We start from the raw sequence: 72,089 nt of genomic DNA on the forward strand, positions 1-72,089 counted from the left end.
TACCCTTAAGCCTCCGCTGCCGCAGTTCAAAAGACCAATCTTTACTGAAAATAAATTTAAAGGAGAATTTTTGATGTTTATGACGGTCTCTGGTGGTAGACCAGAGCGCTGCCGGCAGTAGATGGAGTTATGCAAAGCCAAAGTGGGATTACTTAAAAGTGTCTGTAGTGCTTTGATTAACTGGTGTGTATTTTATTTTTTCTGTGACACAATCACAGGCCTGCACTGATAAGATCTTGCGACTATTGTGTGACATCTTTCTTTCTCCTGTCCCTTGCAATAAGTGGCTTTTGTTCTGGGGAAAGGGACCCAGGATCAAGATGCTCCCAAAAAGGATAAGAGGGAGGCATGTCCACCCCGGCTTCTCTCTCTCTCTTTTAACGCAATGTATAAAACATTTTAAAAGTCTTGGCATCTGTTGTAAAGAAGTTAAAGAACGAGGACCAGGCGACGGCACACCAGGTTAAGCACACATAGTACTAAGCACAAGGACCCTCACAAGATCCCTGGTTCGAGCCCAGCTCCCCTTCTGCAGGAGGAGTTGCTTCTTTCGCTCCCTCTCTCTGTCTTTCTATCCTCTCTCAATTTCTCTCTGTCCTATACAACAACAACAGCAATAACAAAAAGGGCGATAAAAATGGGGGAAATGGCCTCCAGGAGCAGTGGATTCATGGTGCAGGCAGTGAGCCCCAGCAATAACCCTGGGGTTATAAATCACAAAACAAAACAAAACAAACACCTTTTGGCTCTGCAGGGGGTATCTCAGCAGTGGAGCATATGCCTTGCATGTGTGAGGTCCTGGATTCAATTCCCAGCATATATGGCAGAGGATCTCCTCTCTCTCTCTCTCTCTTTCACACACACACACACACACACACACACACACACACACACACACACATTATTTTGGGGGGAAAAAGGTGTCTGGGCAGTGGCAAATCTGGTAAGTGTGCATGCTACAATGCACAGGGACCTAGGTTCAAGCTCCCAGGCCCTTCCTGCAGGGGGTAAGATTATTATGTCTCTTTCTAGCTCCCTCTTCCCTATCAATTTCTCTGTTTCTATCTAATAACTAAATAAATGAATAATTTTTTAAAATTATTTTTTGGTGCCAAGGGATTGTGCCTGAATGATTCCACAGCTCCCAAGAGCCCCCTTATTTTTAACTTGAGAGAGAGAGAGAGAGAGAGAGAAGAAATGCCATAGTTTCACTGTTAAGAAAGCAGGTGCCCTTGCCCTCAACTTGGATCAACAATGGTAGAATGGAATTTCCACAGGTGGACCCCCCTGAGCATGGGAGAAGTCTATGGTGGGGGGAGGACTCTTCCTAGCTGTGTACCTTGGGCCAGAATGATGACTCTCTCTGACTGCCAGCTTCCTCTCTTGCAAACCCCAGCAAAGAGTGCCTATTTCACAGGGTTGTTGTGAGGGTCAAAGATGATAATATATGTGAGAGCATTGCATCCTGTTGAAATGGAAGGTAATATTATTGCAACAGTTGCTGCCTAAGCACTGCGTTATTATCTAAGCCCTCCTTCTGGTACTTTCAACTCATTTCTTTCTTTCTTTTTTCTTTTTTTTTCTCTCTCTGGCTGGCTGGGTAATAGTTGTAGATTTCTCCCTGTAGCTTCTAGCTGCATAGAGAGAATTCGTCGGCCAAGACAGCTGTGTATCTCTAGTCCAGTCCTGGTTCTCACAGCCCCTACAGGCCTCTGCTCTCCTGGCTCCCCAGCACAGGGCCCAGCTGACCCCGGGGTAACCATACATCCTGGCCTATTTGGTCCTCATACGGAGCCTGGCAGAGGCCCAGGCTGGCAGAGGCCCAGTTGCCGTCTGCATGAATCATATCTGCCGTGACCCCACGGCATAGGTCAGGGAGGCTGCCGGCAGGCTGGGGCCCTGACCTCAAGGTCCCGGGATATTTATTGCCTTTGGCTTCAAGGGTGAATCTGGGCCTTGGTCCAGCCCTGGGGAAGCAGCCTCATTCCCCTCCTGCCCTAAGGTCTGGGTGATTCTCACTCTCCCTTTTCTACCTTCTGGTAGAATGTGCTATGGAAGGAGAGCATATTTTAAACACACATGTGTCCTCTGACCCACCCATACTACTCAGCAGTGAAAACCAGCAGGGTGGGGTCGGGAGCTGGCTCGCCCGGTAGAGTGCCCTCTTTACCAAGCAGGAGGCCCCAGGTTTAAGCCCAGGTATCACATGAGAGCACTATGGACAGTCCAGACAGCGCTCCACAGATGGTGGAGCAATGCTGTGGTCTCACCCTCTCTCGGTCTCTCTCTGAGATTAAGGTAAAAAAAATTACATAGGGGCTGGGTGGTGGTGCACCTGGTTAAGCACACATGATACAGTGCACAAGGACCCAGGTTCAATACCCCAGTCCCCACCAGAGGGGGGGGGAGCTATGTGAGTGGTAAAGCAGGTCTGCAGGTGCCTCTCTGTCTCTCTCCCTCTCTATCTCTCCCATCCCTCCTGATTTATGGCTGTCTATCCAATAAATAAAGATAATTTTTAAAATCATGTAGTTAGCCCAGGACTGGTGGAATCACACATGTGCAAGGACACAGTGTCCAACCCTCCCTCCCTCCCACCTCCAACAAATTGAAAAGGAGAGCCCCCCAACCCCCGCCCCCCCTTCAAGGAGCTTATAAGAAGGAATGAAAATCATTTGCTAGGGATCTGGGTGGTGGCTGGCCTAGCTGAGCACATGTTAACAAATGCTCAAGGACCTGAGCTCACACCTCGAGTCCCCACTTGCAGGGGAAGCTTCCTGAATAGTGAAACAGTGCTACAGGTCTCTGTCTTGCGCTCCCTCTCTTGTTTCCCCTATCTCCTCTAGTTCTGTCTCTATCAAATAAAAAAGAAAACTATGAAGGGCCAGGCAGTGATACACCCGGTTGAGTGTATATGTTACCATGCACATGGACCGGATTCAAGCCCCCTGCAGGGGGGGGGGGGCGGGCTTCACAAGCAGTAAAGCAATGCTGCAGGTCTTTCTTTCTCTTTCCAACTCTATCTCTCCTCTGTATTTCTGTCTCGATTCAGGAAAAGAACAGTAAATAAATGTTTTTAAATTATTTTGAAGAAAATATTTTTTAAAAAAGAAAAAAAAAAATGACTACAGAGGAAAACGTTAGCCCTTCACACTCAATCCAGTCCCAACACCCTTGTAGAACAATGCCAGGCCATGGAGCCAGGATAACAGGACTGATTTCATTAGTGTGTCAGCTTTCTTTCTCATCCAACACAGACTTTCCAGAGCATGAGAAAATAGAGAAGTAAAAAGAAAGAAGTAAACAATCTTATAATCGCTACCTGACAAGAACCACTGCCTCCGGGCTTGATATATTTCCTTCCAGACACTTTCTGATGCACATATTTATAATCATACCATTTTAATAAAAATCAAATTATTTTGGGTGTACTCTTTAATAACCTACCTTTTGTCACTTAATTTCTTATGTCAATAGATATATGTATCTTCATTATTTTTGATGACTCCTGAGTATCCCACTACATGAATGTCAGAGGAAGCACGTCCTTTTTTAACCAGCCTTTGATTATTGGGCAGTCGGGGACTTCCAGTCTAGTACCACCTCAAACAAAGCTGCTGTGGGTAACCACCCTGACACATTAACTCAGCCTGTGCACATGGGACTATGCCTTCAGCATAAATTCCTAGAAGGGAAATCACTGCATCCAAGGACACACTGTTATCTTCTTTTCTGTTATTTATTTAGGACAGAGACAGAGAGAAGTGGAGGAGAGGGGAAATAGAGAAATAAAGAGAGGGGGCAGCTGGTGGTGCACCTGGTCGATCACACACAGCACAATACACAAGGACCTGGGTTCAAGCCCTCAGCCCCCACCTGCAGGGTGGGGAAGGTTCACCTGTCACAAGGGTGGGTCCTGCTGATCACCATCCAAGGAGGCCTCTCCATCTCTTCCCAGGCTTCCTGCACAGCAAGGCCCACCGGGCTGCTCTGAGCACCTGTGGTCTGCCTGTTGGTCCAGTGACAACCTGTCAGTCTCCTTCAGTATCACTTCCGATGAACAGCTCAGAGAGAGTGACACTTTGATGCATCAATTCCAACCAAGACAGCCCTGACAGGAATCCCCACTCCTGATGGCGGGGGGGGGGGGGTGTTGTGATTCACTGCCAGGCATAGGCCCTGAGGGGTCCTTCCTACCTGGCCCAGATCCCACTGTCAAAGACCAGCTCTACTTCTCCTCACACCCAATGAGAGTTTCACCATCAACTGTCCACTTGCCAAGAAGGAAGGGCATTTGCTTGTGCATCCATCCATCCACCCATCCACCCATCCGCTGACAGATGTGTGCTGGTAGGCATCTGAGAGTGGAAGTAAGAAATCTAAAGTCCTCCTCTTCACAAGGCCTGGATTCCAGGACTGATTCTCCATTAGCCTTCCTGGAGCTCTTAGGAAGTCAGGTGAAGGCTGGAAAGTAGCTCACCCAGCAGATCATGCCTTACCATGTCTGAAGCTGTGGACTGAAGCCCTCGCAACACAAGGGAGTACCATGGACACCATCATAGAAGATGGATCAGTGCTGTGATGTCTCTCCTCTCTCTGTCTTTTGATCTCTCTTCTCTCTCTTTCTCCTTCTAGGGAAACAGAAAAGGGGAAAAGTCATTTGACCTTCTATAGGTCTAACAGCAAACATGTTTTTGCCCCAAGGTTAAGAAGAGACATCCAGTAATCACAGAAAGTTAACCTGGAGGGGAAGAGCTTCAAGATCCTCAGGGTAGACTGTACTTTACACTCATTCCTTGAACAAATCCCCCCCCCCAATATCCATTGTGTCCCAAAATCTGGTCTACCACTGAAGATATCAGTGGACAAACAGACCAGAAAAAAATCCTACCTTGACAGGGCTTACAGTCTAATGGAAAGAGACAAAGCAAACAGAACAAAGTCACAGGGCTGGGAAACAATGCAGTGGGTACACACAGGACCTGCCGGGAGAGAGGGATCCACACTGGATCCCCAGCTCCACCAGGCAGAGCACAGTGGAAAAAAACATACATAGAAAAAAAAACAAACATAGAAAAGCAAAAATGATTCAAATAATTGCATGTCAGATGGTGACAAATGCTAGAGTGGGGGAGGAGAGAAAAAGGGAGATGGAGAGGATTCAAGTTGAAAATCAAACAGGACAGTCAGGGATGACCCCATAAGGTGGGGGGTATTTGAAGGAGGTAGATGTGTTCTAAGCAGAGAAAGTAACAGGCACAAAGACCTTGAGGTTGGAAAGACCTTTGTCAGGCCGGGAAAGGAAGCTCCGTGTGGCTGGAACAGAATCCAAGCGGGAGAGGAGCAAGGAGGTCACCTCATCAAGCTTGTAGGAGAGCTTTGGGGACTTTTCTTTGAAAAGGGAGATTCTGAAAGGTTTGGGACAAAGGCATGATTCCATCTAGTACTTCCCATAGCAGTCAGGAGAACTGGCAGAGTTTGAAGATCTTCACACATCAGAGTCTACCGGTGGGGTTGAGTTTATTCTGGTTCCCATTTTACAGATACCTATACGAAGGCGCACAGAGGCTCCAAGCAATTGGCCTGTGCATCCCCCCTTCCCAACTAGAAAGGAGTTAGAGCCAGGTTCTGGGCTTAGTCCCTCTCTGATGCTCAGGCTCCAGAGTGTGGTCGGCCTGGAGAAGTACTGGTTGCCATGGAGAGTGTGGGCATGGGGGCATGTGGTGGTGCAACCAATTAAGCATGTACATTAGTGCACAAAGGACCCAAGTTCAAGCCCCTGGTCCCCACCTGCAGGGGCAGGGGAAGCTTCATGAGTGGTGAAGCAAGGTTGCAGGTATCTCTGTCTCTTTCCCTCTCTATGTCTCCTTCCTCCCCCCTCTAAATTTCTTTGTCTCTGTCTAATAAATAAAATATTTTCTTTTAAAAAAGTGTGGACCCTACTCCAGCTGTATTGGAAAAGTGAGCCAAGGCTTCTTGCTATGGAATCACAGGTGGAATGGAAGCAAAAGGAAAAATCACAGTTGGTTTTTAATGACTTCTTTGTCCACTTACTTAATAAGAGAGAGGGAGTGAGGGAGGAGGACACCAGAGCACCACTCTGGCACATGCGATGCCAGGAATTGAACTGGGGCCCTCGCTCAGACCCTGTGCTCTTGCTAGTAAGCCACTACTTGGATCTCTATTTTGTTTGCTACTGTTTTAAACTTGAACTGGACAAGTGGAATTAGTGCCAGGGAGAGAACTCAGTGTGAGAGCACACGGTTTGCATGCCTGAAGACCCAGAGGCCACAGGTACAATCCCCAGCATTCACCATATGTCAGAAGTGAGCAGTACGCTAGCCTGCCCCCCCTCCCGCTCCCACCCTCCCTCCTTACTTATAGTAATTAAATAAATACAATTGTGAATAATCAAAGAGCCAGACAGGGTTGGTTTTAACTGAGATCGGAGGAGCTGAAGAAGGGGAAAGAGTAGGAACTGGGCTATGTCTGGGCTATGTCTCTCAGACATGTAAGTCTGAACCCGGGGAAGCCCAGGGCCTGAGGGTCTCCATGTATGACTCAGCCCACCGTAGGCTAAATTAGTGGAAGGTGGTGACACCATTCACAGATGAACCACTCACCCATCCTCCTGCCTCTAAGCACCTTTCCTTTCATGGGAGGGGAAGAAGTCACTCTTCTATCAAAATGGCAAACGGGCCCTGGAGGAAATATCCCCCTTGCTTGCTTTTCTTGTGCCTGTGGTCACAGTGTCTGCATGGAATCATCTAGAAAGAATGGGATGGGTGCCGGAGGGGGCTGGTAACCAAGGTAACTGTCTTCCCAGGTGGGGAGGGAGCGATGGCTTCAAATGTTTACAGAATTCTACCATTTCTCCCCCCTCAGAGGGAATATATCCCCCCCCCACACACACACACACACACATGGCCCCCATCACCAGCTGGGGCTGGAATTCTGGGCCTCCAGCTCAGAGTCCATCCCAGGTTCACTGGGAGCAGGGATTATGGGGTACGGTGGGGGCACAGCTCCTGCCGTGTGGAGCTGGAGAGAGGCGCCGGTGTTTATTTGGGTGGTGAGCTGCTATTTAAAATCAGGCTTTGTTTCTGAAAATGAGACAGCTGGGGCTACATTTGGTGGATAAAGACATTTTGTTGAACTTTCAAAATGGGGTATTATTTTCCATTTACACTTATTTCACGGAGAATTGTAAGAAGATGAGATTGTAGACGTGCCTGTGATATGCAGTAATGAGTGATGGATCTTTGAAGGTAAAAATATCTCTAGGATATTTTTTTCCCTCTCTCTTTCTCTGTGTCCTCTGGGCCTCAGGTTGGGTGGGCTTAGGTACTTTTTTTTTTTAATATCGAAATGGAAGGGTGTCTCTGGTGGGAGCCTAGACTCTTCTCTGCACAATGTTTGTCTTAATAAAGGTTAAAAGGAAATAATATTTTTTTAAAAGGCTCTCGGGAGAGGAGCCCCAGAAGCTTCCAACTCCCTGAATTGTTGAGGAAAGAGGCAGAGCTGTTGCTCTGGGAAACCCACCACATCTCCCCAAAACCAGGGGCTCCAGTGACAAAGGAAAGGAGGGGATGAGAGGGCCAGAGAAGAGGACAAAGGAAAGGAGAGGAAGCCAGGGTCCTAGATGATGTTTCTCTTCTCTTCTCTCTCTATCTCTCTCTCCTCTTTTCTTCTCTAGGGACTGGCTTTGCAAAGGGCTTACATCCCCAAGGAGCCAGACTTACCATCTCCTCCCCCGCCCCCTCCTTGCTCTCTACCCCATCTTAATTGCTTTGGAAGGGACCCAAGAAAAGAGAGACTAGAAGGAAGAAAAACACTCAGCTTGATTTTCATGGTTAAGAACTTAGATAAGGAAATCCAATGGTGTTTATTGAAGAAATAAATGAATGAATCATTAGTCTATCAGCCACTATATCAAAGAACCAATACAGAAATCAACAGATGAATGAAGGAGCCTCTGCATTTGGCATAGTGACTCATGTTCTTGAACTCACTGCCCCCGAACACGGGCCTCTATGTCTTTGTCCAGTGACAAGCTTAATAGCTCCAAAAATAAAAAATAAAAAAATCAGGGGATATGTTAAGATCCAGGACCTGCACCTTTGCAGTGAAAGACCTGCAGCCCTGAAAATTCTGGAATAGCCCCTACCCCTTGTTCCAGGTAGTAGAAAATGTTTGAGGGGAAAAAAGGAAATATTTTCCAGGACCTTAAGCTCACACCAGGCACGGTATCCTTGTCATACCAAACCGGCCACCGCTCAAGGTTAAACTCCAGAGTGTTGCAATTTTCGAAGGTGCTTTCTACTGTGGTTCCCTTCTCAGCCTGTTTCAGTAACTACTCCTCCATCTTCTCCTCCTTCCTGATGGGAGAGGTCATTCCTTTAATTGGGGGGCAGCTGGGGAAGGGTGGGTGGTGAGCTCATCTTGGACGAGTCTAGCTCTCCCTCTTCTTGGGGGTCTCCCAGATTTTCCTACACCCACGGTGTGAGCATGACAGCCATCTGATGCCTCTGGTGTTGAATTCAAAGTAGGTGGAAGGCCCAGGAGGTGGTGGAGTGGGTAAAGCACTCTCAAGGATGAGATCCCAAGTTCACGTCCCAACATCCCGTGTACCAGAATGGTAACTCTGGTTATTTCTCTCTCCTACCCCCCATTCTCATTAACAAATAAATATTTTTTAAAAAGTGAAGGAGTTTGGCCTGAAGACTAGAGAAGCCTGACGTGTCTAAGGAGGAGTCTCCCTGAGTGGTCATCTTCCCCAAACACCCCAGCCTGTAAAGAGGCTTAGAAAGGAACCTGGACTTCCTCCTCCACCTCCTCCTCCTCTTACTTCTCCTCCTCCATAGTGCTCTGTAGAGCCCTCCCTCCCATACTCAACCCCTACCCAGAGGAAAGGGAGAATGTTCCAGAAAAACACACCTTGTCTCAGACCTTCCTTGCTTTCTCCCCTTGCCTGTCAAACAAGCCCTGGATTTGGAACACAGGATGTTGGTGCTGAACATGCCTGAAAACAGAAACAACAGGGAGAGGGGACAGTGGAATAAGGAGGCCTTGGGTGGTACAAAGGATGATCTCCTCCTACTTAGAAATTCAGAATTACAACAGGAAGCAGAGTGGTGGAGCACTCAGCAGAACATACATGCTATAGTGTGCAAGGACTCGGGTTCAAGTCCCCAGTCCCCACCTGCAGGGGAGGGAAGGGAATGCTAATTGGGAAGGGAATGCTATCTCCCCCTTCCCTGTTGATTTCTCTATCCAATAAATCAGTAAAAATTTTTAAACAGCAAATAAAAAAGGCAAGGCTCCCAAATGTCAACCATCCAGGGACCTACTTGGAGAACCTGTGAAAAATGCAGACCCTCCATCCCTAGGAAGGTCTGCATCACACATCCATTGACAGTCTGTTCTTCTCAGCAGCATAGTGGCCGATTGCCACCCTTGGGGCCTGGGAAGCCTGCCCTCCAGGAAGGGGTGCACTCAGATGGAACTGGGAGAGCTTGACCACCACCTGGTTCAGTGGAGCTCTGAGGGTGAAATGTGTCCTCCCCAATTAGGGAAGGAATGTGGCTTCCTGCTTCTTGCCTTCCCAGACTCAGTGACAACAAAAGGAGTCAGTGGGTCAGAAAAGACACTGGGCCTTTTGGAAGATGAAGTACAGCTGCTCTTGATTTGATTTGATTTAATTTTTTTTTTTTTAAAAAAAAGAGTATTTATTTACTTATGAAAGAGAGAGCCAGGACATTGCTCCTACCCAAGCAATGCTGGGAACAGGATTCAGGACCTTGTACTTGAGAGTTCAGTCCACTATGCCATCTCCCAGGTGGCTATTTTTCTTTTTAATGCGATGCCATAGAATGAACTCAAGGCCTTATGCTTACATGGTACAGCTGAGCCATCTCTCCAAGCTAAATTCCTATCATTTATTAATTTTTTAAAATTATCTTGATTTGATAGAGACAGACAGAAAATGAGAGGGAAGGGGGGGGACATAGAGAGGGAGAGATAAAGACACCTGTGGCAATGCTTCACTGCTCACAAAGCTTTCCCTCTGCAGGTGGGGACCGGAGCTCAAGCCTGGGTCCTTGTACGTTGTGACATTGAGTAACATTGAGTGACATGTGCACTCAACCAGGCGCCCACCACCCAGCCCTTTATCTATTAATTCTAAAGAGGAAGAGACTCACCACTCCACCACCCAGCCATCTCCCCTCCTCATGTAATGCCAGGGCTTAAACCCAGAGCCACAAGCACAGCAGAGCCTGTACTGTGCCACGTATGTTCTCTGGCTTCTTCCAACTTCAGTTATAACCAGTCCTGTCACTCACTCCTTGGGGAAAGAGTGATGTAAAAAGGTCCCCGCACATGGCTCAAAATGCCCCCAGCATCTTCCAGCTTCGGCCGGTCCACCTGGGCCAGGGTCCTCAGTAGCTCCTCCCATCCTGGACTGGCTTTTGATTCAAGGCCACGGGGGAAGTAATTAACAATAATTAAAGCTGCAGCTTCCAAATGAAGACGTACTACCATCCAGGCGGTCATTAATCACCTCCTCCACCCCACCACCACCCCACCCCAGGGCCCTGCACCCCAGCATTTGGTTCTGACCATCCTAGGCCTTCAGAGCCCCGTGTCCAGGCAGACATCCAAGCCACCCCACCCCCACCCCCACCCCCACCTCCTCCTGCTGGTCCAGCGTTAATTACCTCCACCCCACTTAGTGCTCCCAAGGTTCCCACTTAACCATTCTTCTAAGTTTTGCTGAAGGCAGCAGAAACCCCCACCTGTGTCTCTCACCCCTCTCACTTACCCAAGTCTGAGCTAGCTGTGGAACACCCCCCAAAAAAATAATAATAAATAAAAGTCAAAAGGTTAAGAGCATCCCCTTCCCAGTTGTTGGTAAATGTGGCCTTCCAGGTTCTGGGGTTTGCACAGCCCGGACACCCTGAGATAGCCCATCTGACCCAGGCTGCCTCTCTCACCCCCTAAAGAGGGCAGAGGATTCCAGCTGTTGGGGGTGCTGGGGAGGCAGGGAGCTCTTAAAGGGGCTGGTGCTCTAAGTCGGGCGGGTAGGCACGTGAGGCCAGCAGTGCTGGCACTGCATCTAATTACAGACCAGCTGATGGCCTGGATGGAAGATACTGTCACAGGACCCAGGTCTTGTCCTGCCAGTGTCCAGCCAGCAGTGACACTAAAACGGAAATTAAGCACCATGTCACGGCCATTTAGGACATTAGGAACGGAAGGCACATGGAACTGCTGCCTGGCCCCCTGCCCACCTTATTAACAAGGTGCAAACAAGGACCCGAGGCTGGTGCTGGGAGAGGGGATACAACCAGGGGGGAAAGGGATCTTCTCTGCAGGCAAAGAAGGGGACAGCCAAGAGGCTGTGTGTGTCCCCGATCACCTTGGCAGCAAAGGAAATTGGCTTGATAAATGAGGGAATGGCCTCAGCCTGGTGGAACGCTTGAGTCAGGACCATTCTCCAGGCTTCAGGGGCCTTCCACCCCTGGTTTCCACACCCCCTTCCTCATCACACACACAACTGGAATGTGGGGAGCGGGGAGGTCTGGGCACAGTGTCTAACATTCTCCTCATATTTATCACTCCACTGAGGTCAACTGGTTCATGGGTCCCTGCAGGGCTGCACCAGCCTGCCAAGTGCTCCAGCTCTGACCTTGGGGGAATCCTGACCTGCGCCTTGATCTAGCCCTGGAGTCCAGGACTGTGTTCTGAGTAAAGCCTACAGGGAGTCGGGCAGTGCGCAGTGGGTTAAGCGCACGTGGCGCAAAGCACAAGGACTGGCATAAGGATCCCGGTTCGAGCCCCCGGCTCTCCATCTGCAGGTGAGTCGCTTCACAGGAGGTGAAGCAGGTCTGCAGGTGTCTCTCTTTCTCTTCCCCTCTGTGTCTTCCCCTCCTCTCTCCATTTCTCTTTGTCCTATCTAACAATGACATAAATAACAACAACAAAAACTACAAGAACAATGGCAACAAATAAATATAATTTTTTTTTAAAAAAAGAAGAGTACAGATTCTCTGCTGCAGAATGGCCTGAGAGTTCCCCACAGAGCAGTCCACCTGTCCCACTCCACACCTGTGACCCCTCTCTCCTGGGTCACCTTGCTCTTCCTTCTTGCCATTCTCCTGGCTGCATGACTGAGAAAACACTTAGGAGAAAATTAACAGTCAGTTACCCTAATATTAGATCAGAGGACTTGCATGCCAGAGGCCCCAGGTCCAATCCCCTGCACTGCTGATGCACAAGCAGAACTGTGTTCCAGTCTCTAGTTCATGTATATGTATATGCATATGTGTATGCATATGCATATGATTTTATCTTGGGTTTTTTGGGGGGGTTATGATATACTTTTTAAGATTTTATTTATTAGGGTTTCAGAAAAATCAAGACATTTTTCATGCAAACCGCAAGCCAATATATTTTTTTTTAAATTAATGAGAAAGATAGGAGAGGAATAAAGAGAACCAGGGGTTGGGGGTGGGCTGGGCAGTGGCACACTGGGTTAAGTGCACATAGTATGAAGCACAAGGACCCAAGCAAGGATTCCTGCTCAAGCCACCATTTCCAGCCTGCAGGAGGGACACCTCCCATGTGGGGAAGTAGGACTGCAGGTATATGTCTCTTTTCCTCTCTATTTTCCCCTCCCCTCTCAATTTCTCTCTTTCATATCCAATAAAATGGAAAAAAAATTAATGGAACATGTGCCGCAAGGGATTGAACTCGGGACCTCACACTTAAGAGCCCAATTCTTTATCTACTGCACCACCTCCAGGAATTCTATATGTGTATTTTGTCTGGTTAAGTAAGACAGATTTGGGCAATTCAGCAAAGAGATTCACCTCATTTCCCTTCCACCCCTTCCTCCCCTGGACAGACACACACACCTCTGGCCAGTTTCCTCCCTCCAGCCCGAGCAGGAGGGAACCAGGGAGGATCCCAGAATCTCAGAGTAGCCAGCTAGAACCTTCCCCAGATGTCCTGCCTTCCAGTTTCTCAGTCAACAACTGTCACAGAGGTGAGCTGGGACACGGGAAATACCAGCTCCCTTTGGGGGGGGGGGACACAAATGAAAAAGGCCAGTTTCTCTGTCCTGTCAGGTCTGTTTAAGCCTTAAATGAGGTAAGATAGTCCCAATGAATTTAACACGGCACAATAACTCTGGTGGTGTGGGCCACAGACTAATAAGCTCCCGGCCCAGAACAGAAGTGTGAGCCCGTCTGCACACGCCCGATCTTATCAGCTCTGATTGCTTTGTTCAGATATTTAAAAGGTTGAGCAAGGACTTTCGGGTGCCGCAGCAAAATCTGTGCGTCTCCTCCCAGTCTGGGGAGATTGAAGCTGGACCCTGAGGATGCCAAGGCTGTTTGTTTTAATTGACAATCAATCAAGAGGGAGAGTGGTGGTGTGGGGAGGAGGGGGGACTTTGAAGAGATGCCTAGATTCTCCCCCATTCTTCAAAGCTCATAGCAAAGCATCTCCCTAGGTCTGTGCAACTGGGTGCCCACGGCTGAGGCCTCAAAGTGGTTCTTCTCCCCATGCCATGAGCAAGGAGACAGGCCATGACCTCCTGTGTCCCCAGCTTTGTTTATTTTTACAGTCCATGTACCAGGCCAGCACAGAGCCAGGCCTCTCTTCCTACTACAGAAGTCTGGGACTGTCTACTCACTGGCAGGTCAAGGGACTGAGCTCTATCTAAACTTCCCCTACTTCTCCCACCTCAGAAAACGGTGGGCATCTAAACTTCTAGAGTGTGGTGCACCACCATATTGGGCTAAATGCTGTCAATGTACATCTGACATCTGAGTCACTGATCTTACACAGGACACACATTTAGCAGTTCGATATTTAACGTTTGTGTGTGCCATGAAAATACACATATATGGGAGTCGGGCGGTAGAGCAGCGGGGTAAGCGCCCCCCCCCCACTTGGTGCAAAGTGCAAGAACAGACATAAGGATCCCGGTTTGAGCCCCTGGCTCCCCACCTGCAGGGGAGTCACTTCACAAGTGGTGAAGCAGGTCTGCAGATGTCTCTCTTTCTCTCCCCCTCTCTGTCTTCCCCTCCTCTCTCCATTTCTCTCTGTCCTATCCAACAACAACATCAGTAACAACAACAACAATAAAACAAGGGCAACAAAAGGGAATAAATAAATATAAAAAATACATATACATACATGTGCACATGCACACACACACACACACACATATATATATATATACATATATATATATATATATATATATATATATATATATATATATATAACTAGTACCTCACACAGATAATGCTCAGGATGAGGCAAATGTCACCCTTAAGTGTTAAGAAAAAGTGAACTGGGGCTGGGACAATGGCACACCCTGTAGAGTCCACATTACAATGCACAAGGACCTGGGTTCAAGCCCCTCATCCCCATCTTCAGAGAGAAAGCTTCACAAGCAGTGAAGACTTGCTATGGTTGTCTCTCCCCCCCTAACTCCTTCTTCCTTTTCAATTTCACTGTCTCTATCCAGTAAATAAATAATAAAATATATTTTTTTTTGAAAAAGGAGAAAGAAAGAAAGAAAGAAAGAAAGAAAGAAAGAAAGAAAGAAAGAAAGAGAAAGGAGGGAAGGAAGGAGAAAGAAGAGAAAAGGTGAGGTATGTTGGCTAGGAGCTAGCTTGCCAAGTAGAGCACACATTTTACCAAGCAAAAGAACCTGGGTTCAAGCCCTCAGCCACCATCTGAGAGATGGAATAGCTTCACAAGTGATGGAACTGTGTTGCAGTCTCTCTTCTTCTTTCTGTCTTCCTTTATCTCAAAAAAAAAAAAAAATGGCTGCCAGGAGTAGTGGAGTCCACAGAGCCCCAGCTATAACCCTGGTGGGGGGAAAAAAAGAGTCCTGGTTAGGTAGATTACTCTATTCACTGGCTTATTAACATTTTATTTATTTTAGTACTTACATATTTTTAATGAGAGAGAGAGAGAGAGAGAGAGAGAGAGAGAGAGTGTGTGTGTGTGTGTGTGTGTGTGTGTGTGTGTGTCCAGAGCACTGCTCAGCTCTGGTGTATGGTGGTGCCCTCCGAGCCTCAGGCTTGAGAGTATTTTACAAAACCATTATCCTCCCTCCCTGGCCCAAGCTGGCTCACTAATTGGTTGGGTGGTTGGTTGGCCGGTCAGTCAATTGGCTGGATGTGCAGATGTTTTTCCCATTTTATATAAGAATTTTCAGACACAACACAAAAGTCAGAAGTGCTGTATAGTAGTGAATGCCACACACCTGCCCAGCTTCTACAACTGCCATTCTGCTGGTTGTGTTCGTCACATCCCTGCCCATTCAGGCCTCTCTGCTCTTCTCCATCAATCTAGCTCGGGCTTTCGGATATATTTCAAAGTAAATTGCAGACATTCACAGACTTTACCCTTAAGCGCTTTAGCCTGCATATCATTAGAGTTCAGTATTTGTTGACGGGTTTGGGGGGAGGGGGAGTAGACTTTACATAACATGCAGTGTACAACACTGAAGTGTATCAGTCAGTGAGCTTTGATAAATGCACATACCTGTGTAGCACAGAACTCAAGCAAGACTCAGAGCTGATCGTCATCCCAGAAAGTTCTCTTCAGTCCCCTGATGCAGTCTCCCTTACACCCTCCAGAGACAACCACAGCAGTCATTTCTTCGCTGTTAGTTTTGCCTATTAAAGCTTATATAGGGGGTCAGGCAGTGGAGCATCAGGTTAAACGCACATAGTGCAAAATGCAGGGACCGACACAAAGATCCCAGTTGGAGCCCCCAGCTCCCCTGACACCTGCGGGGGGGGTGGGAGGCAGGTCACTTTCCAAGCAGTGAAGCAGGTCTGCAGGTGTCTATCTTTATCTCCCCTTCTGTCTTCCCCTCATCTCTCAATTTTTCTCTGCCTTATCCAGCAGCAATAGCAACAAAAACATCAGGAAAAAAATGGCCACCAGGAGCAGTAGATTCCTAGTGTAGGCACCAAGCCCCAGCAATAACCCTGGAGGTGAGAGAGACAGAGAGAGAGAGAGAGAGAGAGAGAGAGACCCTGCTCAGCTCTGGTTGATGATGGTTTGGGGGACTGAACCTGGAACCTCAGAACTTCAGGCAAGAAAGTCTTTTGCAGAACCAGTATGCCATCTCCCCCAGCCCTGTCATTTCATCTTGCCAGTTTCTTCTCTGACTGTGCCTTGCTTATTTGTGTTCTCAGTTGTATGTTTTGCTGAACAAGTGTTTTCTATTTTGATTAAAAATCTCACTTATAATTAATTTTTAATATTGTGTGACTATGGCTTACGGGGTTGTATGTGATCTTTGCCTGTTACAATCAAGATTGCCTAGGCTTTCCTCTCAAGGCTTTATACTTTCAGATTTTGCATTCAGGCCTATGATTTATCTCAAGTTAGTTTTATGTGTGGTCTGAGGCAAGGGTCAAGGTAAATTCTCCCTATAGGGAGTCAGGCGGTTGTGCAGCGGCTTAAGTGCACATGGCGCAAAGCGCAAGGACTGACATAAGGATCCCGGTTCGAGCCCCAGCTCCCCACCTGCAGGGGAGTTACTTCACAAGCAGTGAAGCAGGTCTGCAGGTGTCTGTCTTTCTCTCCCCCTCTGTCTTCCCCTCCTCTCTCCATTTCTCTCTGTCCTATCCAAGAACGAGGACATCAAGAACAACAACAATAAGACAACAAGGGCAACAAAAGGGACTAAATAAATAACTCTAAAAAAAGATTTTAAAAAAATTCTCCCTATAGGCATCCAGTAGTTTCTGTAAGAATTTGTTGAATGTACTTCCTTTTCCTCTTGGATAACTTCTGTACTTCTGTCACAAGTCAAATGACTATAAAACTATATATCCTATCATTTCTGGGTTCTCTGTCCTGGCGCATTGATCGGTGGTTCTTTAAGAACATATTCTTAGAATGTGAGAGCTTGAAGGAAATTTAGACATTCTTGTATCTATTGTAGTTGCTTTTGTTGTCACTGGGGCTTCACTGCTCGGGGCTAGCTTTTCCAGACAGAGAGAGAAACAGAGAAAGGGAGAAGGACACCATAGCATGAAAGCTTCTTCCAATTTGGTGGGGGCCAGGATCTCACATCAATAATTAGATTAGGAACTGGGAGACAGCTCACCTGAGAGAGCACACACTTTACCAAGAACAAACAAACAGAAATGGCCCCAAATGTAGCAGAAGGAGTAAAAGCAAGTCTGCCCACAGTCTTTCCTGCTACCTTCTCCATGGGAACAGTGGCTGAGCAGACACTTGCTAAGTGCCAGCACCAATTAAGAGTCATATTTCTATAACCTAATTGAACCCTCACCACAGCACTGTGAGGTCCTGGTGTTAGATATTATGGCATGCAAGTTTAGAGAGAACTGGTGACCTTCCCAGACTCAAATGGGTAGTGATGGAAACCAGGCTTGGAAGCCATGTTTCTCATGGGTGTAAATCCTTGCTTTTAACTCATTCACTGTCTTGTCTGTGGGCTACAGATAAGCCATTGTTTCACACCCAGCCCTGCTGGCCTCACATTCTCCACTTTCACATTCCCCTAGCACACTGCTGACAACAAGAGGGAAGTCTAGTCTCCCAGTCTCTGATGAGGTGTGTGCAAAGATCAGCCATCTGAAGATTCTAGAAGACCCACCCCATTGCATTCCACTTGGCCAGAGAGCCCAAAGCCAAACCCATTATGGAAAATGGCCTGCTTTGCCCCTGACAAAAGCTGCTATGAATATTTCATTGAATTTGAATGATTTTGCTGGGGGGGAAAGGAAGAGAGAAGGAAAGAAAGAACTGAAGGAAGGGAGAGAGAGACAGACAGAGAGACAGAGAGAGAAAGAAAGAGAGAAAGAAGAAAATAAGGAAAGAAAGAAAGAGAGAGAGAGAAAGAAAGAAACTGGGAGTTGGGCAGTAGCACAGTGGGTTAAGCGCAGGTGGCACGAAGCGCAAGGACCGGCATATAAGGATCCCGATTTGAGCCCCCGGCTCCCCACCTGCAGGGGAGTCTCTTCACAAGCGGTAAAGCAGGTCTGCAGATCTCTGTCTTTCTCTCCCCCCTCTATCTTCTCCACCTCTCTCCATTTCTCTCTGTCCTATCCAACAACATCAGTAACAACAATAATAATAACTACAACAACAATTTAAAAAAAAACAACAGCAAAGGGCAACAAAAAGGAAAAATAAATAAATAAGTAAATATAAAAAATACTTAAAAAGAAAGAGAGGAAGAAAACTGAGTGACGTAGTAGTTATCAGTTGATGACCAGATGTTGCCTAGATCCACTAAGGATTAAAAAATAACAGCACTTAAGATCCAACTTGGGAGCTTTCAACCCAGCAACAGGAAGACTTTCTTGACGGCAAGGGGGTATTAAATAGGTTTGACTCATAAGAGATGGTGGAGTCTTTTGAGCTAGGGTCCCTATTCAGTTGTTTGTTGCTGGATTCATCTGTATACTCATTCCTCCCTACAGTATGTATTAAATAGGAACCAAATAAGATACTAGCAATGCAAAGATGAATAAAGCTCCTATTTCATCCTGGAGAGTCTCTTTGTGGAGTCTTTTGTCAAGACTGATGACAAGTTATATAGCCCTTGAATGCAAATGCATTTCTCCATTTCCCAGGGAGGTCTGGTGGGTTGGGATAGTGGACAGTGAGAAAGGGAGGGACTGTCTGATGACATAGGATGTGTAGTGCTTCTCTGTGACTCCTGTGACAATGACCACAAATTTAGTGACGCGGAGATGTAAACACAGATGCATACTCTTAAGACTCTTAGGTGTGAAGTATGGAATCAGTTTGCCTGGTGTCTGAGCCCAGGTGTCTGCATGGCTGGCTCCATCTAGAAGTTCTTAGTGGAGCGTCCTTTCACCTGATATTTTCAGAACCCATGCTTCCCTGCATTCCTTGGCTTGTGGCCACCTCCTCCATCCTCCAATCTCAAGATGCTATACTCAAGAGCCTAAATCCAGTCACATCCCCAAAGCACCACCACCACCCCTTCTTTTTTAGTTAGGTGACATTCACAGGTACAGGTTCCAAGGACAAGGACATGGAAGTCTTGGGGAGAGGAAGGGGTTGGGGGGACGGACATGATACAGCCTTCTCTGCCAAAACAAAAAGTCTACTAGAACAACTTTCCTTGTTGGCAGTCGTAATCAAGGTGGCCTTGCCGTTCTACACTGCTGAGATCACCGAGGACCATGGGAGAGCATCTTGGCCAATACACACAGCTGGTTGATGCTGGCAGTCACCACGTTTATACTGTGATAACAGCCAGCCCTGGAGGATGGGGAGGGTTTAGGCATTGTATTGGCTAAAGGCAAGAGAAGAGATGAATCTTTCATTCCCATGCCAGTTTTGAAATGATGGCCCACACTCCTGTGCCAAGTGCAATGCAGAGCACTGGCTAAGTATTCCCTTCGCAAGTGATCTATCAAAGTAATCTATGTACCGTTTGAAGTAAGAAAGACCACTCCAAAACTCAACAGCAGTCTCTTGCTCTACCCCTTCTTATCTCCTTCATCCCACAGAGGTGATCTCTTTTCATCTCTTAGTGGTTTCATTTCTCCCAGAATTTTCATCCCGTTTTGTTTGTTTGGGGGCTTGTGTTTTTCCACCAGGGTTGTCACTGGGGTTTGGTGCCTGCATGTGAAATCCACTAGCTCTGGGCAGCCTATTTTGTTTGTTTTGGTTCTTTGTTGCTGTTGACAGAGAGAAATTGAGATGGAAGGGAAAGATAAAGAGGGAGAAAAGAGAGAGAGCCACCTGCAACACTGCTTCACCACTCGGGAAGCTTCCCCCTGTCAGTGGAAACTGGGGACTTGAACCCCAGTCTTTCTGCATAGTAACATGTACTCTCTGTCAGGCGGACCACCACCCAGCCCCTACCTCCAGTTGTTAAATGCTGTATTTTGCACTGTTATGTCTCAAACTACCCAACTTAGATTATTTCTACTCCATTCTTTTCACTATAACAGAAGCTTTTGTTCCCTGATACACTCACTACTGCCTTCCTCCTGTTGTCTCTCCTCTATCCTAACAGGGTGACTATATCCCAATCTGGGGGTCAAATTAATAGTCTGTGTATATACCATTACAGTTACATAAGGGCTGTTGTGTTCACTGCTGAGCCGGGAGCCTACCATTATGCTACATTGGTGTATTGGTTTTCTTAAGAGTTTACAGTTGCATGATTTTTTTTTTTTTCACTTGGTGCTTTATGTGAAGTCATCTACCTCCCCACTGAATGCTCCAGCTGAGATGCCACCTTGCACTCATTTCCAAAGCCGCTATCCCACTAGTTCTCTTCCTCCCTGCAGGCTTCCACCCTCCCTATCCAACCTGAGCCCACCCTCTTAAAGTGAAGGATAGGGTGCTGGCCTAGAACCTGACTGTTGCCATCCTCCTCCATGGGACCCACAGCAGACATGCAAGAATGCAAACTGGAAACTAGGCTGGTCTTCATCAAAAGCCCAGACAATGAGCTACTGTGTGTCCAACAGTCCAGGGGACTAGAAAGTCTGCAAGCAGCTGCTAGTGGCTGCAGTGCCCTGGGACTCCACATGGGCACACACGTTCCAAGCCAACAACAGCTCTGCAGGTGTGGAGGCCAGCCTTTCACACCTGGAAGGAGCAGCATGAGCGGGAGGACAGGTTGTTTTTTTTTTTTTTTTTTTAACTTGTAGCAGAAGTTAAAACACACACACACACGCGCACACACACACACACACACACACACACACACACACACTCGCCGCTCTGGGAATCCTTTGCCACTGTAAGGTTTGATGCAGAAGCCGCATCTGATGACTTCAGGGTTTGCTTCTTCTCCCTGGTGGTTTTTTTTTCTGTTTTTTCCTACCTTTCTCCCAAGGTCAGGAAGACATCCAGTGGGCAGAGAGCTACTCAACCACAGGGCATTGGAGGCTCTACCAGAACCTCCATTCACCTATATACACTTTCCCTCTCTCTCTCTCTCTCTCCCTCTCTCTCTCTCTCTCCCATCAATGCCAACAGGCCCTGTTTGTACTGGAATGGGGTCTCTCTCCCTCTCTCTCTCTCTCTCCCCCATCAATGCCAACAGGCCCTGTTTGTACTGGAATGGGGGGGGGGCAGAGGAGTGAAAAGAGGAATTGCAACCCTACTTCCCCATCCACCAAACTGAAACTTCAGAGCCCCCAAAGGGCAGCCCTTATTTCAAAGCTCCACTGGTGCAGTTCACCCAGAGTGGTTCTGCCCTGTCTCCTCTATCTTCTATCTATCTATCTATCTATCTATCTATCTATCTATCTATCTCATTTCTTCTGCCATTGCCTTTCTTCCTTTTTCTTCTCCCACCATTTTGTCACATTCTCTATCCCTTGTTTCCTTGGGAAGAAAAAAACCAGCCCCCTCCACTCCCCACTGTGTTGTTTATCTGCGTGGGGAGCTTGGGGATCTCCCCAGAATCATGCCTCCTGGCTCTGCTGTGTAGATGGGCTGCAGTGCGGCAGAGGTAATGCAATCATGTCTCCACTCCATATGGTCCTGGAAGCTGACAAGCAGAACAACCTCTGCTTTGTTTGTGTCTCACTTACAGTATTAGGGGGGCCACGTGGGACTGCCATGCTGGGCACCTCCCGTGGGGCGGGACAGAGCAGAGAAGGAGCCGGGCTCAGAGCCCAGTCCCAACCACCACCACCACCACCACCACCACCACACACACACACACACACACACACACACAGGGCCTTGCTGGTGACAGGCAAGAGTGACCAAGCTCAGAAAAACACCGGGGGATTCACAGCGATGTTGGGAAAAGGCAGGGCTTAGAAGAAGGGATGCAGCACTATGTAGCCAGGGGTGTGTGCATCTTACTGGAGACTAATGCAATCCTTCTCTTTTGGATCTCTCTCTGGGTTTGAGTCCCCTGTCACCACCTGCAGGGGGAAAGCTTTGCAAATGGTGAAGCAGGGCTGCAGGTGTCTCTCTGTCTCTCTCTAGCTACCCCTACCCTCTGTTTCCAGATGTCTCTATTCAATAAATAAATAAAGATAATAAAAATTTTTAAGAAAGAAAAAAAGGGGGAGTTGGGCAGTAGCACAGCAAGGACCAGTGTAAGCAACCTGGTTCGAGCCCCTGGCTCCCCATCTACAGGAGGGTCGCTTCAGAGGCAGTGAAGCAGGTCTGCAGGCGTCTATCTTTCTCTCTCCCTACCTCCCCCTCCTCTCTCAATTTCTCTGTCTTATTTAATAAAATGGGGAAAAAGTGGCTGCCAGGAGCAGTGAATTTGTAGTGCAGGCACCAAGCCCCCAGCGATAACCCTGGAGACAAAAAATAAATATATATTATGATTGTCAAAATAAGGGGAGAGAGGAGTATTTGTGGTGGGGGGTTAGTTAGGTACTATGGGGGATGGTTAGAACTTTGGTGGTGAGTGAAGCAGGTCTGCAGGTGTCTTTCTCCCTCTCTATCTTTCCCTCCCCTCTCAGTTTCTCTCTGTCTTATTAAAAGGAAATAAACTTTTTAAAAAATGGCCACAGGAACAGTGGATTTATAGTGCAGGCACCGAAAACCCAGTAATAACCCTGGAGGCAAAAAGAAAAGAAAATACTGACAGAAATCTTGGTTTTTTTCTTTATTGGGGGGATTAATGGTTTATAGTGGACAGTAAAATACAGTAGTCTGCATATGTGTAACATTTCTCAATTTTCAAGATAACACTCTAACCCCCTCCCCAGGTCCTCCTCTGCCATCATGTTCCAGGACCTCAACACTCCCCTACATCCCCCCAAGCCAGAGTTTATTACTTTGTTGTATAATATACCATGGCCAGTCCAAGCTCTACTTTGTGTTTTCCCTTCTGTTCTTATTTTTCAACTTCTGTGAGTGGGATCATCCCATATTCACTGATAGACATCTTGATCCTGGAAGCAAAGAAAAGGGAGAGGCCCTCCTTCCCCATGGAGACAACACTGGGTTGTGAGGTTGTGAGAGAGACATGAACATCTGCATTGATGGAGCCACCGAATCTCTGCCATCTGTCTACCAAGCTTGCTGTCACCCTACCACCACCCTCCACAGTCAGTCACTACTGGAGACCAGGACTGGCCCTGTTGCCACAGAGCCTGGAAGAGACAGCTTCATATCAGTGACAAGTGCCTGTAACAGAGAGAACGTCTGGCAACTCTTTCCTGCTTACTGCAGTTGTGGCATTTGTCTGCACATCACAACAGATACATGCACACGCCACCAGCACACCTGCCTTCTTGGGGTGCCTGATCTGCCGGGCAGCCCCTGTCATCCATCCACTCACATGCCTCAAAGAAAAACTGAGATGGAGCTTTCCCAGTGCTGAGCCTTTTGCCTTGAGAGTGTGAGAGAAACAGCGCTGAGCATGTATTCCTGCCTGGGGGGGGGGGGGGGGCTGTCCCAGCAGCCAGTGCCCCCCCCTCCCCTCTACAGCCTCTGCTGGCTCCTTCATTGGCTTGGCTCATCAGTGTGTAATACCTGTCTCCCAGAAGTGCCCGGCCCGGCCCAGCACAGCACACAGTCTTGCATCCTTAACAACATTATCAAAGGGTTTCCTCCAGAGTGGAGAACAGAGAGCCCTCCAGGTCTGGATTCAGAGCAGGTGGAGGCTGGGTGTACTGAGAGCAGACGTAAATCAGCCAGGTCAACAAAATACAGCCGGGAGTGCTCGATAATTGGGAGAGGGGGCACCCTGCTCTGTGTGTGTGTCCTGATCCCCTGAATTCTCCTGCTTTCTAAGGGGGAAACATTTGTCTTCTACACTTCACCACACAGGGGATGGTGGGGGGGGCTCTATTTGTATAAACCTGAGGTTTTGCTGGTCCTGTGTTCCCTCTCCTTTTGTCCTGTGGCTGGCTAGTTGTTTTGGCAAGGATGCAAGAGGTGGAGGGGGAGGTTTAAGACCCTGTGGGTTTTTGTGTCTGTCGGAAACAGGGAGAGAAAGAAAGGTAGAGGCATGAACCATTCCATTTTGTATTAGAGGGAAGGCCATGCTCCAGCTTGGGATGCTGACAGGATCACTGCTTACCTAGAGCACTATCCTAACCAACTCAAGGGCAAAGTGACGACACAGTAATCAAAGCCCACATCCCATGCTTGCTTTCTCGCCCTCCGTCCCCTTTATGGAGTTTCTATCTGGACTGACAGCTCTCTGAGAACGGCAATGTGTCCAGAAGACTTGACAAAGATCTCGGCCCATGATGGAGGATCAATAACAGCTCCTTGAACAAATGAATGTTCAGAGATGCTTCCTAGCCTCATCCCCCACCCCCATGCATGATGAGACCAGGGAAGAGGAGACCATCATGGCACCTACCCTCGGCAAACAGGGGCCAGGTGGCAAGGATGTGAATGGAAAAGAGGTGTTCCCTGGTCTCCGAGCAGAGCACCACCTACCTTAGCCAAGTGTTGAGGGGATCTGGTGGTGCTGCTGACAGGGAGACCTGTGCAGACTACCCTGGGCATCTTGCCCACCAGATGATTTCACCAGCAGGAAGGTCAGCATTGTCCTTCCAGGTCTTGGGGGTCACTATCCTTCTCACTGTTTGTCCAGAGGAGTCTCTGTGTTCTTTGGCCCTGGTCACTGGACTTGAGGAATTCTTACCACAACCATCAGACACAGGAGAAAGCTAGCAGAGAAGACCAGAAATAGATTTCTTTTCTATTTTTCTTTTATTGTCTTTATTTATTGGAGACAGCTAGAAATCAAGAGGGAAGGGGGTGAGAGAGAGAGAGAGAGAGGGGAGGGAGAGAGAGAGAAAGACCCCTGTAGCCCTGCTTCACCACTCATCAAGCTTTCCCCTTGCAGGTGAGGACCAAGGTACTCGAACCCAGTTCCTTGTGCATTGTAATGTGTGCAATCAACCAGGTGTGCCGCCACCCGGCCCTGCACAAGTAGATTTCTTCATAGGTTGGAAAGCTCTCTCTCTCTTTCTCTCTCTCTGACCTACCTCCACTGTGAAAGCTGGGTAGGGTGGAGACTTCTCTGTCCCAGTAGAATATCCCTCTCCCCATCTGGAAATGCCTAAGTGGCTGAGTCAAGAAGCTCTGCCTGCCTGTAACAGTAGCAGCCAGCTATGCCTTCAGCCCTTCTGCAAAGCCTCCTAACAGACCTCTCCTTCCACCTGTCTCTCCTGCCAAGTGGATGTCCTAGTAACTGTCCTGAGAAACAAATTCAATGAAGAGAAACAAGTGCCCACATGGGTGTAGAGAAGCTGGGACTCATATATTGCCAGTGAAGGGTGGAGGGGGTGTGAACTGGTGCAGTTATTTTAGTCAGTGTTCAAGTAACCCTGGGAGTAGCGCCAGGCAGTGATGCACCTGGTTGAGGGCACACATTACAGTGCATGAGGACCTGGGTTTAAGTCCCCACCCCCCACTTGCAGGGTGGAAGCTTCACAAGTGGTGAAACAAGGCTGCAGGTATCTCTCTCTGACTTACCATCTCCCCCTTCCTTCTCCATTGCTCTGTCTCTATCCAGTAACATAAATACATAAAAACAAAAAGAAAAAAGGGACCCTGGGAGCAAGTACATCCCCAGGCATGTGCCCAGGAAACTGTAAGACTCCTATATAAAAGTTGTGCAAGCACCTTCATAGCAGCATTGCTCGATGACGGGAAAAAGATAGAAAGAACCTAGATGCCCATCCACTGGTGAAGGGAGAAACCAGAGGTGGCAAAGCCATATCATGGAGTCATACTTGGCAACATGGAAGGAGGCTGAAAGCATTACAGGAGTGGAAAAAGCCACCACTAAAGGCCACGGATTCTAGAGTCCGTTTATATGAACTGCCAAGAATAGACAAAGGTACAAAAAAACAAAAATGCACAGAGTATAGCTCAGTGAGAAAGAGCTAGCAGGCCTGTGAAGTAGCCACTGGGTAGTGCTTTGCTCTGTGTGTGACCCAGGTTCAAGCCCGGCCCCCAGCACATTAAAGGAAGCTTTGGTGCTGTGGTCTCTCTCTCTCTCTCAAAAAAAGGGGAGGGATATGGGGATTTTCTGAGGGGTGATGAAAAGGTTCTAAAGTTGTAGGGGAATGATGGCACAACTTGGTGAGTGCAAAAAAAAAAAAAAAAAAAAAACCATCAGGCCCCTTCCTCTCTCAATTTCTCTGTCCTATCCAATAAAGAAAAAATGGTCACTAGGCGCAGTGGATTCATAGTGCAGGCACCCAGCCCCAGCAATAACCCTGGAGGGGAGGGGACGAATCAGGCACCATCAGCAGGTGAGCTATATAGTGTGAAGGATCTTTCAACTTAGAACCACTTTTTTTAAGTCAGGGCTAGGGTAGCTCTGGCAGAGATCATCACTGTGCGGAGTACCTGCCTTGCTATGGATGTGGCCAGGGTTTGAGCCCCAGCACCACATGGGAGTACCGTAGCACTTGAGGAGGCTCCAGTACTCTCTCTCTCTCCCTCCCTCCCTCCCTCCCTCCCTCCCTCCCTCCCTCCCTCCTTCCCTTCATTCCTCCCTCCCTCTCCACCCCTTCTGGGTGGGAAAAAAAACTGATCTAGGAATAGTAAAGTTTTGCAATCTTAAGGCCCCAGCTTCACATAAAAAGACAAAAAAAAAAAAAAAAAAGAAGAAGAAGAAAGTGGGAAAGCTCAATTTGTTCATTTCCCTTCCTAAGACTTTCTGCTGGATTCCCATTACCCAAAAATAAAGCTCAAGATCCTTGACCTGCTACAAGAAAAAAAAAAAAAAAAGACCACTTAGCAATTCAGTGCTACCCACCCCCACCCCCCCATCTTCTACTCCCTTTGACAAGAAGCTAAATGCTGAGCCTCTGTGCTCCTGTGTTGGAACCAGCCACGTTGTGTGTGGCTGCCTGGGGGCTCAGACCTTTGCCTCTTCCCCACCTCCTGGGATGCCCCCCTCCCTGCACAGCACCTGACAGCTGCTGGAATATTCTGCAGGGCCAGACAAACCTCACCGCCACAGGCAGATTCTCCCAGCTTTCCCAGGGATCGTTCTCACTTCAGGGCAGCTGTGTTGTTCTGTTTATGGTCTCTTCTGGTGCTTATCACATTTTATTTTAATTACCTGTCCACAGAGTGCTTCCCCCTCCCACCAGGACCCTGGGCACTTCAAGGACAGAATGTGCACCTTATTTATCTTTGTATCCTTCTTGTCACCTCACTCCCCCCACATGCCACCAAGTATGCAGGTGCACATTCCCTCTCTCTTTCTCACACACACAGAGAGAGAAAGAGAGAGAGCGAGAGAGAGCGAGAGAGAGAGTGCAAAGGAGAGGTTTGCTTGTATACATGACTTAGTGTCCAGTTCCTAAGGAGTCACTAACAAAGGCCAGGTGGGGGCCTACCCCATTGAGTGCACCTTACCATATGCAAGGACCCAGGTTCAAGTCCCTGTTTCCTCCTGCAGGGTGAGAGCTTCACAAGTAGTGAAGCAAACCTGTGGGTGTTTCTTTCTCTCCCTTGCTATCTGTCCCTTTCTTCTCAGTTTCTGTCTCTCTCAAAAATAAAATAGTTTTCAATGTCACCAACAGATGTGAAAGAAAGCATTTAAAGTCCCTATATGAATGGGGCCAGCAAAATAGCTCACCTGAATAGTGAACCTATTTTGTCATGCTTGAGACCCAAGTTCAAGACCAGCCCCTGCCATCCTGGGCTAAGCTTTGGTGTTAATGGCATGTTCGCCATTTTCCCTCTGTCTCTCTGTCTCTATCTGGAAAAAGTCAACTTGGAGAGTGGTAAAACCCCAGCAATGACAGAAAATAAATGAAATAAAATTAAGTCCCCAAATGAACCAAAGGGATGGAACCTGGAGGTGATCATGCTGAGAGAAATAAGAGGTTCAGACAAGTACCAAGTGGTGTTACTCCTGTGTAGAATATAGATACTAAAGCAAATGAACTTGCAAAATAAATAATAAAAATCATAACCGGTGGGGGCAGACAGCATAATGGTTATGCAAAGAGACTCTCTCATGCCTGAGGCTCTGAAGTCCCAGATTCAATCCCCTGCACCACCATAAGCCAGAGCCAAGAAGTGTCTTTCTCTCTCTGCATCTCTCGCAAAAATAAAATACATTTTTTTTTAAAAAATCATAACCACACACTTAGACTTTGTAAGAACTATGGTTGGGGGCCCACCCCTTAACTCATAAATTTATTAATTACTGGGGATTGGATGGTGGTGCACCAGGTTAAGCACACATAGGACAAAACACAAGGATCTGTGCAAGGATCCTGGTTCAAGCCCTTGGCTCCCCACCTGCGGGGGGGGGGGGGGTTTGCTTCACAAGTGCAGAAGCAGGTCTCCAGATGTCTGTCTCTCTCCCTCTCTATCTCCCCTTCCCCTCTCCATTTCTCTCTGTCCTATCCAATAAAATGGGGCGGGGTGGGAGGAATGGCCATCAGGAGCAGGATAGATACCTGCCTACATTATCAGATCCTATGTGTTGAACAAGGACCTTTCAACTACCAGTCAATAAAAGGTTATCATTTTGTGCCTACTCTGTGCCCAATACTGTGCCAGATGTTTCTTTAGACATAGTAATGAGTGCTACCTAAAACCTGTCATCAAGAGGATTACAGCATATACCATCTCAAAAACAGCACACTCATCATCTGTGCGGAAACTGGGGTCATTTCATCCAGTCATGCTCTAAGAGCAAGTTTGTTTGTTCATCTTGTCTATCCTTGCCCCCCCAAATCTGATGGATCCCCAAATTCTGCTATCTCTTGTCCTTAGCACCCCCTTCTATCCATGTCTCCCTACTCTGTGCCAGCATGTCTGTCCAGGCCTTTGTGACTGACTCTCTGATGAGACCTCTGACAGGGAACCTCCATCTGTGAGCCTGTCTGTAAACTGTCTCTTCTAAGCCCTTCCTGCCAGTGCACCTGGTCCAGAATTCACCTCCTTGTTAAAACCCACCATCACCTAGAGCAGCTTCCATAAAAATCACAGAATCTTGAAGTCAGAATGAAATGATAACCAAGCCTCTGAGTCAAGACTGCTGCCCACGGTGGTCTTCCTCTCTCCCACTCCTCTTGAGTCCATCCTGTTGTTGCGGTGGTCTGGTGTCGGGCTGCACCGCGGAGAAGAGAGCGGACGTCCAGAGCAAAGGGGTACACAGATCTTTATTATAGGATGGGGGGGGAGGTTTGGTTCAGACCACGTGGAGCCAGCCGGCAATGGCCGACCACGGGGGGAGAGCAGGGAGCGAGACCTCAGAGAGGGAGAGCCGAGAGCCCAGAGAGAGAGAGGGGAGGGGTGAGGGGGCTTTTTATTGGGCGACAACCAGGGATGCCGTGTAGGGCCAGGATTGGTTGAAAGGGGGCACTCTAGGATTTTGCGGGGCATAGAAAAACCTGGGGGCGGAGACTGCATCAGAATAACTCCTCAGCAACACCATCCATCCCAGAAGAAGGCACTCACTCCATCCCAAGCAGCCACGGCTTTGATTAACTTAGTGATCAGACAACCTTTCTCGAGCTGACTTGAGTCTCTTCTTGTCCTTTCCACCCATTGGGTTGAAATCATCCAGTCCTACTTCCTCCTTCATCCTCCATCACTTTCCTCTGCTTCCCTAGAGAACAAGAAACTTTCTCTCTCTTTAAACTCAACTCTGCCCATCTCCCTGCCACCAATCAGCTTGTGTCATCTCTGACCCCATCTACTGGGTAAAGAAAAGGGCAAAGAGCTGGAGTGTACAAAGGATATGATTCCCCAAAGCGAGTCCCCCCTCCACTCCACCCCCGATGTTGATGTCTGAAGGGCAGCTGGGTTCACTGCGTATTCCTGCCCAGCTCATTGCAGTGGGGTTCACTGCTGTGTGTTTGCCCAGTGTTTCTGGGAGAGGAAATTATGCATAAGCAAAGCTAACATTGCACTGGGCTTAAATCGTTCACTAATAAGCCAACCATATTGGAACAAACCCATCTTTAATCAGAGAATGGTCTTCTAGCCACTGACTGTTACAAACAAGCACACACACACTCACAGGACCTTGAGAGCCATGTTTTTAAAATGCACCCGTATGTTAAAGACATGCAAAGATGGAGCTGGTGTTCACTGTTGAAGACAGTGGCATCCACACTACTCTAGACTCACGGATCTTCACAAGAGGCCATCACCGTCAATCCCCAGGGACATTTGGCAATTTCTGGAGACTGTCTGCAACTTCAAGGAATGCTTGGTGACTAGACAAAGCATGATCAGGCCCAAGTGAGCGCAGGCTCAGAAGCCTTCCTGTCAAGTACTCCTCTGTTTGGATGTGAGAGCCTGTGTCTCACTGGGACCTGCCAGAGTGTTGGGGATGCTGCCAGAGGGAAGCTCCCACACCCAGCAGTGCTGTGGCTTTAAGCTGTGACCTCCTGCCCACACCCACCACCCAGCCTCCTGGGCCCCAGGCAAGCCCTTTGAGATAATTAGGTCAAATTTTCAGGCACTGGCAACTCTGTTGGTCTGATTTTTCCCTGGGAGAAGGGGCAGAGGTGGGGAAGGTAAACCACAGAGGAAGGAGTGAAGATAAAGGGAGAGGCCCAGAAGCTGCAACTTCCTGGTAACACTGTGCACCTCACACATCTTACCTCCTACCTGCCTGTGACAGATGCAATCGTTCCTCACAGCTCTGAACACTTTACTGTCTGTCTATAGAGGGCTTTGCCATCCTGACCTGCTGACATTGCCTCAGCCAGGCCAGGAGCCTGGACCAGCCAATGGAATCTGCAGCCACAGCCTGCCCCCCTGCAGACCATTGTTGCCACATTCCTGGGTCCCCACCCCCAACCTGGCTGTGACCAGCCCCAGAGCTGGCATCTAGGTCCCCATCACCATGTGACTCTGGTTCAGCTCCTGGGCCCTGCACAGCTGTGTCATTCCTGGGCCCTGCTAGACCTCAGAGCTGCAACTTGATTTGTTGTTTACACATTCGGTGTCACACACACACACACACACACACACACACACATCTCCCTCTCCCTTACATTCCCTACCAAATGGAAACTTCTTAAAAGCATGTCTCTATCTGCTTGCCTCTTCTAGGACTGATGTAGCACATGGCTTAAACATCCAGTGAGAGGGCCAGGGAGATAGCTCAGCATTGGAGCCCAGGACTCACAGGTCCCAGGTTCAATTCCCAACACTGCATATGCCAGAGCTTAGTAGTATTCTGATCTCTCTCTCTCTCTCTCTCTCTCTCTCTCTTTTTTAATCTTAAACAAAAAGCATGACCTGAATGGATAAGACTTATAGCTATCTTGGCATTCTGCAGGAGCCATGCATGAACAGCCCAAGGATGGGGAGTCCTGGTGACAGCTGACCCCTCTAACCTCCAATTAACTCACAATAGTGGGGACTCAGGACTGAACTGTCTTACAGCTCATGAAATGTTGAGAACATCACCTATCATCTCAAGCTGTTCCTGAGATTCACGTGTAGGAAGTGTGAGTCCCCAAGATAAGTAACTCCCAGGACTCTACCACCCACGGGGGCCAGAACCCGGGTTGACTGTTGGAAACTGAGTCAAATACAAGAACACATTACCTTCCCTATGTGCTGGGAGGCCTGCTCCAACTTGTGCTGTCCAAACCAAGTGTCCAGTCGACTTGAGGATCCCCCATGTACCACGTCTCCAATCTTCTGCTGGGCCCCTCAGCACAACCTGGGTCCTGAAGTTGCTATTGCTCCAGCACAGCATGGGGCTAAAAAATGGCTCAGAGCCCCTGGCCATCAGCTGCCCTAGCTCTGGCCGCTCTTCACCAAAGACTGTCCTCATCCAGGTCCCTTCATCTGAGCCACTGCAGACGGCTCTGGAGTAGGACCAGAAATCTCTGGGTTCTGTCTTCTGGTGGACTTCAAGTCTCTCCACTGCCTGCAAATCCAACTTCTGAGGGCAGGCCTGTGCCAATCTGAACTCCCCCTTGGGAAGTGGGCCTTGGGGCACTGGTCCCTCATTTCTGTAGAGGAAACCCTTTGGACCCACATGTCCATGTACCTGACTCAGCTCCCTGGGCCCTAGCACCAGTCTCAGTCTGACCCTTTATAAAAGGAGCCACCACCAACAACAACAACCACCCCCCCCCCACACACACACACACACAGTCCTCTCCACAAACAAAAAGAACAGAACAGGCACCACTTACAGGAGCCAGCCAGGCAGAAGAGGAAGCACACACAAAGAGAAAGAATGTGGCTTCAGGGCTGAAAGTCTCCCTGGCAGTTACTCTCCCAGTGCTGAGTTGAGAGCTCAGGTGGCGTGGTTGTTAACTGGCAGCGAGAGGCCCAAGAGGGCTGCCTTCCTATTAAAAAGCCAGAGAGAGGGAGTGAGTGTATGTAATGTAACTTTTCCATCTTGTTAGCAGTAATAAGACCCAGAGTGGGGGATCTGCTTGGGGCCTCCAGCCCTGCCCCCAGAGCCTACCCCCAGATCCCTGCTCCCTTGGCTAATAAGTAATCCTGAGAAGGCTTGTGCACTTTGCTTATTGTATTTGGCTCTGGAATGCATTCACTTTATCACCCCCAACCTCAGGCAAATGCTCCCTGATACCCATTTGTCTGCCTGAACACATGGAGCAGTCGGACTTAATGTCATTTTCTGGGTAACTGCAGGAAGCAGGAGGTCACCAGGCACAGAGAGAGTGTAGCTCTTCCAGGGGACTGGATGCCCGTGGCCTGGCCACTTCCTGTCTGGGGCTCAGAGGCCTCCATGCAACCTCCCTGGCAGAACTCTAGGACACCCAAGTTACCTCCCCGATGGAGGCCTGTCCCCGACTGAGGTCATGCTCACACTCCGTGGAATTTGCATGGGAGCAGGGCAATTTATCCGGGCTTTAATGGAGCAGAATAACCAACTCGGAAATGACCTGGGCCTGTTTCTCTCTGCAGTGGGCTGGCCTCAAAGGCATGAGAGGTATTTCCTGCCCTCCTCCCCAGCCCCCCCTCCAGCCTCCCCTCCAGGTTTTTGTGTCCCTGAGGTTTCAGTTTCTTTTTGCCTCTGTCTTACAGCACAAAGGAGAAGCTGCCAGGTGCTATTATTTTTTTCTTTTTTGCTCAAACTCGGGACAGCCAAACACCTAAGCAGGCTTTGTTCTTGGGGGGAGGAGCTGGGTGGCTTTTCTGTGTAGAGTTTGCAAAGGCAAGACTGGGTGGGGAGGAGCTCATTTGGAAAGAGGAGAGCGATACAACACAGGACAATGAAACTGGGTCCCCAACATGTAACAGCATTGCAAAGCAATGATTAAGCAAAGCCATTTCTCTCTCTCTCTCTGTCTCTCTCTCTCTCTGTCTGTTTCTCTCTCTATATATATGTGTGTGTGTGTGTGTGTGTGTGTGTGTCCATCATGTGTTCACCATTCCCCCAGGATGGACAGGTATTTGCTCCCTTTCAGAGAACTCAGCTGCAGAGGCTGCTTTCTGGAGGGACAGGGCTAAGATAGGCTTTCAAAAGCTCTCTCAGGCTCACAGAAGCCCCTGGACCTTTGACTAGCCTGAAGGGCTTCATTCAACCATTGACCCTCTCCATCTGCTTCTCTCATCCGTCCCCAGCATCATCCACCTTTAAGTTTCAATATATATTATTAGTCCTCCCTCCCTTCGATTATAACAGCTTTCCTTCTCAGCTGACAGACACTAGACAACAAGCACTGTTCCACCCTTCTCTCCTGAGACCTTTGAACATGTCCAGCTGCACTGGCCTCATCCACTTTCCCAGCATCCTGTTACCCTTTGACCCATGATTCCTAAGTGCTCTCCTGTCCCATATCCATCCTAATCCCAAAAGGCCCAGTCTTCCCATGGATGACTCATATCATAAAAGCAACCTCCACATGCCTTGATTTCCTTCACTTGAACAGATTTTAGCCTCTACTCAGTTGAAGTGAACCATTCCCAGGGCAACACCCCAGAACTTGTCATGCCTTTAAAGATTTCATTAGAAAGCTCTGGAGTTCATCAGGCATCCCTTCTCCAACCCATCTTCTTATCCTTCCCCAGTGCCCACCCTCAAGACCTCCTGACTCTTAAACTCTTCCTATCATCTCGGCCAATCTTCCAGGCTCCTCTCCTGCCCTCTCCATACCCCACCATGTGAGCATTCCTGTAATAAGAATGCACACAGCTGGCATTATTCACACTAGAACCCATGGAAAAACCTGACTCTGTATCTCAACTCCCTTCACCTTTTCCATCGCTTTACAGGTGGAGAAAGTGATGTTGATTAACTTGCTTAAGACTCCCCAGATATGTCATCTTCAGGTCCCAGTGCAAAACAAAAATGCAGGGTCCCTTATTCAAAAAAATCAGAGGGGCCCACAGCAGGATCCCGGTTCAAGCCCCCAGGGTGAAGCAGGTCTGCAGGTGTCTATCTTTCTCTCACCCTCTCTATCTTCCTCTCTTCTCTCAATTTCTGTCTTATCCAATAAAATGTGGCGGGGGGGGGGGGGGGCGGGATGGCCACCAGGAGCAGTGGATTCATAATGCTGGCACCGAGTCCCAGCAATAACTCTGGAGATAAATTAAAAAAAAAAAAATCAGAGGGGCAAAGGTCCTGGAGACTAATAGAGAGAGCCCTGTCCTTTAAAATAATATCTTGCTTATAAAACAATAGAAGTCATTCCAAATATAGATGAGTGCACATTTGTTAATATAAATGGTACTGTTCATTTTGACATTGTGTCACTCAAGTCAAACACAGATATAAACGCATTTCATTCACAGGCAGAATCACTGGTCTTCCCTGGCTTGTACAGACATTTTGGGTTTTATTCTTCCCACAATAGTGGAAACACTGCACCAAACTGGTTCCTTTTATTCCACTTCTTGTTACGTACACATTCCAGTACTGTTCCTTATCTCTGGCTTACTGGTAAAGGAAAGGAAAAAAAAAAAAAAAAGAACCTTTGTGTTGTCCTCTTTCTATTTTCTCACATGTCAGGATCTTCAGCCCAAATAGTTGGCAAGTACAAGAAAGAAAGGGCTCCAGCGGTCCTGGGTGGCTTGTGTTTCTTCGAAAGCTGTTGACTTCTGTGTTCAGAGCTCTGGCTGCCAAGGAAGCGAGGCTTGGCTGGGCTGTCATTGCCCACTGACTCACAGGCAGGTCGCTCTGAAACAGGAGCACAGAAGGCAGCTGAGCCCACCATGCATGACAGCTCATCGAGACTCAGAGTGAGTGCAAACTGAGCCCGTTCTGGAAGCTTGCCAAATGCTGTGTGCAAATGAGGCGACAAGGCAGGTGGGGTATATGCAGGTGTGAGTTTCCCCTGCACATGTTCATGCTCCGTGGCCCTGTCAGACTGAACACAAGTTCAAGGAGAATGGTACTGAGATTTTCAAGTTAGTGTCAACAGAGCTTTTGACTAAGTGCATCAGCTTCTGAGAACAGGATTCTGTCCACCGTTCTTGTCACACAGCCCTAGATCCAGCCTTGTACTTCCTTCCTAAGTGGTGGTATCAGGATTTGAAACTAAGGCCCCAACTCCAGAATCTGGGCTCTGACCACTGGACTGTCCTTCTTGAAGTCTATTGCTTGATTCAAATGCAATGACTTTACTTTGTCTTCTTTTATTTAAAGATTTTATTTATTATTGAGAAAGACAGGGGGATAGAGAGAAAGAACCAAGGGCCAGGCGGTAGTGCACCTGGTTAAGTGCACACATTACAGGGTGTAAGGACCCAGGCTCAAGTCCCTGGTCCCCACCTTCAAGGGGGAAGCTTCATATATGGTGAAGCAGAGCTGCAGGCATCTCTGTCTCTTTTCCTTTCTATCCCCTCCCTTCTCAGTTTCTCTGTCTCTATCTCATAATAAATAAATAAAATAGAATAAATAAATAAATTTAAAAGAGAGAGAACCAGACATATCACTCTGGTACATGTGCTGCCGGGAATTAAACTCAGGACCTCATGTTCTAGAGTCCAGTGCTTTATCCACTGTGCCAACCCCCAGACCACTGCTTTATCTTCCTCACCACTGCTCCATATCACAATTCTTGGCACTAGTGTTATAACTGGGAGTTTGGGACCATCAGGCTACTTGGATTTTTTTTTTTTTTCCAAACCCCAGAAAAACAGGCTTTTTCCTGTTTCCATGGTGGTGACTTTTTTTTTTTCTTTTTGAATTTTTTTATATTTATTTATTTACCCTTTTGTTGCCCTTGGTTTTTTTGTTTTTGTTTTTTGGTTTTTTTGCTGTTGTAGTTATTACTGTTGTTATTGATGTCGTCATTGTTGGATAGGACAGAGAGAAATGGAGAGAGGAGGGGAAGACAGAGAGGGGGAGAGAAAGAAAGACACCTGCCGACCTGCTTCACCGACTGTGAAGTGACTCCCCTGCAGGTGGGGAGCCGGGAGCTCGAACCAGCATCCTTATCTCTGGTCCTTGCGCTTCGTGCCACGGGCACTTAACCCGCTGTACTACCACCCGACCCCCCATGGTGGAGACTCTAAACCACTTCTCAAATCACCCTCACCTATAATTGAGAGACTCCCGGTTCTTTGTGTAAGTGCCCTACCTCCTACTAAACTTCCAATCTGGTCCTCTTCTAGCTGAAAACTCTCTTAAAAGTTCTTGTAACATTTTTGGTCTCTGAGAAACAAATGGCCTGGGTTCAAATCCCAGCTTCTCAGTTCCCAGGATTATTTTGGGATCCAGGCAAAATATTTAACCCTTCTGGACCTTAGTTTCTTCTTCTTTCAAATCCTATATTCACAGCTAAGGCTACTTCTAGGTCCTCATAAATCAATACACACAAAATCCTTTCATGGAAAGTGCCTGTCATGAATAAGTGTTAGCCATTACTCAATGCTACTTGAGTAGATGATCTATTTGGGGTGAGTAATGCTGGTGCCATCTGACTTTAGATGAACGTGGTCAATCGGATCAAATGGTACAACGTGGTCCCAAGCTCTTTGGAAAATACAATGCATTGTGGAGTCCTCTGATATTATTAGAACTCTTCATGTTAAATAAGGCAAGACTCTTTCCTTCCAACAAAGTATAGATCATTATCGAACTCGCGCAATCATTCTAAGAACTAAAGGAGATTTAAAAAAAAAAATTACCGTTGCCATATCTCATTCCGAAATGGCTCTGAGTCATTCCATTCAACCCTAACACACCTACAAAAAAATCAGAATGATGGGAGTCGGGCAGTAGCACAGCGGCTTAAGCGCATGTGGCACTAAGTGCAAGGACCAGCGTAAGGATCCTGGTTTGAGCCCTGCCTCCCCACCTGCAGGGGAGGCACTTCACTAAGCAGGTCTGCAGGTGTTTGTCTTTCTCTCCCCCTCTGTCTTCCCCTCCTCTCTCGATTTCTCTCTGTCCTGTCCAACAACAGCAACAACAACAATAATAATAATAACCACAACAATGATGGAAAAACAAGGACAACAAAAGGGGGAAAAATGGTCTCCAGGACCAGTAGATTCATGGTGCAGGCACCCTGGTGGAAAAAAAAAAAAAAAAAAAAAAAAAAAAGACTTGGTCATGAGAGCAGGTAGGAATTGAAACATAGCAGGGGTGTCAATCCGATTTCCCTCACTCATGAACACAAAAACTTCCCTAAAGCCTACAGATCTGTGTGAAACAGTGGGCACTGGGCAATGATTGCCATTGGGTGAAAGAAGATCCTAATCAGGGTGTTGTTGGCAGGAGGAAGCAGGCAGACACTCAGAGGAAGGAATGAACGAGTGCCAGAGTGAGGCGGATGGAGGGAGGAAGGGCTGGGGCACAGTTGCCACAATCCTCAGCTCAGCCTGCGAATAGACAGCAACAGATTGAATCTCCAGGCACAAGTTGTTTCAGACGCTGCCGCCTAGCCCCTTGTCCCACTCAGCCTGCTAACGCCTTTAATTATTTCTGTGTCTATTTCCTACATGAGCTCCTGTCTTTCCTGAAATCAGTGACTTCCATCTCGGAAGACCTGATACTTGTGTGGTCCTTGGCATTCAGGAGTGGGCATAAATGCCTGTTCAGTAAATCAACAAGAGAGAAACGCCATCTGCCCAGTGAACTCTTAGACATGCATGAAGGCCCAGTTTTTACTCAGTGAAGGGAGAAGAAAGAAAAAAAGAATACCGTTTTGTTTTGTTTTTTTAATTTTATTTATGTGGTCTGGAAGGTGGTGCAGTGGTAGAGCTTTAGACTCTCAAGCCTGAGATCGAGAGTTTGATCCCCGGCTGGCTGCACATGTGCCAGAGTGATGTCTGGTTCTTTCTCTCTCCTCCTATCTTTCCCATAAATAAATAAAATCATATATATATATATATATATATATATATATACATATGTGTGTGTGTGTGTGTGTATAAAATGAGAGGGAGAGAGAAACCCCAGAGTAACATTAGGGCCATCTGCTAGCCTGGAAATCAAACTCGAGGCCTCTGATATGTAAGACATGGCCTCTGCCTGTTGAACTACCTCCCTGGAACTTATTTTTAAGATGTGTTTAATATCTATTTTGAATCATTACTCTTTTACATTTTATAGTGCAGAGAGAAATTGAGAGGAGAAAAGGACAAAGAGGTCCTTACAGGTGGAAAGGAGATAGCATGACGGTTATGCAAAGAGAATCTCGTGCCTGAGGCTCCAAGGTCCCAGATTCAATCCCCCTGCACCACCATAAGCCAGAGCTGAGTAGTGTTCTGGTAAAAACAAACAAACAAAAACACAAATTCTTGCACATTGTTCACATTGTAAAATGTGACCTATATCAGGTGTATCACTGCCCAGCCCCTAAAATATTTCTAAAAGTAAAAAATCATAGTGGAGGTTTCAAAAGGCCCGGATCTCCAAGGAGTGAGGGGCAGGGGGGAGACTCAGGGTCTCTCTCGTCTCTGTTGCCTGAATCCTTCTCCCCACCTGTGGGTTCCTTGATCCAACCCATGTCACAGATCTAGAAAGGGGAACAGGGGACTGGTGATTTCCAGAAGTCATTTTTGAGTGGCAAGCAGGTGAAGATCAGGCAAGGTGCGGGCAGGTGTGTGTGGCCGACATCCGGCCAGGCCTGGGCGGAAGGAGACCTACCCCTGTGCCAGTGTGTCTCTTTCTTTCTCCTCATTTTTTCCCTTTCTCCTGGTGGATGTTTTCTTTCTTAAACATGGGGAGTCCTAGCAACCCAGAAAATTGTTATTTCCTTTGGTTTTATAGTGACTCGCACGCTGCTTAGCCCTGCTTGCTTGAATTGGAGACGTTTGAGATTCCTGAGGCAGCCGGGTCCTCAGGACGCCAAGCCCTGATGGCATCTCCATGGTCCCCACCCTCTCTCTCTCCTACAGGTGACAGAGTCTTACACGGGGGCAGGGAGCAGCCACCGAGGGTGAGCGGGAGGGGACAGCCACACACAGTGGGCTTTTGTCCCCTAGAGTCTGAGCCTGAGCAAGTACAAGGAGAAATCAAAGAAGAGCTAGGAGGAGGAGGCTGTGCAGGTCCCGGGGTGAAGAAAACAGCCTGCCCTGCAGTTATCACATCTCAAAATACAATGTAATTTCTCCTCCGCCCGTGCTCTGAAAGCAGGGCCAGCAGGAAGGGCTGTGAGCTGGGCACACCCGCCCTGTGGAGGGGCAGGCACAATCAGCCTGATACTGCTCCAGGCCCGGGCTCCAGTTTCCATGGCACAGATGGCCCATAGCCAACCTCCAGACACCCTGCCGGGCCCAGCCAGGCCTTCCTCCCCTGCCCTGCTCTGGCATCCTGGCCACAGTCCACCTTTGGCATCTGGACCAGAAAGAGTCCACGAGGCCACCAAGGCACCTGAAGTGACAAGAGCATTTCTGTAGATGATTCCAGATTATGAGGGGCTGGAGAGCTCCAGAGTGTCCAGGCGGTCACCTCCCCCAGGGGGTCTTCCACTCAAGCCCACCCACATGCAGGTCTCTCTCCCCTTTAGTTAAGCACAGCAAAGTGATCTGGGAGATAGTCAACATGTCAGAGTGAAGGACTTTCTGACCTGAGGCCCCAGATGTCCTAGGTTTAGTTCATGGCACCACCATAAGCCAGAACTAAGTAGTGTTCTGGTCTCTCCCTCTCTCAATAGATTTTTTGGTAGAGTGCATGCAATACCTTGCATGAGGATCCAGGTTCGAGCCCACAGTCCCCACCTGCAGCGGGGAGCCTTGAGTGGTGAAGCAGTGCTGCAGGCGTCCCTCTCTCCCTCTTTCTCTCCTCTTTCTCTCTTTTTCTCTGTCTCTATCAAAAAAGAGGAGGTCTACGACCATACCAGCCATACCATCTCCTGTGTATGAATGGTGTGATCATACCATCTCATCAAAAAAGCAAGGAACCAGCAGTGGTGTGCTGAGTTGAGCAGTCACATTGCCAGGCACAAGGACTCAGGTTCAAATTCCCAGTCCCCCACCTGCAGGGGGGAAGCTTCACAAGTGGTGAAGCAGTGCTGTAGGTGTCTCTCTTTCTCTCCCCCTTCCTATTCCCCTCTCTCATCTTGACTTCACTCTGTCCTATCAAATAAAAAAGAAAGAGAACTCTGGTGGCATGAATAGTAATAATGGTGACGAAGTATTTACCACCACTAGGGGCAGTATATTCACTGTATGAAGGCACCGAGCCCTAGCGATGACTCTGGTGGCTAAATAAATAATCAGTAAATGCTGCCAAGAAGATGGTTCCATCCCTCTGCAGACCGTACCAGAATCTTCCGAACCACCCCCCTACAGAATTCTTCCCACTGCAACCAGAATCCAACCTTCCTGACACAGAGGGCAGGAGCCTCCCCTCCTGAAGATCTTCTCCATCCCCACACAGGAACTTTGCACCACAGCCCCCTCTCATGGGGCCCAGGAGTTTGGGAAGTCCAGGGGCACTGGTCCCCAAAGGCCTGGGCCAGCAGTGGCTGTTGTTTGGAGAAGCTGAGAAGAGGCTGACCCTAAGGAGTGAGGAGTCACCTGAGTTATCTGGGTCACTGCATCCAGGCCGCCTGGCCACAGGAGTTGCCTCTCCCTCTCTGCCAAGTGGTGCTGGGAACTGGGAAAGAACCACGCTGGGTTGGCTGTATCTCTGGGTTTCTCCAGGTAAACGAGATGAGAACTGGGCTGAACCCTCCCCAATGGCCTGAGACTCAGAAGACATGTCTGGCTATGGCCTGTGCCAACCTCCCCCACCCCATCCTTCAGCTGGAAGAGGGGTCCTCCCAGGGATGGAGGACACAAAGGGGACTCAGTATTTTTCCCCCACAAGCTTCCTGGGGAAGATGGATCCCTTGTAGGGTGAAGGACTATGGGGCCAAGTTGATGATGAAACCCTGGCTGGGCCATGGGCAACCCACCATTTCTCTTAATTAGCTATGGCACCTTGCCCATCATCGAAATAAATAACAGGTGTCCCCCGAGGACATCACATGAGAGGCGCCATTTATCGCCGGTCTGAGAGGAAACTGACAACATGACGACTGACAGAGCAGAAATAATGAAGAAAAATGGTGGCGGGCAAGGAGAGGCCCTGTTGGAGGAGGCCCAGTGAGCAGCCTTCAGAGGGAAGCCGGCCACCCAGGGTAGCTCTCAGCCTCCTGCAAGGTGTCCATCTCCCCCCCACCCCCCGAGCACCAGGTAGCTGTCACACCATAGCATTTCAGGGACATCACAGGCCACTGCTAGTGGGGGTGGTCAGAGTCACTGAAATGCCACTCTGAGAGGCTCATGACTTGGGATACTTGCAGTTCAATCCACTCTGATTTGCCAGAGTAAAAGGGAGGAGGGTCCTCAGCTATCCCAGCCCCCACCCCCACCCCCACCCCCACCCCCTCTGCCTCCTCAGGACTTCCTCCGTCACACACCCCGTCTCTAGTCATTATAGGTATATTTTTTCAACTTTCTAAAATGGAGACAGCATAATGATCTGGCAAAAGCCTTTCATAGCGGATGCTCTGAGGTCCCGGGCTCAATCCTCTGTAACACCACCAAAAACCAGAGCTGAGAAGTATACTGACTGGTTTCTCTCTCGGTATCTCTAAGTTCTGTATCTCTCCCATTATATATATAGTATACATAGATCTGAATATTTATATAGATATATAGATAACTAGGTAGATATATAATCTGTATCCCTCTATCATTAAAATAAAACAAATAAAATATAAAAGTGAATTTTACTTTTTGACCAGAGTATTGCTTGGCTCTGGCTGATGGCAGTGCCAGGATTCAGCCTGGGACCTCCAAGCCTCAGGCCTGAGAGTCTGTTATGTAAACCACGGTGCTATCTCCCCAGCCCTTACATTTATTTTATATGACAGAGAGAGCGAGAGAGGAGAGCATTGCTGCCACCTATGAGGATATGTGATGCTGGGGATTGAACCTGGGGCCTCAGGTATGCAGGTCCTATGCTCTATTGCTAAGCACCTCTTTGGCCTGTTTTTTGTTTGTTTGTTTGTTTTGTTTTGTTTTGTTTTTCTTTATTTTTGGATAGGACAGAGAGAAATGGAGAGAAGAGGGGAAGGCAGAGGGGGAAAGAAAAAAAGACCTGCAGACCTACTTCACCGTTTGGGAAGCAAACCCCCTGCAGGTGGGGAGCCGGGGACTCGAACCAGGATCCTTGAGCAGGTCCTTGCACTTTGTACTATGTGAGCTTAACCCATTGCACCACCACCCGACCTCCGTCTCTTGTTTTTAACTCTGTCTCTAGTTGCTTCAAGACTAAAACACACCCTGGCCTATTCCATTAAAGACATACAATCCAACTGCTCCCCAGGCCCCCCTCCACCACCACCACCCCCCCCCCCCCCCCGCCTGCTATCCAAATGCCTCTCTCCTCTTAGCTAACTCTTCCAAAGCACCCTCACTTCTGATCCCCCCCACCCCCATCCCTCTTTGACTCCAAAGCCTCCTCTAGTTTGGTTTTTACCCCAAGACCATGGGAGCACCTCCTTTTCAAGCTGTAGAGACATTCTGTGGCCCAGTCCCAGGGGTACTTAGCAGCTCTTGCAGACTTAATAATCTTTCCCCCTCTGGCTCTGGGGAGGCCGCTGCTTTCATGTGCTAGTTTTCCCCTCCAACTACTTCCAAGCTCCTTTTCTCCAGACCAGCTCCTACAGGAGTCAGGCTGAGCTCCCTCCTCTTTTCACTCTGTCCCCTCTTGCCAGGAGGTACCTATACAGGTTCACCTGCCAGGGCCTGAGTGTGGAGACAGGACTTCTCCCCAGAGCCCTGCCTGCACGTACACAATGGCCTACTACAGGCCTCTCAGGACTGTCCGAGAGCAGCACCTGTCTGTGAGCCCATCCCACACTGCATCACAGGCACATTCAGCCAAGCCGCCTGCTCACCCTGAGCACCATGTCCCACCCTGATACATGGATGGTGGAGAGTGGGAGCTGGGAGTCACACAAGAATGACAATGCTGCCTGTTGGCCCTGGTGCTCCAGGAGCAAATGGCAGGGACTGTGGGGGGGGCGGGGTCAGCCCAGGGATCTAGTGTACATGCATCTGCCCACAGGAAACCTGGCAAGGCTGAGGGATACTGACAGTCAGAAGTCAGGTAATGTCAAAAGGAAGGAAGATGACACACCTAACCATGTAACTCCTGCAACGGGCAGAGGAAGGGAAGGAGAGGGAACCAGTTCTAGGAAAGAGGACAAATGAAAGTTTATAGTGGTCCCATCAGGGATGAGTGGGGAAGGGCACTCACCCTAACCACAGCAGGCCTTCCTATACCCATTGGAGAGTGAGAGGAGATCCCAGAACAAGAATCAAGGCAAAAGACCTGAGCTGTGGGCTGGATAAAGGCAGAGCACAAAGGACCAAGACAGAATGACACAAGAGAGAGAGGCATGACCTGTATCAGGACTGTGGGATATTTCTGGACATTTGTCACTGAGCTGTCTGGGGCTCCATCTTCTAGGTCAAGCTGGCCTTTCTTCTCCTGGGGTGCCATTTGGTTTGGGAATGCATGCCTGAGAAATGAGTAGACCCGGAAGGCTTGGGTGCTTTCTCTGACAGCAACAGTAGGACGTTGTACTGCTAGGAGTTGTGGCTTCGGACACATTGACAGGGTCAGAGGGGGCCTTTGGTGTATCAATTGAGTCTATTGAAGACAAGCGAGTGCGGGGGAATAGCCCTGGTGAGGTCATTGGTGTGAGAAGAGTCAAGTGCCTGCTAAGTATAGCTCCAGCCTGGACCTCGGTGTGGGGCAAAAGATGACTTTTGTTTGGGGATCAGGCTGTTACCAGGAAGAACGAAGGGCAATCTGGAGAGGTCTCAGAGGGGAAAGTAAGAGTGGAGGAGAGAAGAGAGAATCAATTCTTCCCCTGCTTCCATGTTTACCCACCTGCTGCCCTGAGTCCCCACCTGCTGTAAAGGTATTAGAGGGACAGCGTCTACTTCCAACAAGGAAGAGATTCTTTATCCCTTCTGACCGATGTGATCCCAGGGACTCAGACCAAGACTCTCCTAGGGCCACAGAATTCATCAGTGGCTTTGAAACCCAAGTCTGCCAGTTTCTAAAAACTCAGTTCTGTAAGTCACCAAGTTTAAAAAATAAAGTGTGGGGTGGGAGTTGGGCGGTAACACAGCAGGTTAAGCGCAGGTGGCGCAAAGCACAACGACCAGCATAAGGATCCCGGTTCAAGCCCCCGGCTCCCCACCTGCAGGGGAGTCGCTTCACAGGCGGTGAAGCAGGTCTGCAGGTGTCTGTCTTTCACTCCCCCTCTCTGTCTTCCCCTCCTCTCTCTATTTCTCTCTGTCCTATCCAACAACGAAGGCATCAACAACAACAACTACAACAATAAAAAAATAAATAAAGGGCAACAAAAGGGAAAATAAATAAATATTTTTAAAAAGTGTTAAAAAGCACAACAACAACAATAATAACTATAACAATAAAAAACAACAAAGGCAACAAAAAGGGAATAAATTTTGTTTTTAAAAAAAAGTGTTAAAAAGCAGACCAGGTGACAAGTCACTGGGCAAAATGCAAGCCTTACCATGTGCAAACCCTGGTGTCTGAGCCCCAACACCACGTGTGAGCATCAAGGCACCAGAAGAAGCTCCACATATGGCAGAGCAGTGCTCTGGTGTTGCTTTCTTGCCCCCCCCCATATATTTATATTACATTTAGAAAAAATAATGCAAAAGTAGGCCCAGAGACGTTCACCCTTCCTCTCCTGTCAGGAGTCGGTGAGAGAACTGTGAGGCCTTCAAGCCTCAGCAGGGATAGTCACCACTGTCCCAGGAGCACACAGGAGTATCAATCAAGGGGCCAAGAGCCAAGAGCCTGTTCTCTGCCTTCCCACAGGCCAGGCTTCCTCCCAGCATTCAGGGGCTGCTTTTAAACCCTCACTGAGGCCACCTTTTATGAGTGAAGTCTCAGGAGCACATGTGCAGGAGGTGAGTCCTTTGCATGAAGGGGTTGGGCTGGCGGCTTTGCACACGTCCCACTTCCTAGCAAGGCCTGATGTTGAGCGGTGATGAGCCAGGGAACTCCCTCTGCCACAGCAGATGGCCTCCTTGCAGCCTGGGGAGATTAGCCAAAACAAGAAGCTTAGGTTCACATGGCCAAGACCAGTCTGAGCTCCCCTCTGTCCCAAGCCTCAAGCCTGGCCTCCCCATCACTCTCCCTGAAGGTTGGTGCAATTGTTTCTTTTTGGGTTCCTTCCTCAAAAGGCACCCCAACCCCCACCCCCCGGCTCTGGGGTCTCCCCCTGGGGGCCATTTCTGCGTGAAATGTGTGCCTACTTCCTGCTTCCCGGCCTTTTGCTTTCCCCCTCCACCATGAGCTGATTTATAGGCCAAAGTGGTCCCTTGGGCTGGGCAGAAAAATAGCAAGGAGACAGATTAATGAGCCCCTCAGCACTGCCCAGGTAAATGCCAGCTTGGGAGCCAAGTGGTGGTGCAGGGGAAGCTGAAACACCTGCACGGGCCCCCTGACCAGGCTGTGCGCAGAGCAGGGCCAGACCTAAGCCCCCAGCACTGGGGGGAATGGCTCTGACCCACTGCCATGGGGGGAACAGCCAGGTGAGGGTGAACGAGGGGCAAGTGCAAAGGGCTCCTGCAGGGAATCTATATTCCCAGTGTGGATGGGGGTCAAAGTTACCAGATAAAAACAACCTTTGGGTGGCGCAAGGACCCAGGTTCGAGCTCCTGGTCCCCACCTGCAGGGGGAAAGCTTTGCAAGCGGTGAAGCAGTGTTGCAGGTGTCTCACTGTATCTCCCCTACCCTCTCAATTTCTGACTATCCCTATTCCAATAAATAAAGACGATAAAAAAAAATTAAGGAAAAAAACGACCTTTGGAGGGAGTTGGAAAAGGTGGCTCAGTGGGCAGAGAGCTGCCTTGCATGCACGAGTCCCTGGTTTCTAGGTCAGCACCACATGTGACTATCAAAGACAAAATGAGTTTAACTTCATGGGTGGTGGGTGGTGCTATCCTCTTTCCCTCTCTATCGCTCTCATAAAAAAATAATAATAAAATTTAGAAAGTGGGTTGGGCTGGGGTGTGTGTGGGGGGTGTTGCTCAGTGGTAGAGAACATGTCTGAGACCCTGAGTTCAACACCTATCAGCACTTTTAAAAAATACAGTAGGTGTACACATAGGTTCTCGGCAGCACAATTTGTAATAGCCAAAACCTGGAAGCAACCCAGGTGTCCAACAACAGATGAGCGGCTGAGCAAGTTGTGGTCTATATACACAATGGAATACTACTCAGCTGTAAAAAATGGTGACTTCACCGTTTTCAGCCGATCTTGGATGGACCATGAAAAATTCATGTTGAGTGAAATAAGTCAGAAACAGAAGGATGAATATGGGATGATCTCACTCTCAGGCAGAAGTTGAGAAACAAGATCAGAAAAGAAAACACAAGTAGAACCTGAAATGGAATTGGCATATTGCACCAAAGAAAAAGACTCTGGGGTGGGTGGGGAGAATACAGGTCCATGAAGGATGATGAATGACATAGTGGGGGTTGTATTGTTAAATGGGAAACTGGGGAATGTTATGCATGTACAAACTATTGTATTTGCTGTTGAATGTAAAACATTAATTCCCCAATAAAGAAATTAAAAAAAATACAGTAGAAGCTGGGTGCTCACACATCAGAGTGCACACATTAGCATGCTCAAAGACCTGTGCTCAAGCTGAGTCCCCACCTGCAGGGGGAAGCTTCAAGAGTGGTGAAGCAGTGCTGCAGGTGTCTCTCTGTGTCTTTCCCTTCCCCTCTCAATTATTCTCTGTTAAAAAAAATGGGAAAAATTGCTACCAAAGGATTCATTATTCAGGTACTGAACCCCAGTGATAACACTGGTGGTAAATATATTAAATAATTAATGAATTAGGGGCAGGGAGATAGCACAGCAACTTACACAACAGGTTTTCATGCCTGAGGCTCTAAGGTTCCAGGTTCAATCCTCAGCACCATTATAAGCCAGAGCTGAGCAGGGCTCAGCTTTAAAGCTATGTGAAGGATGACCGAGGACCTAGTGGGGGTTGTATTGTTACATGGAAAACTGAGAAATGTTATGCATGTACAAACTATTGTGTTTACTGTTGACTGTAAAACAGTAATTCCCCAATAGAGAAATTAAAAAAAAAAACTATGTGATAGTGGTCTGGGAGGTGGTGCAGTGGCTAAGGAACTAGACTCTCAAGCATGAGGTCCTGAGTTCAGTCCCCGGCAGCACATGTACCAGAGTGATGTCTGGCTCTTTCTCTCTCTCCTCCTAACTTTCTCATTAATAAAATAAATGGGAAAATTTTTTTTAAAAAAGCTATGTGATGATGATAAAAAATAATGGCCTAGTGTACATTTCTTTGCCACACATGTGACCCAGGTTCGAGCCTGGCCCCCACAGCATTGAAGGCAGTTTCAATGCTATGATCTCTCTGCCCCCTTTCTGCCTTTCTCTATCTAAAATATATAATAAATGGAAAAAACTGTCTTTCCTACACTGCTTCTCCATCTGAAACACAGCAGGACAGATTGGTACCTGAAGGCACATGCATCTGTGCTCATATGCACATGTCTTTCTGTACACGTGTGTGCACACAGCCCTGTGGGCCTGGCCTTGGACTCTCCTGGCCTCAGCACGGGGCCTGCTGGGACGGAAAGAAGGAGGAAGGCAAAGATGCCTGTGCAGCTCCAGATCCCCCCCCCACACACAGTCCCAGCTCCTGCCAATGCCCAGGAGGGCCAAGACACTCCCCTTCTCCTTCTCTAATTATGACAGGCCCCTGGGGGGCCTCAGCACGGAAAGGGGAAGGCTGAGTGAGGGCTGCCAGTGGGAAAGGAGGGCACAGTAGGGGGAGAGGGGTGGAGGCGGAAACAGACATTCTGGGGAGACATACGTGGCCAGACACAAAGAGCGGGTAGCCCTCACCTTCCTTGCATCCTCGGGGAAACAAGGCTCTCTGAGAGCTTTGAAGCACTGGGGCTCTGGGAGACGAGACGGGCAATAACCCTTTGGGTCTGAATCTCCATAGTAAGTTCATTTGTCTGGAAACCAGAGTCGGGTTGGGTGCCATATACTCCTCTGGGCCCTCTGTGACCATGGCAGGCAAGAGAGGGTTGTCCTCACTTCCAGGCAGGGAACTTGAGTTGATGGAAGCCACAGGAGCCAAGCCTCCATGTCCCCAGCCCAGTGCACGTCACCACACCCCTCTCTTAGAGCGCTCCCTGCTGCCTTCATTATAAGCAGACAAGTGACTGTTATGTATAAAGTCATCCCTCTTTGTTTACAGAAGGAACTCACTGTCTGGGCTGGTGAAACCTCTCACTGGGATGACACACTTATGTGCAAGGGGTTCAAGCCCCATCTCCACTGCACTGGAGGAAGCTTCAGTGCTGTGGCTTCTCTGTCTCTTTCTCTCTCTCAAAAATAAGAAAAATAAAAATACATTAAAATGAATTAGAAGGGACGAGGCTGGGGGTCGGGCGATAGTGCGCCAGGTTAAGAGCACATAGTATGAAGCTGCAAGGATCCACACAAGGATCCGGGTTCAAGCCCCAGCTCCCCACCTGCAGGGGGTGGTTATCTCACAGGCGGTGAAGCAGGTCTGCAGGTGTCTGTCTTTCTCTCTCCCTCTCTGTCTTCCCCTCCTCTCTCGATTTCTCTCTGTCCTACCAAACAACAACAAAAGCAATAGTAACAGCAACAACAACAGCAACAATGGAAAAAAGATGGCTGTTAGGAGATATTTTTGTGGTGCAGGCACCAAACCCCAGCGATAACCCTGGAGAAAAAAAAAACGGTGGGAGGAACTAGGCAGTGGTGCACCCAGTTAAGTGCACACATTACAGTGTGCAAGGACCCAGGTTCGAGCCCCCACTCCCTATGTGCAGGAGGGGAAGCTTCAGAAGTAGTGAAGCAGTGTTACTGTTATCTCTCTTTCTCCCTATTTCCCCACCCCTCTCAATCTCTCTGTCTCTATCCAATAAATAAATAAGTTTTTTAAATGAATTAAAAAGAGGTCATGGTCATTGGAGCCCAGTGGACAGCTTGAGTGTCAGGTGCTTTGTAGGACATTAGCAAGAAGGGGGGGAGAGAGCCCCAAGCTGTTTTCAGGAGTTGACCAGAATCTCAAGAGAGTCCTCAACTGATTTCTTGCAGGGTGCTAAGGAAGCCAGGAGAGATAGGACTATGGGGAGAGAGTGACACTGCTCCAAGGCCAGCTGAACAGAAGAGAGGGCCAGGTGGTGGAGTGTCCGGTTGAACACACAGATTAGCATGCACAGATTCAAACCCCCCCTCCCAGCCCCCACCTGCCTGGAGGAAGCTTCTCTAGTGGTGAAGCAGTGCTACAGGTATCTCCCTCTTCCTCTCTCCTTCCCCACTCCATTTCTCTCTGTCCAATCAAATAAAAGAAAGAAAGAAAAATAGTGTATTAAAAGAGAAGGAGAGGAAAAAAAACTAGTATAGCCACAGGCCCTTTGGAATATAACTAAAATATGCCTACTAGCTTACTAGCTATCTAGAAAATGGAGACCCCCCCCCCCAACTCTTCATCTGCACTACTCCAGCCTTTTTAGATTCATGATTAGACAACAACTTGTTTGGCTCTATATGTTAACTCTCTTTTCAGCCACCAGATTCCAGATGCTAGCATGATGCCAGCCAGACTTCCCTGGACAGATGACCCCAACAACGTGTCCTGGAGCTCCCCTTCCCCAAAACCCCACCTCACTAGGGAAAAAGAGAGGCAGACTGGGAGTATGGATCGACCTGTCAATGCCCATGTTCAGCAGAGAAGCAATTACGAAAGCCGGACCTTCTACCTTCTGCATCCCACAATGACCTTGGGTTCATATTCCCAGAGGGTTAAAGAATAGGAGAGCTATCAGGGGAGGAGATGGGATATGGAGTTCTGGGGATCATGTGGAGTTGTACCCCTATTATCCTATGGTTTTGTCAGTGTTTCCTTTTTATAAATAAATAATTTTTTAAAAATGAAAAATAAAAAATAAAAGAAGAGAAGGATTCGGGGAGGGAGAATTCTCTAATAGATGCCTTCCTGTTGCTTCTGACGGGTCCCTGGGCCTTGCCTCCTTCCCAAGGCTTAGAATCAAGTCTCAGTGTCTCCTGTCTGCTCTGGGAGACAGAAAGGTCTTCTCTGTCCAGCTTGGCTTGGTCGTGGATGCAGAGAGTGCCCAGGCAAAGATTTGGAGCTTGCCACAACTCCAATTATGTAAAATGTGATTAAAGGAAGTGCCATGGCCCTTCCCCGGCGCCTTTCACTTAATTCTTGTCTTGCAACCCTTGCTCAGACTGACAAGCATAATAGATCTACTTGATACAGCTTGTGCTAAAATAAAATGTCTGGTCAAAAGTGCTTAGAATCCCTCAAGGCTGGATTGGGCTAATGATGTCATTACTCCATGGGGCCTGGCGTTATTTTTAGGAGGGCCATTTCCTCCCACATTAAGGCTCATTAGATCTCCCCCACCCTTCCCTGTAGTACTCTGCCCACACAATAGAGGTCACACTGGGAGCCCAGACCTGGTCTGAGCCCCAAGGCAGGCCACTTAGCCTTTCTGGACAGCTGAGTTGCAAGGAAAGCTGCTGGAAGCTGGAAGAAGCCTTTTCTGAAGGGCTGGCTTTGCATCATCAGAGCCAGTTTACCAGTATCAGATGGTCTGGCTTATATCCTGTACAGCATTCAGACCGCCCAGCTACTAGCCTGCTTATGATACCTCCAGGTCTGAGCCAGGGAGACAGGACTTCTTGCTTAGAGAACAGGACTTGCATGCCCAAGGCCTTAGAGGCCAAAAGTTCAGTCCCCAATACCTCCACGTGCCAGAGCTGTGCCATGCTCTGGTGTGTGCCTGTGTGTCTTTCTCTCTTATAAATAGAGGCAGCAAAGTAGTTCATCTGAAAATTACAGCTGGTTGTTCATGCATACTACCTAGATTCAAGGCTGGCCCTACTACCTTAGTGCTGTGATATCTCTCCCTCAGTCTTTCACTTTCTCTCTGACAACGTCAGTTCAGAGCAATGACGCCCCAGTGACAACAAAAACAAATCTTTTTTAATTAACTATTTTCTTTTAAAAATTTTTTTATTTACTTATTTTCCCTTTTGTTGCCCTTTTTTATTATGGTAGTTATTATTGTTGTTGTTGAATAGGACAGAGAGAAATGGAGAGAGGAGGGGAAGAGAGTGAGAGAGAGAGAGAAAGATAGACACCTGCAGACCTGCTCCACCACCTGTGAAGCGCCTCCCCTGAAGGTGGGGAGCCAGGGGCTCAAAGCCTGGGATCCTTATGTCAGTCCTTGAACTTTGTGCCACGTACGCTTAGGCTGCTGCGCTACCGCCCAACTCCCAATCTTTTTTTTTTTTAAGGGTAACTTGATAGGACTAGGCAGTGGCACTCCCTGTAGAGGACTAAGTATACATGATTAAGTGCAAGAATCCAGGTTCAAGCCCCCAATCCCCACCTGCAGGGGGGAAAGCTTGACAAGTGGCAGAGCACTTGCTGTAGGTCTCTCTACCCCTTTCCTCTCAAATTCTCTGTCTCTATAAAAAAAAATAATAGACGGTTGGGTGGTAGTGCGGCTGGTTGAGTGCACATGATGCAAAGTGCCAAGGAGTAGGGTTCCAGCCCTGAGCTCCCCACCTGCAGGGGAGTCACTTCACAAACAGTGAAGCAGATCTACAGGTGTCTCTCTTTCTCTCCCCATCTCTGTCTTCCCCTCCTCTCTCCATTTCTCTCTGTCCTGTGCATAGACAACAACAACAAGGGCAACAAAAATGGGAAAAAATGGCCTCCAGGAGCTGTGGATTTGTAATGCAGGCACCGAGCCCCAGTGATAATGCTGGAGCCAATAAATAAATAAATAATAAAATGATACTCCCTGCAAAGCAAATCACAGTGCTTGAAATATGCTATTAGCCACAAGACAAATTGCCAGGACCCCAGAGTGAACCAGTTTCTACCAGGCACACACCTACTTCTAGTGAGCACAGGCTTTGCAATCAGATGGCTTGAAGTTCAATTCCTAAGGTCACCACTGCCTGGCTGTGCAGCCTGCAGTGAGCTTCTTAGCATTTCAAGAGCCATGTTCACCTCATCATGAGAAGGAAAAATGGGCATAGGAATTGCTCAGGAATGTTATTTGAGAACAAATCAGAAACTATGTGTCAAGCACACACCATCTGAGGCACAAAGAAAACATTCATGAGATGCAACTTTTCTTATTTATCATTAGTTCGAGTAGTGGTATAAGTCAACACTCTGCAGGATTTTTTTTTTTTTTTTTAGATTTCAGAAAGAGTTCCCAATCCTGAAAGGTGTTTCATAACTCATTTGGCAAGAAAAGCTGCCCCGAGCTGACCTGAGTTTCTGGGGAGACCTCATTTATCCCACTTAGGATGGAGACTGCAGACAGCCAAACACTCTCCCTTCCTTTTCAAGGTGCTGCTGCAGCCTCTGCTGGGGGTGTTATATAAAATACAGTAACTATACCACATTGCTCCTCTAAAAAAAAAAATTCCTGAATTCTCAAACAAGCCTGGCACTAATAGGGAGGGGGACTCAATCAGAGGTCACAGGCAGTGTCTTATTTTTTTCAAGTAGTCAGACAAGCTACATAGTACAAGACCCACTCACTATTCCTCTTGACCTATGGAAGTTCAAACAATGTTGACTTTCTTTCTGTGTGTGGTCTCCCATCTTCCTGGCGAATCATAAGTTGCCTGCAGGCAGAAAAAAAAGACCTATTTTTCTTTTTAATATTTTATTTATATTTATTATTGGATAGAGACAGAGAGAAATTGAGAGGGGAGGAAAGAGAAATAGAGATAGAGAGACACCTTCAGCCCTGCTTTACCACTGGTGAAGTTTCCCCCCTGCACATGGGGACCAGTGGATTGAACCTGGATCCTTGTGCATTGTAATGTATGTGCTTAACCAGGTGCACCACCACCTGGTCCCAGGGTTATGCAAAGAGGCTCTCATGCCTGAAGCTCCAAAATCCCAGGTTTAATCCCCTGCACCACCATAAGCCAGAACTGAGTAGTGCTCTGGTAAAAATAACACTAAAATAAAATAAAAACATTAAATAAATTTAAAAAGAGGGTGGGGGTAGACAGCATAATGGTTATGCAAAGAGACTCTCATGCCTGAGGCTCCGAAGTCCCAGGTTCAATTCCCCACACCATCAGAGCTGCTCTGGTAAAAAAAAAAAAAAAAAAAAAAGGGGGGGGGGGGAAAGGCAGAAAAAAGAAATTAAAAAAGACACCTCCATTTTTCTACTCACAGGGCAAATTTGTTAATAAACTTCATTATTTGACAAATCTGGACCTGGAAAGCAACACAGCCAGCCTGAAGACAGTACTTCCTCTGATGCTCAGTTAAACTTCCGTTTCCTGAGTACCTACTATTTTCCTGTCTCTTGGCATCTACCCCCAACCTCACTGAAATAAAGTGTTCCCTAATTCCACAATAGACAGACAGGCCAGTCCACTGTTGCTGCATTTCGGCAAACCTAGGCGACTAGGAGTGTTACCAATCAGATTAAATCTTTTCATTTCACAGAATGTAGCCAACCAAATTGTAATCACTTGCACCTTGGCAGCCCGGATTGGGCGTGGCGTGTAACCAATCCACCTCATCCCCCATTTTACATTGTACCTTGATGATTCAGTGATTACCCTTGTACCTGAGCACACCTGATTGGTGCACCTTGTAACCAATCAAAATGTACCTTTTCCAAAACCACCCTGTAACCAATCAAGGCGTGCTGCGCCCAGTTGAAGGGTGTATAAGCGGCTGGGTTGCTCTCGACCTCGGATTGGTGCCTTGCATCTGCTGCACCCTGGAGCTGAAACAGCTTGGGGCTGTAACAGTCTTGAACTACAGTAACACTTTCCAGCTGTACTGCGGATATTTCCATAACATCACAAGTAGAAGTAAGTCTGCTGGTTTCATAGATTTCTAGTCAGGAATACAGAGGTGGAAGGAACTGAGGTAAAATCCCAGTCTGATTTCAGAATCACGACTGCATTTCTGGCTGGTTCTCACCGAACCATGCAAAACACAGTCAAGGGAGAATCTACTTAAAATGTGCATGAGTCCAGTGGCTATTTTTTAAAAATACTTATTCTTTTTGTTGCCCTCGTTTTTTGTCTTTTTTCTATTGTTGTAGTTATTGTTGTTGTTGGATAGGGGAGAGAGAAATGAAGGGAGGAGGGGAAGAAAGAGAGGGAGAGAGAAAGATAAACACCTTCAGATCTGCTTCACCGCTTGTGAAGTGACTCCCTTGCAGGTGGGAGCGGGTCCTTGCGCTTTGCGCCGGCCCTTGCGTCCAGTCTGTTTTATCCGAAGTGTGTAGCATTATTATTTTTTTAAGACCCAGGCCCTAGATTTGAAGGAGCGCCTCTAGTTTGAAAAATAGTGAGTTTCTCTTCTGCACTAGAGTCTCTGAATATTTTTTAAACTTTATTATCTTTGTTTACTGGATAGAGACAGTCAGAAATCGAGAGGGTAGGGGAGATAGGGAGAGAAAGACACCTGCAGCCCTGCTTCACCACTTGCAAAGCTTTCCCCCTGCAGGTGGGGACCAGGGGCTCGAACCTGGGTTCTTGCACATTGTAACATGTCTGCTCAACCAGGTGCACCAAGTCTCTGAATATTAGGTTCCCAGGCAATGGCTTGGATCTGTTACTCTGCCCTCCCTCTAATTCTCGCTCAGTCCCCTGTGGGCGAAGTCTTGCCATGTGGGAGGAGTCTGAAGGTTATGATGGGGCAGGATGGGGGGTGGGAGCTGTCCTGATCTACATTTGATCTGAGCGTCTGAATTCTACCAACACTGAGGAGAAATGAGAGGAGACTGCAGAGCCTTGGCCAAACCACCCCTCTTCCCCCAGTGACTCTGCACAGCACTCAGCGTGCTAAACCAGGCAGGAGGCTCTAACCAGACAACCCGGAAGTGAACATTAAAGGCAGCACCTGGTTTCAAGCCCCTCCTCCCCACTTTCGGGGGGAATTCTTCGTTAGTATTGAAGCAGACGCAATAAGAGTCTCTCCCTCTGTGTCTGTCTGTCCTATCAAAGTGAAATTTAACAAGCAAAAAGGTTGCCAGGAGTGGGGGATTCATAATGCAGGCACCAAGCCCAAGCAGCAATTCTAGTGGCAATAAATAAGTAAATAAGTAGGGAGTTTTTTGTTTCCAGAGCACTACTCAGGTCTGATTTATGGTGGTGTGGGGATTGAACCTGTCACCTTAGAATCAGGCATGAAAGTCTGTTTGCATAACCATTATGCTAAATAAATAGACAGCGAATGCCCAAAACCAGAGAGGGCAGCTCCCCTCACCCCAGGACACCAGAGAATACAAAAGACCACAAAGGAAAGGTTTCCTGTGGCCCAAGGGTTCACCCCTCACTATGCAAACGTGATCAGAGCCCTGGGAAACCTGAGGATGATAGAAAAAACACGGGTGGGGGCGGGGTGTCGAGTTAAGCGCACATGGCGCAAAGCTCAAGGATCTGCATAAAGATCCCCGCTCCCCACCTGCAGGGGAGTAGCTTCACAAGCTGCGAAGCAGGTTTGCAGGTGTCTGTCGTTCTCTTCCCCTCCTCTCTCCATTTCTCTGTCCTATCCAACAAGAACGACTTCAATAACAATAACCACAACGATAAAACAAAGGCAACAAAAGAGGGAAAAAATAGCCTCCAGGAGCAGTGGATTTGTGGTGCAGGCACTGAGCCCCTGCGATAACCCTGGAAGCGAAAAAGAAAAAAAAAAAAAAAAAAAGCATGGGGCAGGTTCTGTGGACTGTGCACTGACTACACAGGGCTTTGGATTCTGAAGCCAGTCTCAGTCCTGGGAGGGGTGTGGCTCCTCTGGGCATCCCTGACTTTTGATTCGGGGAAGCATGAGAGAGGGCGGGAAACCCAAGGGGGCCTGCAAACCGGAGGTGGGGCTGGGGACTGGCCCTGGTGACTTCCGGGCAGCCTGCCAGGTGTCAGTGATCCATGAGGTCACCAAGGTATGAGTCAGCGTTGGCAGGATCCCTGTTCGCATTCTTATTATAGATGGACCATGTAGCATGTCACAGACCAATGAGAAAGTGACTTGTCTTGGAGGGCTTTTTCTTTCATCTTTTCCTCCTCCTTCTTTTTAGATCCCAGTAGCAGAGAAAGCAATCATCCAAGAAATGGAGAGTGTGAAACAGGTGGAACACTCCTGCTGCGCTGACATGTGGCCGTGGAGGTGGCGTCAGTTCTGTCCACCGGGTCCCAGGTTATAAAGAAGCTCTGAGCCACCCTTTCTGCTCCACTGCAGACAGCTGAGCTCTATCTCAGTCTGCATCCTCTGCTCTCGTTTCTTTGAAGCTGCTCAAAGACTCACAGAAGGGTTGAGAAGTGGCTCAGTGATGAGAACATTTGCTTTGCAAGCACGAGACTCACTGTTCAATCCCCCAGCACCTCATCAAATGGCAGAGTGGGTCACCGCTGTCTCTGGCCCTATGTGAGTAAATAATTAAATTTGGGAAAACATACACAGGATCTTGTCTAATGGGCACATTTTACAAATGGGGAAACTGAGGACCAAAGGGGAGTAAGTGGCAGCTCCATGGTCACTGGGTGCACAGGGATGAAAAGGAAGGCAGAAGCTGTCCTTCTGGGTTCTAGATGGCACTTTCTTTTTTTTAAAATTAATTATCTATTTATAAAATGGAAGTATTGGCAGGACCATAGGATAAGAGGGGTACAATTCTATATAATTCCCACCACCAGATCTCTGTATCCAGTCCCCTCCCTTGAAAGCTTTCCTATTCTTTATCCCTCTGGGTGGTCATTGTGGGATGCAGAAGGTGGGAGGTCTGGCTTCTGTAATTGTTTCCCCACTGAACATGGGCATTGGCAGTTCGATCCATACTCCCAGCCTGTCTCTCTCTTTCCCTAGTGGGGTAGGGACCTGGGAGGTGGGCCTCCAGGACATCTTTGTGGCGTCGTCTACCTAGGGAAGTCAGATTGGCAACATGATAGCATCTGGAATCTGGTGGCTGAGTTAAGATATAAAGCAGAACAAATTGTTGACTAATCCTGAACCTAAAAACAAGAATATTGCAGATGATGATTTGGGGTCTCCATTTTGGGAAAAGCTAGTAGGTCTATTTTATTTAGATATATTCCAAGGGGTGGATGGCACTTTCTTTACCACCCGTCACGCCAAAACAAAGGGGCTCAAAATTCCCCTATGCTGAAAAAGAGATCTAAGTCAAGAGTCACTTGTATCTTACAATGAAAAGTTGCTGTAAGAGACTCATGACTGCAGCTGGTGACCACCAGCCAGATTATCTAGATATCACGACACCTAAGAGATGAAGTGCTGGGAGTCGGGCGGTAGCACAGCGGGCTAAGCGCAGGTGGCGCAAAGCACAAGGACCTGCATAAGGATCCCGGTTTGAGCCCCCAGCTCCCGCCTGCAGGGGGTCGCTTCACAAGTGGTGAAGCAGGTCTGCAGGTATCTGTCTTTCTCTCCCCCTCTCTGTCTTTCCCTCCTCTCTCCATTTCTCTCTGTCCTATCCAACAACGAGACGACATCAACAATCACTACAACAACAATAAAAACAAGGGCAACAAAAGGGAAAATAAATAAATATTAAACAAAAGAGAGAGCGCGAGATCAAGTTCTGCCATGGGAATGAGCTTGGCGCAAAAAGACATGCAGTTATTTCCCCACGACATATGTGAGAGGCTATGCGACAGACACTGTAGAAATACACATTGACTTCTTCTTTGTCTTTCTTGCTTGCAACTTAGTGTATGCCTAAAGATGGTACATGGGCAGAAATCTTGAACTCCTCTGCAAACTTTTTCCCAGGGGGTTGACTCAGTGGTAAAGTGAGTGCCTTGAATGTGTAAGGACCAGGGTTTCATCTCTGGCACAACAAAGAGCGACAAGAATAAACAGAACATCAGAAATGGTGGGAGAGTGTTCTCTCAGTAGAAAAAAGAAATGCAAGTGAGCATCAGTCCCCATCATTGCTGCCACCCCCCCCACCTTGCCCGTACTCATGGAAGGTGAACGAATGGTCCCGAAGCTCCCCCCACCCCAGTCCCCATCATGGCTGCCATTTTGCTCCATCATCCAGGCCCAAAGGAAGCCCATCAGTCTCCACTCACTCTAGTCACACTAGGTCCATAAAGCCACCCATCCAGAGAACTGTAAGATGCACAACACAGCCTGCAGCTCCTTGAGAGCCCACAGCCCTCAGGCCAGGGTGCACGAGAGAGGGTCTCCATTCCCTGGGGGAGGCCTGGGGGCAGTGGTCGCCATCACTCCCTCCTCAGAGCATCGTTCTTCACACCTAGCACCAAGGAAGGTGCAGTTAGAGTGACAACACTAACAAAGATTAATTCCTTTGTCTGCTGCAAGTTGATTTCTCTGATTAGAGGCCTTGCAGAGATGTGCAATGAGTACATCTAACTGGAAATGCTCACCTGGCAGAACGACAGGGTGAGGAGCCCTGGTCACACACCAGTGAGTCACACCTAGCCTTCATGAGACCAGGCCCTGGCATGAATCAGAGACAGAAGCTATCCTCGTGGGTGCAGTGAGGTGTGTGTATGTACACACACACACACACACACTCTCTTATTTATTGGATAAATACAGAGAGAAATTGAGAAATAGAAAAGGAGAGAGAAGGATAGCACACTTCGTTAAGGACTCATGTTACAATGTTTAAGGACCCAGGTTCAAGCCCCCCGGTCTCCACTTGTAGGAAGGAAGCTTCACAAGTGGTGAAGTAGTGCTACTGGGATCTCTATTCTCTCCCTCTCTATCTCCTCATCCCCATTCCATTTCTCTCTGTCCTATCAAATAAAATAGTTAGAAAGAGAGGAAGTCAGGTGGTAGTACAACAGGTTAAGCGCACGTGGCTAAAAACACAAGGATTGGCGATGTAAGGATTCCGGTTCGAGCTCCCGGCTCCCCACCTGCAGGGGAGTCGCTTCACAGGTGGTGAAGCAGGTCTGCAGGTGTCTATCTTTCTCTCCCCCTTTCTGTCTTCCCCTCCTCTTTCTCTGTCCTATCCAACAACGATGACATCAGCAACAATAACTACAACAATAAAACAACAAGGGCAACAAAAAGGAATAAATAAACATTTAAAAGAGAGAGAGAAACACAAACACCTGCAGTACTGCTTCACCACTCATGGAGACGTCCCTCTGCTGTGGAGACACGGGGTTTGAACCTAGTTTCTTGAGCATTTTAACACATAGGCTCTACCAGGTGTGCCACTGCCCTGCCCCTATAGCTGTTTAATTCTAGATACTGAGTTAAAGAGGGAGAGACACTGAAACACCAGTCCACCATCCATGTACTCACATGTGGTGCTGGAGCTCAAGCCCAGAGCCTCAGGCCTGGTGGCAAGGCTTGTGTCTTAATTGCTGAGCTGCCTCCCACCTGGAGAATTTACTTTGTGCAAAGCACCATATTCGACCCCCAGGGTAGGGAGGCAGCTCTCTCCTAAGCTGCTCTCAGCCTGCTCTGCGGGACAAGAATCTGGCTCTGGTCTGCAGGCAGCTTGCACGGCAGGGGCTGGGCACCCCCCTCCTTCCCGGCCAGGGCTTCAGTCAGCACTCTGCTAATGGGGCTTTGAAAGTCTCTGCTTTATTAGGGCCTCCAGGAAAGCCGATTGCAGCTGCAAATGCCTTCATTGCCTCCCCCAGCAGAAATGGCTAATACCTGCTTTCTGGGACGCGCTCATCAAAAGGAGACTCTCAGAGCCCCATTAGCCGTGTGCTGACTCCGGCTGTGCTCCAGGAAAGGGCAGAGTCCAGTGTGGTTCAAGGAACCCAGCCTATTTGTCAACACTTACATGAGTCAGAGCCCCCAGACCCTGCCTCTTTCCTCAGACCTGGCTCTCAGGGGCCCTGGTGACTCCCTCTCAGCAGAGGCTCTGCAGTTCCAGCAACCCCTCACCCAGCCCTGTATCAGCCTGGACACACAGCAGAGATCCACATGCCTAGGATTGGCCACTCTGCTGCCTTCTGAACCCCACCCAGAGAAGCACTCTCTGGCACTGTCCTCCTCTCCTGATAACCAAGCTTCTAGAACCTTGAAGTCAGAAGGGGCAGCTGGTCTACCCTGCCAAGCAGTTGAGGAAGAATTCCTCCCTGGACAGCATTCAGCTACAGTCACCTGGAGGTGCAGGTCTCATTCCCCTTCTCTTCTCAATTCCTGTCTTATCAAATGAGCGTGAGCAAGAGAGCTCAGAAAACATGTGGGTAAGTGTCTAGGGACATCCTGTGTAGGTCCAAACTCGAGTCTCACTCACATACTAAGGATGGAAGTCAGCAAAAAAATAAAACAGGAAGTTTGGTGCTTAGAACCTGAGTTCAAACCCTGGCTCCACATGGGACAGCATAGCACCAGGGGAAGCTCCAGTGCCATTGTCTGCCTTCCCATCTGAAATAAAAAGAATGAAAAAAAAAATTAACCTAAGAGCAGTAGAATCACCCAGGTGCAAGGCATACCCTTCAAATTAATTTATTAAATAGTTAATAGTAAAGGCAGATGAACAAGTTCTGGACTGAAATAATGAAAAAATAAATAGGTTAAATGGTTTCCTTTCTGCTTGGTCTTCCTTACTGCGTTCTCCGTGGGTCTTAAAGGACCCATTTAATACGAGCATCCAATGGAGGTGGCCACAGAGAGAATCAAGAAAGAGACAGTCCTCTGAGACAGCCTGTTGGACCGGTCGGTCCCTTTACCCCTTTCCTGGCCCCCAGCTCCCACCCCTGTTGCTCTTCTTTCTGTGGTCTTCATCTGACCTGGCTAGAAACCATAACTGAAGATGATATTCATTGTTTATTACAGAGGATTCATGTCTCTTGGCCTTGTTAGAGAAAATGTATGTGCATAGGCAGTGGCTTTATCAACTTGTGTATTTATGTATGTGTGTCTATCTTTCTCTCCCTCCCTCAGTCTTCCCTTCCTCTCTCGATTTCTCTTTGTCCTATCCAACAATAATAACATCAGTAACAACAATAATAATAACCACAACAATGATAAAACAACAAGGGCAACAAAAGGGAAAAAATTAATAAAGAAAAAAAATTTTTTTAAGAAGAGAAAGAAAAGAAAGAAACCTGAAAATAGTCATCTTTCAAGGTTAACAAGAAACTGCTTAGAAGCCCCAGCATGACTGTCAATAGTCCATCAAAGCGAGCTGTCAGACGCTCCCTGGAGGAAGGGTTCTTGTTAATGCTGAGAAGGCAGCTGAGGCCACATGCAGGGCAGAGCCAGCTGTTTGACTCCCTAGGTAGGAGCTGAAGGCAGAGGGGATGAAGCTCACCTCTGCTCCCACAAATGCCCCAGAGCAGAATGGGCCCCCTAGGCTGTCTGCAGCTCCAGAAAGCTTGCCACAATTGTGGGCTCACTCAAATGAAAGACCCACTGGCCTCTCCCTATGTGAGGGGCTTGCAGTTAGATTTCTCCTGAGGTCCTTTCCCTCCCCTGGTGATCAGTTTCTTATAAGACATCCCCCTCCCCTCATACCGAGAGGCTGATGCAAATGAATACTAGGACTCTCCTTTGGGGTCAGATTTTTACGATGGGGGCTGGAGAGACAGCATAATCATTCTGCAAAAGACTCATGCCTAAGACTCTAAGATCTCGGATTCAATCTCCAGTACCACCATTTAGCCAGAGCTGAGCAGCGCTCTGATGTCTCCCTGTATGTGTTGAGCAAAGATTAAAAATAGGGATTAGATGGTGGTGTACCTGGTAAAGTGCACGTGTTACCATGTGCAGGAACTTGAGCTCAAGCCCCTTGGTCCCTATCTGTAGGGGGAAGCTTTGTAAATGGTGAAGCAGGTCTGCAGGTGTCTCTCTCTGTCTCCCCTTTCCCTCTCAATTTCTCTCTGTCCTATCAATTAAAAGACAGGACAAAATAAACTATATAGCCCAGTTTTCCTTATTTGTAAAATGAGAGGCCTGCAGACAAAAACATGACACAACCATTCAGCCCCACAAGATTGCTTTATTATTATTTTTTATTACTATTGGATAGAGACAGAAAGAAATTGAGAGGGGAGAGGGACAGAGAGACACCTGTTTCACCACTCAGGAAGCTTTCCCACTGTAGGTGAGAACCAGGGGCTTGAACCTAGGTCCCTGAACACTGTAATATATGTACTTAATCTGGTGTGCCACTACCTTGCCACCTCCCCCCACACACACACAAGATTGTTAGCAGGAAATTTTTTTTCTTTAAAGAGAGTTATTGAGACTTAGGAAAATTATAAATGTTTTCCTCCAGACTCCCCCATAATTTCCTTTGAAATTCAGTGCTAGAACGGCTGGGAGGTATCTCACCCAGTAGGGCAAACACCTTACTATATACAAAGTCTCAGGTTCAAGCCCTGGTACCACATGGAAGCATCGTAGCAATGGAAGCAGCTCTGTGGATGGTCGGCCAGTACTGTGGGGTCTGTCCCTTTCTTTCCCCCTCTATGTCTGACTCTATCTAAAATAAAAAGAATGAAAAACATGGCCCAGAAGTGATGGGACTGCATATGTGTGAAGTCCAAGCAAGGCACACACACACAGGAGAAGGAAGAGGAGGAGAAGCTCTCTCAACCAAACTCCCAATTAACATGAACTGTTCCCTTCTTCTTCTAGCGTTTGCCCTTCTTCCGTAGCCAGTCAACAGCGTCAGGTTGAGCCTGATGTAAAGTTTCGAGACCTCCTTTGAATCTGGAGAGGTGGCAGTTGACTATGTGGGTCATAGTCTGTCTGTAGCCGCAGGGGCAGTTCGGGTCGTCTCTGGCTCCCCAGCGATGGAACATAGCGGCACACCGGCCATGGCCTGTTCGCTAAGACACTGGGGAGGATGCCATCCTAGGGTCCAACAGTGCCGGATCTGTAAGCAACATTAACACTAGACTGGAGAATTGAATGCCACTGACGATTACATGAGCTTTTGGACTTGTCACGTGTCTCCATTGATTTGTCTTGGGCTTGGGAGTGGTTACGTCACTGGGGTCTTTTCTCACACATTCTTCAACAACTCTTTTCTTTTTCCAAATCTGGGATGAAGCCATGTTTGGAACCTGAGCCTAGGACCTGTCAAGTCTCCCTAAAGTGTTGGGTGCCATAGTTAAGGACTGCTGAGACCTGAATCTGAATCCTCTCCTCCTTTTCTCTGTTTTCTCCAGTCTAAGTAAGTAGACCTACCACCAAGCCTCCGCAGAACCTGTCAAATGAGATAGGTCCCTGTGTCACACCACTGAAGACTGTCTTTGGAATCGACATAGATCCTTTTAATCAGTGGTATCTAGGTTTAGTCATTCAACAAATCCCCCCTGTTCAGCCACCAGTGAGCCCAGATTCTCCATCTGGGCCAAAAGATAATGTGAGAGGTTTGGGGTAAAGTGTTTTTACAGAAACCTAGACTCCCCTGATCTGGTAATGCTTCCAAAGGGAATAAAATAAGGCTGACTTGTGACGAGTCAGTCTTTCAAAGAGGATAGTGTTTTCTTTTTTGTGGCTATTAAAGTAACTTGTGCACCTGTACAAAATATAGAAAGCAGAGAAACACAGATAATACTAAGAAAATTAAAACCACCCAACATCTTACCACCCAGAAGCAAGCTGTCACTTTTACCCATGTCTCTTTCCAGTGTTTTATTATGCACAGGGACTAATATATTGGAAATATCTATTGAGCATCTTGGATGTGCCAAACATTGTTGATGGCATAGTCCCCTTCCTGCTATTGTTTCTGGGACTTTCACTCTGAGTTGATTTTTTTTTTTTTCTAGATAAAGAGGGAAAGATACCACATCCCAAAGCTTCCTGCTGTGTGGTGGGGGCAAAACACATATTTAAAATGGCATTTTCATCAAAAGGCACTGTGAAAGAAAGTCCTGCTTTTCTCTCCCACGTTGACTTTTTAATCAGAATAACTTTCCCTGGCATTACTTCTTTCTCTCTTTTTCTCTCTTTGTTTATTTCTTCTGCCACCAGGGTTATCACTGAAGCTCAGTGCTGGCACTACCAATTGCTGCTAGCAGGGACCACTTTTTTCTTTTCTTGGGACTTTAGAGCCTCAGGCATAACCATTGTGCTATCTTCCCAGCCCTTTCTTTCTATTTTTTATTTACTTATTTATTTATTACTGGATAGAGACAGAGAAATAGAGAGGAGGGGAAGGTAGAGGGAGAAAGAGACAGACACCTGCAGCCCTTCTTCCCCACTTATTAAACTTCCCTCCTGCAGGTGGGGTCCAGGGGCTTGAACCTGGGTTCTTGCACACTGTGTCATGAGCACTTAGCCTTGTGCGCCACCGCCTGGGCCCTCTTTCTATTTTTTTTTTTTTTATTGGATAAGACAGAGAGAAATTGGTAGGGGAAGGGGCTAGATAGAGAGGGAGAAAGAAAGGCACCTATAGACCTCCTTCACTGCTCATGAAGCATCCCCCCCTTCAGGTGAGGGGTGGGGCTTGGACCCGGTCCTCGTGCAAATAAAAATGAGTAGAAATCCTCAGAGAAAGGAATCAAGCTGATTCTGAGGGACTCCAGAGGCAGGGCTCCAACCTACTAGAGAAATGGCAGCTCTACCCCATGATCTGGCGTCTCCACCAATAGGAGAGTTCCCATAATAGACAAAAGCTGAGCGTGTAACCCGATTAGAAGTATTAAGGAATGTTCTGAGAGGGCAGGCTCCACTGGGGGAGGGGCCATCTCCTATTACTGGACTGCTGTTGCCTTTCAACTCCACAATTCCAAATCCCTCATCTTCAGTATTATTTTTTTATTTTATTTTTAAATTTATTTTCCCATTTGTTGCCCTTGTTGTTTTTTATTATTGTTGTAGTTATAATTGTTGTTGTTAGATAGGATAGAGAGAAATGGAGAGAGGAGGGGAAGACAAGAGAGGGGAAGAGAAAGATAGACACCTGCAGACCTGCTTCACTGCCTGTGAAGTGACTCCCCTGCAGGTGGGGAGCCAGGGGCTCAAACCGGGATCCTTATGCCTGTCCTTGCACTTTGCGCTACGTGCCAGTATGTTTTTTTTTTTTCCTACCTCAGAGAGCCACTGAGAACAGAACATTTGGAGCAGTGAAGTTCTGGCAAGAACGAATGAATACATAACATAAATGCCCCTCCCCAATACACACCTGCAGCTCTCACACCACTCTTTCAAAGCCAAAACCAGTCAGGAATGAAATCCAGAAATTCCAGAATGTACCTACAGACTTTTCAGGACTTAATGCCAAAGAACCCAGAAGTTCTGCAAGCAGAGGAGGCCAGGCAGCTGGATCCAAGGTAGACAGGAGGGTAGTGTGTGTGCTCTGCATCTCTGCACGTGCTGTGCCACCCACTGAGCCAAAACACTCATGTGACTTTTTGTTTTGTTTTTGCCTCCAGGGTTATCGCTGTGGCTCAGTGCCTGCACTACAAATCCACCACCCCGTGACCATTTTTTAATTGTTTTTAATAGGACAGAAATTAAGGGAGAAGGGGAATATAGGGAGAGAGAAAACTAGACACCTACAGTCCTGCTTGTGAAACAAACCTACCCCCCACCCCCCGCAGCTGGGGAGTGGGGGGATCCTTGCGTGGGTCCTTGCACTTGGTACTGTGTGCACTTAACCCGATGTGCCATGGCCCACCAGTCCCTACTCAGCCTGTAACCGTCTTCTCTCTAGACCATAAGCTTCTTGAGAGCAGAGCGTCTCAGAGGATGCATTGATGCGTAAGTCAGGAAAAGTGAGCACACAGCTGACTGGAGACACAAGAAGACAAAACAAAACACCAAAGCTGGAGATCTGGTTGGAGCAAACAAAACTTGTGGTCAGGTCAAGATTGGGAAAGAAGGGGCCAAGAAAGGAGAAAGACTTCAGGGTCAGGACATTGGGCGTAGGCTTGTGAAGGCTGGCTCCCTCCCAGAGAAGATGTCAACCCCTGCACAGGCCAGGGGACAGCTCTAGAGAAAAGGATTCCCCCTGGATACCCTGGCTCCCAGAATCAGTTTGATAACCTTCCCCTGGCAGAGCTAAACACCCACTATAAATTCAGCTGCCCATGGGTTTATGGGACATCTGTCCTCAGACCACAGGGATTTGAGAGCCCTGCTTAGCAAGGCTGCCGTGTCTTGTTTACAGCTGTCCTGGCCTTCTGTTGGTTTTTTCCCCAGCTACAGTCAAAGGGACGCCATCCATCCGCTCCCTCTGTCCCCTGGCTAGCTGATGCCCTGCGTACCTCTTGATTACCCAACTGAGACCCCAGGTGGATGGGAGGAGAAAGGTGCTGCATCCCAAGGGGAAGGGAATGGCAGGGTCGTAGTTCAGGACACTGCTGATGCTCTGTGTGAGGGTGGGAGAGGCAGCCTGGTTTCCAGGAGCCAGAACCCAGCTCTTCCCCTTTGAGGTTCCTATGGGACACCCAGCAGGCGGGGGGTGGGGGGGTAGAGGGGCTAAATGGCCTATCTCAGAGGCCAGGGACAGAAGCCAGCCTTTGACAGAGACAACTGCAAAAAACAAAAACAAAAAACAAAAAAAAAGAAGAAGAAGGTGCAAGGAGACAGCTTCAAGGCACAGGGACACACAGGAGGAACTAGTCATATGCAGGGAGCACTGGGAAGTCCCAGCAGGCAGGAAGATACTCAGGGGCTGGGAGTGGGAGTATCTGTGCTTGCAGGTAGCAAGGGCAAAGGTCAGCAGAGAAACTAGCTGCTTCAGGGATGTCCTCCACTTCTGTTTTCCTGAGTAGCAGGGAATTAACCAAGCTGGGGGGTCTTAAGGACAGAGTAGGTCAGACCAGCCTCTTGCCAGGATGGTTCACAAGAGTGACAACAAGCAACAAATAGAGGGACCAGTGCAAGTCCAACTGTGAGGCAGCAGATGCCCTAAGTTCTCCCAGCAGGAAGTCAGTGTCAGCCCTGGGACATGGACTGGGCTAAGTCTGCAAAGCAGGTGGCACAGGGTGGACTCAGCATGGGAAAGGAGATGGGAGCAGGAAGGATGGGCAGTGGCTGTAGGCCCTGCACACAACAGTCACATGATCAGGACAGCCTCCCTGCAGTGTAAAGTGAGAGAGGGGTGAAATGCGGGTGTACCGAACCTCTGACATACAGGTTTCTTTTGTTAAAGCAGCTGACTTGACTTAGCCTAACTATTGATAAAGCACAATTTACTTGATTCTACATTGACCCCAAGCCCCACATGAAGGAAGCCAACTCTACAACGGGCTGAGTCTCATTCTAGATGAGAGCAAGCACTGCAGCACAGAAGTACCTAAGTCTGGGGGTCAGGCAGTAGTGCAGCGGGTTAAGCGCACATGGCATCAAGTGCAAGGACCAAAATAAGGACCCCAGTTCAAGCCCCCCACCTGCAGGGGGTTTGCTTCACAAACAGTGAAGCAGGTCTGCAGGTGTCTTTCTCTTCCCATCTTTCCCTCCTCTCTCCATTTCTCTCTGTCCTATCCAACAACAACATCAATAATAATAATAACGATAACAATGATAAAACAACAAGGGCAATAAAAATGGGATAAAATGGCCTCCAGGAGCAGTGGATTCATAGTAGTGCAGGCACCAAGCCCCAGCAATAACCCTGGAGGCAAAAAAAAAAAAAAAAAGAAGAAATACCTAAGTCTTCCACAAGTGATGTTCCCTACCCAGTCAGGTTTAGTTCTGTGAGTGCATTGCACCTATTACTTTCTTTCTTAGACAGTGTTTCCAGATTAGTAAAACTCTTCCCCTACAAAAAAAAAAATCTGTGGAATTCACTTCCATGCTTGAGCAGCAAATATGATTTGGACAGTCGGGTTAGTAGGTGTTACTTAGATTCAGGCCAAGCTGTGTCTGCTTTCTTCCCCCCTTCACCTTCTTCTTTCTCTCCCCATTCAACTCCGTCTCTCAGCTGCTTCTTTTCTTCCTCAGTCTCTGCTCCAGCACAAGTCCTTGGGGTTCCTGGTCTTGAACCTTCAGGAAGAGTGCGCCTTAGCTGTCAGTCTACATCATGTTGGGGGGGGTGGGGGGTGGCACACCCAGTGGAGCAGACATGTCACCATGTACAAGAACCCAGGTTCAAGCCCCCAGTACCCACCTGCAGAGGGGAAGCTTCATAAGCAGTGGGCACTTGTGCAGGTGTCTCTTTCTTCCTATGTCAAAAAAATAAAAATCATGTTGAGTGAGTGGGTTGTTGTATAGACTCAACTTGAATGATTGAGGAACTTTTTTTTTTTTTAACAAAAGTTATTTTACTAGGAGAAAAAATTGCCAGGGAGTTGTGTCCTGGAGGTTCTGGGGCCTCAACCCTCAGGAAGTGGTGCTTCCTGTACCCTCTTAAGAAAGGCCTAGAAGAGATTCCATGGCAGGGCCATCTTCCTGCTGAGTTGCAGGCTCTACCCACATTCTTAGGCTGAGGAAGCCCAGGCCTTTCATACTGCCCCAGGACTTCAAAGCATGCCTTCCACTAATGACACCGACTCTGCAACTGCTTCTGAATCCTTGTTCTCGCACTTGAAGAGCAAGTCTGAGAAGAAGCAACTGAGTCCATGGTGATCAGGATATTGGGGAAAGGACTTGGCTGGGGCTGGTGCTAGTCCTCAGAGAATTAGCAAAACAAAACAGATGTAACAGTTAAGATAATGGCTACCACCAAGATGGGAGGAAAAAAAAAAGGTGTGTTGGTCAATTTTCCACTTCCATCCTTCCCAGATTCCTCACAGCCCTTCTCCTGGGTGGAATAAAGCAGACACAAAAGAGCAAATAGTGTGTGTTAGCCTCAGGCTCAGAGGTCCCAGGTTCAATCCCAACACCACCATAAGCCAGAGCTGAGTAGCACACTGATCTCTCTCTCATTAAAAAAGTTAACTTCTAATGTAATATACCAGGATCCCGTCTGTTGTATACATAACTGAAGCATGTGGAGTGGTAAATTATACGTCACTATAACTGTTTTTCTATATCGGTTTACTAGTAATCTTGACCTGCAGGCCGATTCAAGTTTCATCTGACCTCTTCTTCATTCTGTCCAAGCCTCCTCTTTGCCAGTTACGCTGCTAGGCATTGAGGAGCAAGAATGATTTGATTTGCTTACACCTTCTCCTTCAGTCTTCAGCACTGAGTGGCCCTTTGAGATGTTCACAGGCCTGTGTCTCCAGGGGTCCCACAGCCATGTGGCTCCAGCTCTTTCTGAGTCTCAGGCCCTGGAAGTGTCTTCTGCCTTAAGGGGTCTCTCTACCTTCATCTCTACTTTGAGTTCATACTCAGCCAGCCTCAGCATTCTCAAGTTCTCCTGAAGTCCCTTCCCTTTCACCTAAGTTCACTGGTTCTAACTTAAAACTCAGCCACTGACTGGAGCCCCAAAACTCAGTAGAGGGACCTCACTGAAGCACACAGACTATCTGCCTGAACTTCTAGACTCTTCCCCAGCCCAGTTCACTTTGACTCTATTCTCATCCTTCCTGCCAGGTGAGCATGCAGTGTTCCCTGAGGCCACTGCTGTTAGCTTCTTATCTGCCCTGCAGTTATCAAGCCCATCCTTTGGTCATTCTTCCCCAAAAGGTGTTCTCCCATCACGTGCCTCATGCCATGCCTTAGCTTGACCACATGTCCCTTGCCCCGTTCTAAGCAACAAACAGTGACCCCAGGCCCTCCCTCTTTCACAGTTCTGTGCTGCAGCTAAAACTCAAGTATGAGCTCACCCAAGCAGATGGTCCCTCACAAAAGCAGGTGCATCGTGGGGGTGCTCACTCCTCACCTACTTGGGAGTTACCTGGGGAGCTCTTTACAGATACCTGGTTCTGGGGAGCTCTCTAGCAGCCTGCCTTTACTCTGCACCATGGGCTCTCTGACCTTTAGCCTCCTGACCATTTTGTAGACTTCAAATTTTCCACCTCCCCCACCCCCAAAATCACACAGTACACCAACTTCCAGTTGCTGGTCCCAGAAACTCTGACTTACAGGGTTCAGGATGGGCTTCGGGCATGGAGACATATTTAAAGTGCCTTGGGTGAGTCTACTGCACAGGCAGGTACGCGAGGTGCAGATCTAAGGAGACCAGAGAGTCATGCACTAACATTCAGCCGTATTGACTGAGCACCTGCTATGCACCAGAGTCTAAGATGCCCTAAATTAGCCTTTGTTTTCTTTGTGTTTTTATTATTTTTATTTATTTGTTGGATAGAGGTAGCCAGAAATTGAAAGGGGGGAAATAAAGAGGGAGAGAGCCACCTGCAGATCTGCTTCACCACTTGTGAAGTTTTCCCCGCTTGTGAAGTTTTCTCCCAGCAGGTGGGGCCCAGGAGCTTGAACCCAGGTCCTTGTGCACTGTAGCTTGTGTGCTCAATCCGGTGCGCCACCACCTGGCCCCTGAACTAGCTTTTAAAGGCCCCTCTTTACATGGTATTTCTAGTGGTTATGAGAAACGAGAGGAAACAAAGAAGTACAAGTGCACGGCTAGAGAGAGAACAACCGTCAGACTTGGGAAGCAAGTATATGGACTCTGGATCAGGGGACTCTGAACACCTGAGTAGACCAGGGTGTGAGTTCCCGTATGGGGGTGGGGGGAGGAGGTCAAACAGAACCCTGCTAGTCTTTGGGGAGAAGCATCAAGTACGGAAATACTCCTTTGGAGAGTCAGAAACTCTTCACTATGAATTTAAGCCACTCCAAAAGTCAGGATGGTCTGAGAAAGATGCTGCAGCTCTGTTTTCATGGGGGCGGGGGGGGGGGGAGAGCCAATGGCAAAGACCTTCTTGGCGCAGGGCTTGACAAAGCCAAACAGGGCAACCGGGTTTAGTGGGAGGCAGAGATGGGGGGTGGTAGTGGCTTCTTCCTTTATTTTCTCAGCAACTGCTGCTTTGCTGTGCTCTCACTTCAAGCTGTTAGAGAAGGAATCAACATGGAGGAGGCAAGTTTTCCCAGCTCCTTCTCCCTCCCCTGAGCCCAGCGGGGCTCTGATTAGAGAACCCAGGAGAACCAGGCTGACTCAAATTGCGTGTGCAGTGGAGCTGGGACGCCTGCACTGGGAACTGTAGACATCATCCTTCTGGAGGGAAAAGCCCCGGAGCAGAGTAGCAGTTGGCTGGTCCACTGTGAAACCAGCATGTGGCGTAGTCATTGCTGCTACCTTGGTGGAGATCTTTGCTCTCAGGGAACTTATATTCTGGGGAGCGGAGGAGGGGGGACGGACACACACAAAGGCATTTAGTACTGTTTATGGAGCACCTACTATGCACCAGTCAGAGTCTAAGATGTGATATTCAGATATTCACAGGTAAATGGACAGAAAGCTAAGTAGGGTTCTATTCTAGAAGTTGTTTGCAAAAACACTCTCTCAGAGGAGGGAACATTTGATGAAAGACCGTAGTGAAAGAGAATTGACTCCCAAATCCCAATAAATCAGAACCTTTCACCAGCCTATGAATCTTACCTTGACCCATTCAAATGACAAAAAAGAAAAAAAATCTACCCTCTATTAACAAGCCCTAGTTCAACTCTCTTCCAGAGAAATGGCCTGCCAGTGGCTGTAGGGTGTGAATCACTAAGATGTGGGATGTGGCTTCATGTTCTTCAGCCTGAAGTCCATGAACCCTGCTGCTGAGGTCAAGGTTCCTGATGAAGTTACAGTCCTCAAAACGGCTGTCCTCCAAGGTTCCAGGCCAACCCTTACTCCCATT

This window comes from Erinaceus europaeus, chromosome 20 (genome assembly GCF_950295315.1).
Source record: "Erinaceus europaeus chromosome 20, mEriEur2.1, whole genome shotgun sequence".
NCBI classification, from domain to species: domain Eukaryota; kingdom Metazoa; phylum Chordata; class Mammalia; order Eulipotyphla; family Erinaceidae; genus Erinaceus; species Erinaceus europaeus.